Raw genomic sequence first — 72089 nt, 5'->3', positions numbered from 1 at the left:
CACATGGATCTTGTAGGACTGACTAGAATGGAGAGTCGTGGTGGTAAGAAATATATACTGGTAATTGTAGATGACTTTACCAGATATACATGGGTAGTTTTCATGAGAGAGAAATCTGTAGTGATTATGGTTCTGAATTTGATAATAGCAGCTTTGAGAAGTTCTGTAGCATCACGGAATATTGCATGAGTATTTTGCACCCAAAACACCTCAACATAATGGGGTTGTTGAAAGGAAAAACAAAGTACTTCAAGAAATGGCAATGTGACGTGAAATATTATGAAACTTTTTAAAAATCTCTGGGTAGAAGCAGTAAACACGACTTGTTATATCACTAACCGTGTTTATATTAGAAAGTCTAATAATAAAACTACATATGAACTATGGTTAAATAAGAAGCATACTGTTAAATACTTTCGAGTTTTTGGCAGCAAGTGCTACATTTTACGTGACCGAAAAAATCTAGAAAAATTTGATACTAAAAGTGACAAGGGTATTTTCCTAGGATATACGCTAAATAGTCGAGCGTATCATGTTCTCAACAAGAGGATCGATGTTATTCAAGAATCCATTAATGTGGTTATAGATGATCACTTGAATACACCTGTCTCAAGTTCAAAAGATAATAAAGTCTTTTTATTTGATAAACCAAACTCTTCGTCTAGTTAAAAAGACCCTGAACTGCGGTCAATTAAAGACCATCCAATTGATCAAATCTTTGGGAATCCTCTCACTGGTGTGCGCACCCGTAGACAATTAGAAAACATTTATAATTATTTATGCTTCACATCCTAGATTGAGTCGGTCAATGTAAAAAAAGCTCTTGCTGATGAAAACTGGATTGTAGCTATGCAAGATGAACTTAATCAATTCATAAGGAATGATGTATGGTACTTAGTTCCTAGACCTAATGATAAACACATTATTGGAACTAAATGGATCTTTAAAAATAAGTTTGATGAACTTGGTAATATTATAAGAAACAAGGCTAGACTAGTTGTAAAAGGGTACACTCAGATAGAAGGCATTGATTATGATGAAACCTTTGCTCCAGTAGCTTATCTTAAATCTATTAGACTGTTTATATCCATTGCTTGTTATAAAAAATTTAAAATTTATCAAATAGATGTTAAGAGTGGTTTCTTGAACGGTGATCTGCATGGGGAAGTACATGTTGAACAACCTAAAGGTTTTGAAAACCTAAACATACTGTTCATGTTTATCACCTGAAAAAGGCACTATATAGATTAAAACAAGCTCCCAGGGTATGGTATGAGAAATTGACTAAGTTTTTACTAAGTCATAACTTTATAATGGGAAGTGTTGATAAGACATTATTTGTAAAGAAACACAATGATCACATACTGATAGTACATATTTATGTTGATGACATTATCTATGGATCTACCTGTTCTGACATGATTGTTGAGTTTACAGATTTAATGAAGTCCAAATTGAAATGAGCATGGTTGGAGAACTGAACTATTTCTTAGGTTTGCAAGTAAAACAACTTCCTGATGGGATCTTTATCTCTGAGACTAAATACGCTCTAAATTTGGTTAAAAAGTTTGGTTTTGAGAGTGGTAAAAATTTTGATACTCCTATGAGTACGACTCTTAAACTCTTTAAGGATTCGACAAGTAAAAGTATATATCCTAAGTTGTATCACAGTATGATAGATAGTTTGTTATATTTAACTACAAATCGACTCGATATTGCATTTAGCATAGGAATCTGTGCTAGTTATCAATTGGACCCTAAAGAGTCCCACTTGATTGTTATAAAGCGCATTTTGAGATATGTCTCAAGTACGGCCAAACTTGGCCTTTGGTATCCCCATGATACTAATGTTCAATTAGCCTGTTATTCGGATGCTGATTGGGCTGGTAATCTTGATGACCGTAAGTCTACCAGCGGTGGATGTTTTTATGTTGGGAATTGTTTAGTTTCATGGCATAGTATGAAACAGAGCTCTGTATCTCTTTCCACAGCTGAGGCTGAGTATATCGCAGCTAGTAATGCATGCACCCAACTTGTGTGGATGAAAAGGATGTTAAGTGATTACAAATTTGCATAAGATTCTATGGTATTATATTGTGACAACTCTAGCGTAATTAACATTTCTAAAAATCCAATTTAGCATTCACGAACTAAGAATATTAACATTAGATATCATTATATTCATGAAGTGGTAGAAGATAAGATTATTTATGTGGATTATATTCAGATTGAAAATCAACTTGCAGACATATTTACAAAACTGCTTGATAGATATAGGTTTACTAAGTTGAAATTGGATATGGGTATGTGCAATATGACCTAAATTGCATGTGTTTATTTATAACGTATTTTATATTTTATTTTATTTATTTTTACAAATTTTTAAATTTTAAAAATATGAAAAATGTAAAAGTTTTGTGGTGCATGACCAGTCGAGTACACACTCGACCAGTCGTGTCACAACTGGTCGAGTACACACTCGACCAGTCGTGTCATAACCGGTCGAGTATGTACTCGACCCGTCGACCTGCTTGGGTTTAGGGCCTTTTATTGTGCAAAAAACACTTTTTCTTCATTTGTTTCATCTTCCCCAACTAGCCCTACTACAACCGGTCGAACCCACCTTTAATTCCTTCATGGTTAGTGCATCTTTTTTGATTTCCTTATAAATTTAAGTTCTTTGCACTTTCATTTCCTTGTTTTTGTAGTTTATTTCAAGGTTTATAGTGGTTTGTTGGGTTTTCTAGCTAAAAATCTGATTTCTTTTAAACCCATCTTTTCTTTTTTGCATTGCTTGTATTTCTTGTTTTTCTTGTGCAATGGATAGTAGAAATAAGAAGAGAGTCTCTCATGGTCCCTCTTCTTCTCGTTCCGCTTCAATCACAGTGCACCATATTCGGCCACCCGAAGAAGTTCCTGAGTATGTACGGGATATTCGTCTACACAATGTGATTGTTGAATGGACAGTCAACTTTAATCATTTAGAATTGTTTGGTATTATTTCCCTCCTTCAATTTTTAGGTTGGGCTAACATTTTAAATTAGAGCGGTCCAGCACACCGTTCCATTGTGCAGGCCATGTTTGCTTACATTAGTGACTTCTCTCCTGAGAATCTGACTTTTACTATTACAACTAGAGAAGGTCCTATTGATATGGACCATCACTTAACATCTAGATTGATAGATCTTCCAGTTAATGATGACGGTATTCCTATTTCTTCTCTAGTGGTATGACCATTTGAGTCTGTAAAATGGATATTAACTAGAGTATTATACAACATGGATGCTAATTGGAACTCAGGTGTGGTGCTCAGTTCCAAATATATATTACCTAGATATAGGATTCTCCATAGAATTTTTATCTCTAATGTTTATCCTAGGTCCGATAACAAGACTGAGCTTACTTCTTTCATGGCTCGCATACTTTATTCTATAGTTACTTGTGTTCCTGTATGTCTTCCATCTCTTATCTGTTACATCATTATTCAGTTTCGTCTCCATCTGGGTCATAATGATATTCCATTTTCCTATCTTATGACTGCTCTAGCCACCCATAGTCTTGTGGCTATACTTGTTGGAGAAGCTCCCATTAACCATCTTCCCTTCAACAACTCGAACATAAATAAGATGAATTTGAGGATGGCTCCTGGCCAAGTTGATGTGGGTGCTGGAGGGGCTGCTAAAGCAACTAAAGAGGAGGATGCTTTGACTCCTGATGATGTTAATATAATGACTTATTTGATGAGATTAATGAGTCAGACTCTACGATTGATCTAGACTTTCAGCCTTCTGACTTGGATGAGCGTTTGCGATCCCTTGACGATAAGGTAGAGGGTCTGCATGTGTCCCAAGAAAATCAATTTAAATACATGTGCAAATATCTTAGGCGCATTAACAAGGGACTACATCAGATAGATCCATCTATTCCTGCTCCATCTAGATTTGATTAGTTTTTATTTTATTCTGGATATGTATTAATACTTTCTACTCTTGGATTTATGTTGGGATCATGTGTGTTAAGATATTTCTTGAACACACTTTTACTTTTTAGTATGTAGACATGACATTGTGCATTAAGTTGATATTTTGCTTATCATGGTGATATTTCCTATCTTATTTCATTTCCTTCTCTTATCTTTGTATCTTTGTAATGACCTTGGAAATTTTGTGCTAATCTTTCCTTAAGTAGTTGTTTTGGGGTAATTAGTGCTATACTCGATTGCTTGTGAAATTCACATCAATCACTTTAAATTGTATCTGCATGACTCAAAACTTGTAGATTAGTTAGCGCTACGTTACTCTGAAATCTGGGATCCATCGCTAAATCCAGCTGTTCTGGGGAATTTTTAGAAGTTCTGGATCGAACCTGGACCGCGCGTCGAAAGTCCGATTGCGATGATCTTAGGCAGTTGCGGTCACCGTGTCGGGCTTGACCATCACCTCGAAAATCCAGTCCATGTGATGTTCTGGGTCGATTTGATTGAGTCTGGAGTGAAGAGTATGAGAACGGTTGGAAATTTAATAAGCTTTTATGAAATCTGAGTCGTGTCGCTTGCGCGACAATTTTAAGCAATCTGACCATTGGATTCTGACCCAATTTCACCCTCTGATCAGGGAAGGTGGCCCAGGCATATCCTTGTGCTTGTGGACCTGATCGAGATTCCGTGACCGTTAAATTGAGTGTGGTCCGCCACGGCTGATCTGAAGAGCCGGTCGGTACGAAAACTCAGCCTGACCTAGATCCATGGTCAGTGAGCTTAAGTCCGACCTTTCGTGGTTATAGGCCCAGTAATAGTGCTTCGTTGGATTGCGAGAGTCAGGTTTTGGTTATACCCTAAGTATACCTTGGCCCTGGGGTTATTTCCATCAATATGAGGCCTATTTATAGTCCTTAAACCCTAGCTCTCTTTTCCATACGAATTTTCTCTAACCCTAGCTTGGAAATAGTGTGGAAAAGAGAGAGTTAGTGAGAGAGAAGTTGGTGAATCATCTTGGATTCTTTCCTGTTCTTCTACATCCTTGAACCTTCACTTTGAATCGTTATTCTGACGATTCTGAGTTCATCTCGGGGTAAGTTAACCTAACCCTAATCTGTGTTAGAGCTTAGATTAGTCTTGGTGATGTTGTATCTCATTTCTATTCTTGTTTTAGGGTATTCTATCACCGTTGACGAAGACAACTCGTCTAAATCAGTTCGGTGTTTCTTTTCTGGCTTAAGGTGCGGACTTTAAGTATATAGGTTATGGTTTTCAAGGCTTTCAATGCCAGGATTTATTCTTATTATGGATGAGATTTCACATGCCAAATGTTGTGTTTATGTTGCGTTCCTGATATGCATGTGTTATATTAAGATTTGTGTATTCTATGTGTATGTATAAAGTACCGTATACGTATAAAATATGCACTTGTGGTTGCCATGATTATTTGTCGTGTATGTATGCTAGATGTATGTGTGACAACTCCTTGGTAAAAGGAATTGTCCAAATGCATTCTAAGTGTTTGTAGTAATGCCTGAATGACCTAATGTGTGATATTTCAACCTAGTATGGGCGTTGAGAAGCGATTCTCAACTCTCCCACTAGTGTGTATGATTTCCTTCTTGCTAGTTACATTCTTTGTTATTTAAATTCAAGTCTTACTTATGCTTACATTTATGTTAAGTTGATATTCTTCCGATGCTTGAGTACCTCATGATTTGAGTTGTTGCTCCATTACTGTTTTACATTCAATACAATTATCTGTTGTAGTGTAATGTGTGTGGGACTATGAATAGTCCAGGAAATCGGTAATCTTCCTTAAGGTTGTGGCTGAGATTGCTTTCGCCACAACGGACGTAAGCCGTATTAGAGTTGTCGGCAGTGGTTTGGCCACGCGGAGTGTTTGCGCACTCTATGTCGTTCAACCCAACGTGCGCTCGTGCTAGTCGAGTTCGTCAAGTAACTCGATTGTCCGATGTATGTTCACCATGTATGGACGCTACTACTTGAATTTAGGGTACCGAACTTACCAATGAAATCCTATTAACCATGGTACCTTGATCCGCTAAGACTCATGAGCTGGACATGGTGGTATGGGACACCGTGGTCGAGCTGTCGGCCTACGCTGGGGTGATGAGCCTCCCCATAGTGACCAGTGAGCAACTAAACTCGTGAGCCGATTATGGTGGTATGGGACACTATATTCGTGCTTTCGGCCTACATTGATTGGTGACGAGCCCTTTGTAGTGACCTCGAGCATGCCTGGATACCGCATTGAGGTGACGAGCCTTAGTGTAGTAGCGAAGGTATGATAGGCGTGCATTGATTGGTGACGAGCCCTTTGCTACGACCTGAAACCATATGATCGTATGAGATGTCTAGGATTGACGACCCTAGAATGGATCACTGTTGGATGGTGATATGGGGGAGGTATCTTAGCTTCCCAATCCTGCTGTATGAAAAGGACTAATAATAACTTGGTAATCATATCCATGCACCGCATTTGCATGTGCTTTGTAGATGTGGCGCACTTTGAGGTGGTGTCATGCGTAACGTAAGATGAAGACGCTGAGGGTGTACGCGTGAGGACACGCATCATTTTGCATACATCCTTGCATTAACAAGAGTACTTAATTTTTATTTAATTGTTCTGCTTTATCATTACTATTTGATTGAACTGATAACATGTTAACCAGTGCCTTATTGTTCCACTGAATTGATCACTCACTCCCACGTTCTGGGGCGGTGTTAAACACCCACCAGACTCTGTCTTAGGTTCTGATGTTGCAGATGTGGATGCAACTTCTGAGGCAGAGCGGGAGATGGATGATGATGAGGCTGCTTTCTCTTATATGCAGTTTTCAGACGGGTTCTAGCGAGCTTGTTCTGATGCGTGGGACTCTAGGATTATTTTTGGGAATTTAAATGATGTAACTTGATACTTGTAATTTTGTTAAGTAACACTTTCATACGACCTGGTTGGTGACTGTACTTCAGGGATTTACACTTGTACACATATATTTTTATAAGTCTTCTACTTGCTTTATTCACTTATCCCTGAACTATATCTGTGTTTTGGCTTAATCTATTCCATGTTTTATGCACTAATACAGTCAACATACATCCATCATTAATTATGTTGCATTAGTGATGTTTTGGAACTCGGGAGCTGAGTTATGCTCGACCCCCGAATTTCAGGGCGTTACAATCTCTTTCTTTTGTCTTATTGTGACAAAAGCGGGAGAAGTTGTAGAGATGTGTGATTGTGGAAGTGTAGTACGCATATTTTTTTACAAGTACGTAGATTTTTTACATGTTCTGCAAATCACCTCTCCTGGATTGAGGGGGAGTAATGAAATGAGGAGGAGATGTGAGGTGATGATTCCTTATAGTTACTCAAAAGGTGCATGATTCTGTATTGTGCATATAACTGACGCATGATTCCTCATTGGTATATAAATGGTGCAAGATTCTTTATTGTGCTTGATTCTTTATTTGATTTTGCCACAAATTTGACAAAGGGGGAGATTGTAAATGCTATTGTGTAAGTCTAGCACTCGTAGTATTATCAAATTTTGTTGTGCCAAACCATTTAGTGTGTATATCATACTTTGAGTTGAAGTGATCAGGTTCATAGATTTTAAAGTTGTCTGCAACTTCATCGAACTTGCCTACATCTTCAAGTTGAAGTGAAGAGTGTTGAAGTTCATGGTTTCAAGCTAAAATTCAAGAACTCAAGTTCAAGTTTGAAGTTCAACTATTGTACGCTAAAGACTCAAGAACTCAAGCGTGAATCAAGCTCAAATTCAAGCGATCGAACTCAAGCTTCAAGTATCACAAAGATATCAAGACTTTAAAGAAAATGGAGTTTCAATTGTTCCAACTCACAAACAATTTTGGATGACCTTAGATTGACCCTATATTGTGCCAAATTCATTGCATATTTAATGTGGGTCATTTCATTTGTTTATAAGTCATTTTCTCGACTAGTCTTAGACCTTGTTCGACTAGTCTAAGCACTGGCTTGACCAGTCTAAGAGTTTTCTTGACCAGTTTAAAGTTTGTTGCTACTTTTTAGAATTTTCCGTTGGACTCTCGATCGGTCCTGGAGACTGCTCGACGAGTCGAGTGAACAGTGTTCGACCGGTCGTGCAGGCTCGACTCAAAGTCCAGCAAGCTTTTCTGGTCCCACTCGACTAGTCAAGCAGGCCACTCGACTAGTCGAGTAATGACTTTATCTTATCGCGCCAAAAAATTTGAAATTTTATTGGTCCTTCGACTAGTCAAACCGACCCTTAGACCAGTCGAGTGAACAGTATTTTCACCTATAAATAAAGCACAAATTTCAGAGTTTCTTCATTCATAAAAAGCGAAATCAAGACACCACTCGGAGAGATAAGTTTGTGAATTTATTAAGTTATTCTGTGCTCATTTTAGATTCTCCTTAATTAACTTTTGTTATTTGATTTTGTGATCTTTATTCTAGTCTTATATTAAGAAGAGATTTGTGATTTCCTCTTTCATCAGATCAAAATCAAATCAAGCTAGCCCAAGTTGATTAAATTAAAAATCATTTAGAACTAGAACCTTTTCATCTGTGAGGCTAGACATTGAACATCTTCATCGAATCGAATCGGTTCCACCTGAAAAGGCTGAGCTATAAGTCCTAAAGGGGGATAGGACTATGCCAAATTTAAAATGATAACAACAAAATTTAAAAAAATTAAATGCAAATACCAATGACCATCTCACAATGCTGAATTTAGAAAAACAACCTCAAATGTATGAGTATTGAGAGGTTAATACAAATGTTGTTCTAAGGACAACCTTACACCAAAAATCAAGCTTTATGGTAGGACAACCTAATTCTTAAAAAGGTCTTTGTATCAAAAACTCAAACTTGGATACATAGGAATAAATAAATAAATAAATAGCTATGAAAGGAAATCTAGGCTATTACAACATTCACCACAATGCTTAAAATGTAAAAGATTACAACATTCACATTCACAAATACATCCCACAATATATAATGATAAGAGATATAGAAAATAAACCACACATCCAAACACAATGAATTATAGTGGTTCGCCTATGTGTACATAAATTGTTAAACAACAACCACAGAGCTACTCCACTCGTAATATGCTCACACGGTAGATATTAGCGTTCACTATGAAAATAGGTTTTTCCAGGTTCACCTAAAACCCTCACAATTGTGTCTTTCAAATTGGATTACACAATTCAAAAACCCCACACTCTAATTTTTCTGGATCACCTCAGATAAACCACAATTAAGAGATTTTTTTGGCTCAATCTCAAAGAAACCAAAAACAGAAGATTTACACAAATGTAAAATACCTGGATTTCTCCTTTTGTTGTAGCCCAGAAGAACTAAGTCGGAGTAGAATTTCAATGCAGAAGTTCAATGTCCAAACTCACTTATGAAATGGTTCTAGGTTCTAAATTGATTTTAGAGTTGAAGTACCTTAGGCTAGCTTGATTTGATTTTGATTCCAAGAAATAGGAATACCACAATTCCTCTTTCAAATATAATTGGAATGCGGAAACTCAAAATCAAATTCAAAGAAAGCTACAAAAAGAGAATATTAAATGAGCACTATATAGCTTAAATAAATGACTAACTTATCTCTCAGAGTCATGTCTGAATTTTACTTGATTTCGATATGAAACTCTAAAAATTGTGCTGTATTATAAGTGTAGAAGTCGCACCTTCGACTGGTCCTGTGGACACTATGACTGGTCGTAGGACAAATAGATTTTTAAAATTTTGAGCGCGATTGGATAAAACCATTCCACGACTGGTCATAGGCCATCCACGACCGGTTGAGGGACCTCCACGACTGGTCGTGACCTGTCCACAACTAGTCGTACAGTGCTGAAATAGTCCCTGGAGTTCAAGTCATGGCTGTAGGACTAGTCGAGGACGAGTCGTGCACTGTTCACACGACCGGTCGAGCAGTCTCCAGGATTGATCGTGGCTCAATAAAAAATTCTAAAAATTTGCAACAAACTTAGGAGTGGTCTTAGAATTTCTTGGACTGGTCGAGCCAGTGCTAAGACTAGTCAAGCAGTGTCCAGGACTAGTCTAAGAACAGACCAAAACACTTATAAAATAAGTAATTGAATTATGTATCCGAAATAACCTACCCTAAGGTCAATCTAAGGTCTTTCATACCTTAAACATGACGTATGAACATTGAACTTTCTTTTCTTCAGATGATAGACGATCTTCAAAGTTCATGAAGCTTGATATCTCAACATATAATGAAGCTTGGACTTGTGATCTTTTGAAGCTTGATTTTGTAGTACTTGAGTTGTACTTCATCTTGATTCTTGAGTATTAACAGTTCACTTGTCTTTCAATGTTACTTTAAAACATTGAACTTCGAAGCTTAAAGATGTAAATAATGTACTTGATCTTGCATTTCTTTGAAGTAGATCTTGTTCTTGTCTTAAAGCATTGTCCTTGTACATGAGATGCGTTGTCTTAAACATATATATCAATGTGCTATACAAGACACAGATTGTGGTTTTGGCACTACAAAATTTGATAATCAAAGGTGCAAGAGAACATAACACTTACAATCTCCCCCTTTGTCAAATTTGTGACAAAACACACTATAATAACATAACCAATATACACACAAAGAAACATGCACCAGTTATCATCAACTTGAATCAATACTACTCCCCCTTTCTTAACTCCTCCCCCTTTCACAAGGAAAAAACTACATATCCACAATCCATGCCAATATACCACAATATATATATATATATATATATATATATATATATATATATATATATATATATATATATATATATATATATATATGTATGTATCATAAATCACCACATACTTCATATATTAGGCATGCCAAACTTGTCCCCCTTTTTGTCACAATATGGCAAAGGAAGAAATCAAGACATGGAAGAAGAAAATAAATAAAAGAGGAATAAAGGAGCAAACAAGTTAAGATATAAGCAAATATTGTGCATGTATAAGTAACCAACAAGAATCTAGTTCATCCAAAGTCAGTCCCACAAACTGAAAGAAAGCAAAGTATCATAAGAGTTATTACAAACCAAACTTTAAAAAAACTTAATCAGATCCAAAAGAGGGAGCGGGAATAGATGGATCAATTTGGTGTAAACCCCTATTAAAGTGCCTCATATATTTGCACATATAAGCAAATTGAGAATCTTGGATCACACGTATCTGAGCCATCTGTTCCTCAAGAGAATGCAACCTCTCAGCAAAATCAGAAGGCTAATAGTCAGGGTCAGCCTCAGAATCTGATTCGATCTCATTGAAGATATCATTCATATTTATATCATCAGGAGGTAAACTGCCTTCTTCTTCATTCACTGCTTCAGCTCCACTACCACCCACATTCACTTGGCCATTAGCCAATCTCAAATTCATCTTGTTTATATTTTTATTGTTGAAGATGAGGTGTTGAATGAGTGCCTCTCCAACGAGCATAGCCACTAACATATGAGTGGTTAACACAGTCATAAGGTATGCAAAAGGAATATAGCTGTGGCCAGGATGGAGACAGAATTGGATAATGAAATGACAAATTAATGAAGGAAGACAAACATTAACACCAAATATGATGGAATGCAAAATCCGAACCATAAAAGATGTGAGTTCGATTTTGTTACCAGACTGAGGATAGACATTTGAAATAAAAATCCTGTGAAGGACTCTGTATCTGGGTAACAAGTACCTTGAAGTAAGCATATTCCCATTCTGACTCCATTGCGCATCTATATTGCATAATGCCCTTGCAAGTATATGTTTTTTTGATTCAGATGGTTTCTCAACTAGAGAACTAATAGGAATACCCTCATCATTGACAGGTAAGTCCATTAGGCCAGATATCAGATGATAATCAACTTTAAATGGGCCTTCTCTAGTAATAATTTTAAAAGTTAAATTTTCTATAGAGAAATCAGAATTACATGCGAATATAGCTTGCGCAATAGACCGGTATGCTGGCCCACCCCAATGTAGAATGTTGTCCCATCCTACAAATTGGAGAAGAGGAAAGAGATCAAAAGGAGCAAGATGTGCAACATCTACAGGTCGCTCAACTATCACATTGTGCAACCGCAAATCCTACATGTAGGAGGGATCATCTTCGGGTGACCGAAGGTGGCACCATGTAATAGGTGTCGATCTAGAAGATGACGCACCACGAGAATTTTTCTTCCTACCTTTAGCATCCATTTGCAACTAAGAATACAAGAAATCAAGAAAATGCAAAAGATGTAGAGTTGGGTTTTGTTAGATTAGATTTTATAAAAGAAAACTCCAAAAACTTCAAGGAACCAAGAAATAAATTACTCCAAGTGTGAAAATGAAGTGATTAGAGCTTGAATCTACAAGAAAAATGAAAATAATGGACTAACCTTGAAGAATAAAAAAGGTAGGTACGATCGGTCGAGCTTCGACTCGTTAGAGAGGAAAAGAAAATGAGGAAGAAAGGGCTTTTCCCCCAAATTTAAAGCACCAACGCGCTACACGACTATTCGAGTACGTCCTCGACTGGTCGTGCAAAGACAAAAATATGTATATGCATTTTTCACATAATTTTGAAATTTAAAATTATAATTTAATAAATATACATACTATGATACATACAAGCATGAATAATCAATTCAAATTGCACATACCAAGATCAAATTTCAATTTATTAAACCTGCTTTTGTTGAGCGGTTTAGTGAAAATAAAACTTATAACAGCGGAATAATAAAGAAAATGATAGCCAAATTAAATAACAATGCAGGAAAGAAAAACAACCTCAAAATTCAGATCTTGAGAGGTTGATACAAACGTTATTCTAAGGACAACCTTACACCAAAAACAGAGTTTATGGTAGGACAACCTTATTTCTAGAAAGGTCTTTGTATCAAGTCTCAAATCGAAGAGGAATACAATAATAAATATAAACTGAATTGACCTGTAATTAAAAATGTATTGTTCTAGGGACACCATACACCATAAAAATGGCAGGGCAACCTTGCTGGAACAACTTTCAAATGAAATTGAAAAACAAGCTTATAAAGGAATAGCAGAAAGTAAATTCTAAGCTATTACAACATTCTCACAAAGCTTGAAATAATTACAACATTCACCACCATACATACATCCCACAAAAAGAATAAAAAATTAAAAGAATAAATCAATCAACCACAACTCAAAGGTTTATAGTGGTTCGCCTGTGTGTTCATCAACTGTTATACAACAGCCACACAAAAAGCTACTCCACTCCTAATATCCTCAAACAGGGGATATTAGCGTTCACTAAAAATAGGTTTTCCCAGGTTCACCCAAAACCCTTACAATTGTGTCTTTGTATGTGGGCTTACACAATTAAAAAAAACCCCACTTCTGAGTTTTCCTGGCTTTCCTCAGATAACCAAAATAACAAGATTTTTCTGGCAAATCTTGAAAGAAACCAAAATAATAGAAAGGAATTTACAATATGTAAAATACCTGAAAATCTCCTTCGTTGTAGCAGCCCGGTAGAACCAAATCAAAGTAGATGATTGAATGTCCAAGTTCTATGTCCAGTACTCGATTACAATGGTTCTAATTCTAATTGATTTTAAATTAAACCAAATAGGGCTTGCCTTAATTGATTTTGATTCCAAATAAAGGGAATAATAATTCCTCTTTATCAAATCAGATTGGAATATAAGAAACAAAATCAATTAAAATAAAGCTAAGGAAAGAGAATATTAAATAAGCACACTTAGCTTAAATGGAGCACAGAATTATCTCTCAGAAGTTCGATGAAGATTGGCTTGAATACTATAATTAAATCGATGATTTCTTCTGAGATTCGTGCTCTATTTATAGGTGAGAAGATCAGGTCTTCGACTGGTCTAGAGTGCTCTTCGACTAGTCGAAGCTGTAACAGATATTTGAAAAATCCGGCGGGATATACTTTGACCGTTCTACGACTGGTCGTAGCCCTCCTACGACTGGTCGTAGGTTTCCTTCGACTGGTCGTAGGTCCTGTAAAGGTTCGCTGGACTTCGAGTCATAGATTCTACGACTGGTCGAAGATGCAGAAACACTGTTCCTATGACTGGTCGAACAGATTCCAGGACTAGTCGAAGGCTAACAGTTTTTATCCGGAATTTGTAACAAACTTACGACTGGTCGAGGATTTTCTTAGACTGGTCGAAGCAAGTCTTAGACTAGTAGAAGCAGACCTAAGACTGGTCGAAGAACAGACCAAACACATGTAAAATAACATTCGACTTATGTATCCGAAATGACCTACTTCTAAGGTCATCCTATGGTCAAACAAACCTCAATCATGAAGTATGGACATTGAAACAAGAGACCATGAAGAATGAGCCTTAAAGTCTTGATGTAGACTAAACCTTGAAGTAGCTCAATCATGAAAGTGGCTTGAGTTTCAGCTTGAGTCTTGAGTTCAGCTTGACTTTCAACTTGAGTCTTGAGTTCAGCTTGAGTCTTGCCTTGTACTTTCTTTTTCTTTTCAGCTTGAGTCTTGTAGCAGTTCTTGCATTCAAGAGTCTTGTCTTGTGATCTGTTCTTTCATTCAAGATCTTGAGTCTTGTACTTGAGAGCTTTGCTTGATGTGAGCTTAGTTTGTTCATGAAGTCATGAATGTTGATCCTTGAGAGAGCTTCACTTAAGCAGGTTATATAAAACATAACAGAGATTTTGTCACCACAAATTTGACAACTTACAGGGATATAAACTATAGCACTTACAATCTCCCCGTTTGTCAAATTAGTGACAAAACACATAACCAAACAAAAGTAAATCAACTGGTTAATACATGCAAATCAATATTCAACATTTAACATTCAACCAGTTTCAACATTCAACAAGAAACAAGATCAAACAGATATTCTTCTTGACACCCCACTCCCCCTAACTCCCCCTGGGTAACATAACCACTGCTATTCCCCTCACACAATCACATTAAGAAGAAACCATTCTCCCCCTTTTTATCACAATATGACAAAGGAGAACTAAATAAAGGAAGTCATGAGAGGAAACATGAGGAAGTAAGAGAGTATAGCAAAAGAAATATTCAGAGTGACATAGAGATACTCAAGATAGCATCACATATATTCAGCATTAGATCAAGAACAAATATTCAGCATAATACATAAATAGAATCCAACTCATACCCAAGCAAATAAGTGCTAAGTAAGAAAGTTATTACAGACCAAAAAGTCTCATAAAAACTAGTCAGAATTAGAACTTGAAGATGGAGCAGGAATAGAAGGATCAAGTTGGTGCATGCCTTTGTTCAAGCGCTTAAGATATTTGCGCATATACTTGAATTGCAAATCATGAGCAACAGACATGTTTTCCAACTTAACATTTATATCCTCAACTCTACCTTCTAATGCACTCAGACGTGCATCAACATCAGATGGTACAAAATCTGGATCATTAGCAGAGTCAGAATCCAGTTCCTCAAAAATATCATCCATATTAATATCAACACCAGCTTCTTCAGGACCACCATCAACACCACCACCTTATTCAGGAAGCAGATCCAACTTCATCTTATTAATATTTGTATTGTTGAAGATCAGATGATGGATTGGTGCTTCATCAACAGGCATATCGACTAACATATGAGTAGCCAATACAGTCATAAAATATGCAAATGGAATGTCACTATGACCAGGATGGAGACGAAACTGAAGAATAAAATGACAGATTAAGGAAGGCAAACAAATCTGAGTACCATTTGAGATAGCATGGATAACACGAACCATAAATGAAGTCAGGTCAAATTTATTACCCGAACGAGGATACAGATTAGACACAAAGATTCTATGAAGAATTCTGTATTTGGGTAACAAATACCTTGCGGGGAGCGCATTCCCTTTTTGAGTCCATTGAACATCCATATTGCACAAGTCTTTAGTTAGCATACGTTTTTCAGCCATTGAGGGTTTATCAGTTAAATTATGAATTGGAATACCCTCATCATTCACAGGAATTTCCATTAGGGCTGAAATTAAATGACGATCAACGTCAAATGGCCCTTCTTTAGTAGAAATTTGGAAAGTTAAATTATCCTGTGAAAATGCACTAATACATGAAAACATGGATTGGGCAATGGACTGGTATGCAGGCCCACCCCAATGCAATAAGTTATTCCAACCTACAGCTTCAAGCATAGGAAGGATGTCAAATGGAGCAATGTGATTGACATCAACAGGATGTTCAACGATAACCTTACGAGATCTAATGTCCCTAATAAATGATGGATCATCATTGGGAACAAGAAGATGACGTTTAGATAAAGGGGTTGATCTGGAGGAAGAAGAAGGACCACGTGAAGTAGTTTTTCTTCCTCTAGAAGCCATTTGCAACAAGGAATTAAAGGAATAAAGAGGTTGCAAAGGATTGAGAAGAGGGTTTGCTCAAAACAGATTTTTCACAACCCAAACCCCAAATCTCAATGATTTTCAAGATAGACAGCTTCAAGAGAGAAAAGGAAGCAATCTTGACACAAATATGCAAGAAAAATGGATTTGGAACACTAACCTTGAAGAACTTGAAGGATGGGTTCGACGAGTCGAAGTTCGGCTCCAAGGAGAAGAAAGAAGAAATGAGGAAGAAAGAGAAAAATCCCCAATTTCAAGTGAAACCCATGCTCCACGACTGGTCGTGGGTATCTACGACCGGTCGTAGTACGACTGGTCATGTATACTTACGACTGGTCGTATAAACCCCCAAAATTCAATTTACTTACAATTTTTACAAAAATTGAAATACAATCTAGCAAATATATACAATATTATACAAAAAGGCATAAATTATCAATTTAAAATGCACATGCCAAGATCAAATTTCATCTTATTGAACCTGCTTTTATCAAGAGGTTTTGTGAAAATATCAGCACGTTGATCTTCAGTAGGAATATATTCTAGAGATATAACTTTTTCTTCTACTAATTCCCTTATATAATGAAATCTAATGTCAATGTGCTTAGTACGAGAATGCTGAATAGGATTTTTTGAAATATTTATCGCACTGGAATTATCACAATGTAATAACATAGAATCCTGTTTAATTCCATAATCACTTAGCATTCGTTGCATCCAGACAAGCTGTGTACATGCATTACCAGCTGCAATATACTCAGCTTCAGCTGTTGAAAGTGATATAGAATTTTGTTTCTTACTAAACCAGGAAACTAGACAATTTTCAATAAAAAAACAACCACCACTGGTTGATTTTCTATCATCTAGATTGCCAGCCCAGTCAGCATCCGAGTACCCAGCTAATTGGACATTGGTTTCATGAGGATACCAGAGACCAAGATTTACAGTACTTGCGACATATCTAATAATTCGCTTGACAGCAATCAAGTGAGATTCTTTTGGATCAGATTGATATCTTGCGCAAATACCAACACTTAGAGAAATATCAGGTCTACTAGCAGTTAAATATAACAAACTACCAATCATACTCCAATAAAGTTTTGAGTCAACATTTTTACCATTAGAGTCTTTTAACAGTTTCAGGGTAGTACTCATAGGAGTATCAAAATTTTTGCCATTTTCAAATCCAAATCTCTTGATTAGGTTTAAGGCATACTTAGATTGAGAAATGAATATTCCTTCAGGTTGTTGCTTTACTTGCAATCCAAGGAAATAAGTCAATTCCCCAACCATGCTCATTTCGAACTGTGATTTCATCAAATCTGCAAACTCAGTAGTCAAGTCAGTACAAGTTGATCCATAAATGATATCATCAACATAAATCTGTACCATTAAGATATGATCATTATGTTTCTTAACAAACAGAGTTTTATCAACAGATCCCATTTGAAAATTATGACTTAAAAGAAATTTTGTTAGTTTCTCATACCATGCCCTAGGTGCTTGTTTTAATCCATAAAGTGCCTTTTTAAGCCGATATACATGATCAGTATTTTTGGAATCTTCAAAACCCATTGACTATTCAACATAGACTTCTTCATGTAAATCGCCATTTAGAAAAGCACTTTTCACATCCATCCGATAGATCTTTCTCTTTCTAAAACATGCAATGGATATAAATAGTCTGATAGATTCAAGACGTGCTATTGGTGCAAAGGTTTCATCGAAATCAATCCCTTCAATTTGAGTATAACCTTGTACCACCAGTCTAGCCTTGTTTCTAATTATATTTCCACATTCATCGACTTATTTTTGAAAATCCATTTTGTTCCAATGATGTGTTTATCTTTAGGTCTTGGTACGAGATACCAAACATCATTTCTTATGAATTGGTTGAGTTCATCTTGCATCGCAACAATCCGGTTCTCATCAGCACGAGCTTCTTTTACGTTAGATGGTTCAATTTGGGATGTAAAACATACATAATTACATATATCCTCAAGTTGTCTACGGTGCGAACACCGGTGAGAGGGTTTCCAAGAATTTGTGTGGTTGGATGATCTTTAACAGTCCTTAACTCAGAATCAGTCCGATTCGATGAAGTATCGGGTTTATCAATGATTAGTACTTCATCATTATCTGAATTAGAGATTGGTGTGTTTAAGTGATCATCAATGACAACATTAATGGATTCTTGAATCACACCATCCTTTTGTTCAGAACTCTATAAGCTCGATTGTTTAAAGAGTATCCTAGAAAAATACCTTCATCACTCTTCGTATCGAACTTTCCCAAATTTTCACGATCACGTAAAATATAGCACTTGCCAAAACTCGAAAGTATTTAACAAGAGGCTTTTTATTGAACCACAATTCGTAAGCGTTTTATTATTATCTTTTCTAGTGTAGACTCGGTTAATAATATAGCAAGTGTGTTGACGCTTTGACCCAAAGATTTTTAGAGAGCTCCATGCTATTCAACATGACATTAGCCATTTCTTGAAGCACCCTATTCTTTCTTTCTACAACTCGATTTTGTTGTGGAGTTTTGGGAGCAGAGAATTCATGTAATATTCCTTGGTTACAGAACTTCTCAAAATTGCTATTCTCAAATTCGGATCCATGATCACTACGAATTTTACTGATTTGAGAGGATTTTTCAGTTTGAATCCTTTTGAGAACTTTTCTTACTTCTTCAAGGGTTTGATTTATCCCTTAAGAAAGACTACCCAAGTGAATCGGTAAAGTCATCAACTATTACCAAGATGTACTTTTACCACCACGACTTTCCGTCTCGGTAGGTCCTACTCAAGTCCATGTGGAGAAGTTCGAGTGGTCTTGATGTGGTATTTGAATTCACTTTTTGTGTGAGTTCTTTGTTTGTTTGCCTATCCGGCACTCACCACATATTTTATCTAATTTCAAGTTTGGGTAAACCTCTTACAAGTTCTCGTTTGCTCAATCGATATAAATTTCGATAATGTACATGTCCAAGACGTTTGTGCCATAAATCGGTTCTCGTCTGTATGGACCATGTAACATGTTTGATTAGATGAGCTGGATTCGCTAATAATATAGCAATTTTCAGACGTTCTACGTCCAGTTAATATTACAGAACCCTTATTATTTAGTATTTCACAGCTTTGATTAGAAAACCGAACATTATGGTTATTATCACATATTTGTGATATACTAAGCAAGTTATGTTTTAAACCTTCAACGTATAAAACATTTTTAAACATCGGAAGATTAAAAAGTTGAACCGTACCTTGGCCTATAATCTGGCAGTTGCTACCATCACTAAATGTGATTGAACCATCAGTCATATCTTTCAGATCAGTGAATAAGGCTTTGTCACCTATCATATGCCTGGAGCATCCACTGTCTAGGTACCACTTTGAATGACTTGTTGCTTTGAAAGCAGTGTGAGCAACCAAGCAGGTGACTTTAGGAACCCATTTCATAACTGTTTTGGGTTTAGGAACATAGTTGGTCTTCTTTTGTGTATACTTGTAGGAATGACCTATAAAGTTAGATTTTAATAGCTCCTTGAGTAAATCAACTATCTTTTCAGCTAGTGGATTTTGATTCTGATTAAAGTTGACATGGCTGTTTCTAGGTTTTTGAAAAGTTTTTGAATTTTTAGAAAAATCTTGATAAGTACTTTTCCCTTTTGAGTTTGAGGACTCTCCTTTAACAAACATAGGAGGAGTATACTTTTGTTTGGGAGGTAGATTTTTATCATAGCCCAACCCGGATCGATCGCCACATTTTCTTGATCCGGATAAAAGTTTTTCTAATTTTGGATCACCTTGGGCATATTTCCATGTGTCCTTTAAACTCAGAAGAGAAGATACTTCAGTTTTAAGTTTCTCAATTTCAGATTTTAAATCAACAATTAGGGAGTTTTTGAATTCCAAATCGCATTTCGATTTTTCAAAACAATCTGAAATTTGTGATTTTTCTAAAACAAGTGAATCAAAACAATTTTTGAGTTTAGAAAACTTTTCTTTTTGAAGTTTAAGTTTGACAGCAATTTTACAACTTTCCTTATATAGGGCATTGTAAGTGTCTTGAAGATCATCTTCATTTTCACATTCACTATTCAGATTTTCTTCACTTGTAGAGTCATTATCTAAAAATGTGAATTTGGCTAGAGTCATAAGAGCTTTAATCTCATTTCCCGACTCAGTTTCAGAATCTTCTAATTCAGAAGAACCTTCAGGATCAGATGATTCATCCCATGTAGCCAACATACCCTTCTTCTTAGGTTTGTCCCTTTTAGGACATCTATTTGCTAAGTGCCCATATTCTTGACAGTTGTAACATTGACTATCTTTCAAAGATTTTCTAGATCTAGGTCTAAACTTCTTTTTGTCATTTGATTTTTGAAAATCAACTCTTTTCTTGCTTTTGAAAAATTTGTAAAATTTTTTAGCTAAAAGAGCCATATTATCTTCTGAATCAGAATTTTCTTCTGAACTACATTTAGAAGATTTTAGTAAGATAGATTTACCTTTAGGAGCTTTAAAGTTTACCTCGTAGGTTTGTAGAGAACCAACTAGTTCTTCAACCCTCATATTATCCGTATCATGAAGTTCCTGGATTGCGGTTACTTTAGAATTGAACCGTTCAGGAAGTGAGCGTAGTATTTTTGCACATACTTTACTTTCTGGGATTTTATCGCCAAGACCCCACATTGAGTTTACAATGTCATTCAATCTAGTGTAGAAGTCCATAAACATTTCATTTTCCTCCATATGAATTTCTTCAAATCTGGTTATGAGGAGTTGGACTTTAGATTTTTTGACAATTGTAGTACCCTCGTGTGTCATTTCTAATACATCCCAAGCTTGCTTTGCAGTATCACAAGAGATGATTCTTTTGAACTCATCCGGTGATAGTGCGCAAGTAATTGCATTTAGTGCTTTAGCATTTGCACTACTCTCACTTTTCTGAAGGGTGGTCCATTGGTAATATGGTGTGGTTTTCATAGATTTTGAACCATCAACCCCGAACTTCCATGATAGGAGGATTCCATTCGGTTCACCGTGGCTTGCCACACATTTTCATCCATTGATTTGAGGAAGATCCTCATTACGGCTTTCCAATAAGCATAGTTGGAGCCATCAAAGGGTGGAGGCCTAGTGATGAAAGGCTATCAAAATTTGACATCTTAAATAGCTTAAATCGTTAGCTCAGAATTAAATCCAAAAAACGAGCTATTAGGCTCGATACCACTTGAAAAGGCCAAGCTATATGTCCTAGAGGGGGTGAATAGGACAATGCCAAATAAAAACTTATAATAGCGGAATAATAAAGAAAAGATAGCCAAATTAAATAACAATGCAGGAAAGAAAAACAACCTCAAAATTCAGATCTTGAGAGGTTGATACAAACGTTATTCTAAGGACAACCTTACACCAAAAACAGAGTTTATGGTAGGACAACCTTATTTCTAGAAAGGTCTTTGTATCAAGTCTCAAATCGAAGAGGAATATAGAATTAAATATAAACTGAAATGAAATAACTTGTAATTAAAGATGTATTGTTCTAGGGACAGCCATACACCATAAAAATGGCAGGGCAACCTTGCTGGAACAACTTTCAAATGAAATTGAAAAACAAGCTTATAAAGGAATAGCAGAAAGTAAATTCTAAGCTATTACAACATTCTCACAAAGCTTGAAATAATTACAACATTCACCACCATACATACATCCCACAAAAAGAATAAAAAATTAAAAGAATAAATCAATCAACCACAACTCAAAGGTTTATAGTGGTTCGCCTGTGTGTTCATCAACTGTTATACAACAGCCACACAAAAAGCTACTCCACTCCTAATATCCTCACACAGGGGATATTAGCGTTCACTAAAAATAGGTTTTCCCAGGTTCACCCAAAACCCTTACAATTGTGTCTTTGTATGTGGGCTTACACAATTAAAAAAACCCCACTTCTGAGTTTTCCTGGCTTTCCTCAAATAACCAAAATAACAAGATTTTTCTGGCAAATCTTGAAAGAAACCAAAATAATATAAAGGAATTTACAATATGTAAAATACCTGAAAATCTCCTTCGTTGTAGCAGCCCGGTAGAACTAAATCAAAGTAGATGATTGAATGTCCAAGTTCAATGTCCAGTACTCGATTACAATGGTTCTAATTCTAATTGATTTTAAATTAAACCAAATAGGGCTTGCCTTAATTGATTTTGATTCCAAAGAAAGGGAATAATAATTCCTCTTTATCAAATTAGATTGGAATATAAGAAACAAAATCAATTAAAATAAAGCTAAGGAAAGAGAATATTAAATAAGCACACTTAGCTTAAATGGAGCACAGAATTATCTCTTAGAAGTTCGACGAAGATTGGCTTGAATACTATAATTAAATCGATGATTTCTTCTGAGATTCGTGCTCTATTTATAGGTGAGAAGATCAGGTTCTTCTTGTCTAGAGTGCTCTTCGACTAGTCGAAGCGATATCAAATATTTGAAAAATCCGGCGGGATATACTTTGACCGTTCTACGACTGGTCGTAGCCCTCCTACGACTGGTCGTACGTCACCTACGACTGGTCGTAGGTTTCCTTCGACTGGTCGTAGGTCCTGCAAAGGTTCGCTGGACTTCGAGTCGTAGATTCTACGACTGGTCGAAGATGCACAAACACTGTTCCTACGACTGGTCGAACAGATTCCAGGACTAGTCGAAGGCTAACAGATTTTATCCGGAATTTGTAACAAACTTACGACTGGTCGAGGATTTTCTTAGACAGGTCGAAGCAAGTATAGGACTAGTCGAAGCAGACCTAAGACTGGTCGAAGAACAGACCAATCACATGTAAAATAACATTCGACTTATGTATCCGAAATGACCTACTTCTAAGGTCATCCTATGGTCAAACAAACCTCAATCATGAAGTATGGACATTGAAACAAGAGACCATGAAGAATGAGCCTTGAAGTCTTGATGTAGACTAAACCTTGAAGTAGCTCAATCATGAAAGTGGCTTGAGTTTCAGCTTGAGTCTTGAGTTCAACTTGAGTCTTGAGTTCAGCTTGAGTCTTGCCTTGTACTTTCTTTTTCTTTTCAGCTTGAGTCTTGTGAGCAGTTCTTGCATTCAAGAGTCTTGTCTTGTGATCAGTTCTTTCATTCAAGATCTTGAGTCTTGTACTTGAGAGCTTTGCTTGATGTGAGCTTAGTTTGTTCATGAAGTCATGAATGTTGATCCTTGAGAGAGCTTCACTTAAGCAGGTTATATAAAACATAACAGAGATTTTGTCACCACAAATTTGACAACTTACAGGGATATAAACTATAGCACTTACACATACCAAGATCAAATTTTAATTTATTAAACCTGCTTTTGTCAAGTGGTTTAAAGAAAATGTCAGCAAGTTGAGTCTCGGTTGGAATGTATTCTAATGAAATTGTCTTTTCTTCCACTAATTCACGAATGTAGTGATATCTAATGTCAATGTGCTTGGTTCATGAATGCTAGATTGGATTTTTAGATATATTAATTGCACTGGAATTATCACAATATAAAACCATTGAATCTTATACAATTCCGTAATCGCTTAACATTCTATTCATCTATACAAGCTGAGTACATGCATTTCCAGCTGTGATGTATTCAGCCTCAGTTATCGAGAGGGATATAGAACTTTGTTTCTTGCTAAACCAAGATACTAAACAGTTTCTAATATAGAAACAACCACCACTGGTTGATTTTTTATCATCAATATTACCAGCCCAATCAACATCTGTATAACTAGCCAATTGAACACTAGTATCATGTGGATACCAAAAACCTAGATTAGTTGAACTTGCAACATATCGTATAATCCACTTAACAACAGTTAAATGTGACTCTTTAGGGTCAGATTGATATCTAACACAAATTTCAATGTTAAAAACAATATCAGGTCTACTTCCAGTTAAATAAAGTAAATTGCCAATCATACTACGATATAATTTAGGATCCACACTTTTAACTGTAAAGTCTTTTGAGAGTCTTAATGTTGTACTCATAGGAGTATCAAAATTTTTTCCATTCTCAAATCCAAACTTTTTAATTAAGTTCAAAGCATATTTGGTTTGAGAAATAAAGATACCATCAGGTTGTTGTTTTACTTGCAACCTTAGAAAATAATTCAATTCCCCAACTATGCTCATTTCGAATTTAGATTTCATAAGATTTACAAACTCAACAGTCATGTTATTACAGGTAGATCCATAAATAATATCATTAATATAGATTTGCATTATTAAGATATGATCGTTATGTTTCTTAACAAAAACAGTCTTATCAACACTTCCCATTAGAAAATTATGACTTAGTAGAAACTTAGTCAATTTTTCGTACCATGCCTTGGGAGCTTGTTTCAAACCGTAGAGAGCTTTTTTTATGTGATGGACATGATCGGTATTCTTAGGGTCTTCAAAACCCGTTGGTTGTTCAACATATACTTCTTCATGCAGATCGCCATTTAAGAAAGCACTCTTTACATCCATTTGATATATTCTGATCTTTCTAAAGCACGCAATGGATATAAATAGTCTGATTGATTCAAGATGAGCTACTGGAGCAAAGGTTTCATCATAATCGATGCCTTCAATTTGAGTGTACCCTTGTACAACCAGTCTAGCCTTGTTTCAAATTATATTACCAAGTTCATCAGACTTATTTTTGAAAATCCACTGAGTTCTGATAATATGTTCATCTTTAGGTCTAGGAACGAGATACCAAACATCATTTTTAATAAATTGATTAAGCTCATCTTGCGTCGCAACTATCCAGTTTTCGTCAGTAAGATCTTCTTTTACGTTTGCCGGTTCGATTTGAGATGTAAAGCACACGTAATTACATATATCTTCTAGTTGTCTACAAGTGCACACACCAGTGAGAGGGTTTCTAAGAATTTGAGTGGATGGATGATCTTTGACAGTCCTCAGTTCAGAGTTATTTTGACTTGATGAAGTATTTGGTTTGTCTATTAGAAGAACTTCATCATTATCTGAACTTTAGGTAGGTGTATTCAAGTGATTGTCAATGACCACATTGATGGATTCTTGAATTACACCAGTCCTCTTATTCAGTACTCGATATGCTCGACTGTTCAAGGCATATCCTAAAAAGGTCCCTTCATCAGTTTTGGTGTCAAACTTACCCAGATTTTCACGGTCACATAAAATATAGCACTTGCTGCCAAAAACTTGAAAGTATTTGATAGTAGGCTTTTTATCAAACCACATTTTATAATCTGTTTTACTATTATATTTTCTAGTGTAAACACGGTTAATTATATAGCAGGCAGTATTTACGGCTTCAGCCCATAGATTTTTAGGGAACTTCATACTATTCAACACTACATTTGCCATTTCTTGAAGCACTCTATTTTTTCTTTCAACAATTCCATTTTGTTGAGGTGTTTTGGGTGTAGAGAATTCAAGTGATATTCCCTGATCATAATAGAATTTCTCAAAACTACTATTCTCGAATTCTAATCCATGATCACTATGAATCTTACTGATTTGAGAACCTTTTTCAGTTTGGATCCATTTAAGAATCCTTTTTACTTCATCAAGGGTTTCTGATTTATCCCTTAAGAAGGCTACCCATGTGAATCTAGTAAAATCATCCACAATTACCAGTATGTATTTTTTGCTACCTTGACTCTCTGTCCTAGTTGGTCTTATAAGATTCATGTGGATGAGTTCGAGCGGTTTTGATGTGGCATTGGAGTCCACCTTTTTGTGAGTACTCCTAGATTGCTTGCCAATCTCGCATTTACCACATATTTTGTCTACTTTCTGTAGTTCAAGTAAACCTCTTATCAGTTCTCTTTTGCTCAATCTATATAAATTGCGGTAGTGTACATGTCTAAGGCATTTATGCCATAACTAAGTTTCATCGGTATGGACCATGTAACACGATTGATTAGATGAGCTAGAATCACTTATGATGTAGCAGTTTTCAGAAGTTCTGCGACCAGTTAATATTACAGAACTATTTTTATTTAAAATTTCACACCCTAGGTTAGAAAATTTTACACTGTGATTTTTATCACATATTTGAGAAATGCTTAATAAGTTATGTTTTAAACCTTCTACATATAAGACATTCTCAAATAAAGGGAGGTTAGAAAGTTGAATCATACCTTGCCCAATAATCCTGCATTTGCTACCATCACTAAATGTGACTGATCCGTTAGTCATGTCTTTAAGAGTGGTGATCAGACCTTTGTCACTAGTCATGTGCCTGGAGTATCCACTGTCTAGGTACCACTTTGAATGGCTTGATGCTTTGAAAGTAGTGTGGGCAACCAAGCTAGTAACTTTAGGAATCCATTTCATAACTGTTTTGGGTTTAGGAGTATAGTTGGTCTTCTTGTGTTTGTAGTTGTTGTAAGAATTACCTACTTAGATTTTAAGAGCTGCTTAAGTAAATCAACTATTTTCTCAACTAAAGGGTTTCGGTTCCGATTTTTATAGTTGATATGGTTGCATTTGGGTTTTAAAGATTGAAAAGTTTTAGCATTTTTAGAAAAAATTTGATTTGAACTATTCCCTTTTGAGTTTGAAGACTCTCCTTTCACAAACTTAGGAGGAGTATTCTTCTGTTTAGGAGGAATATTTTGCCCAAACCGGATCAGTCGTCACCTTTTCTTATCCAGACAAAAGCTTTTCCAACTTTAGATCACCTAGGGCATACTTCCATGTATCCTTTAAACTCAAAAGTGAAGAGACTTCAAGTTTAAGTTTTTCATTTTCAAATTTAAGATTTTTAATAAGGGAGGTTTTCAAATCTAAATAGCATTTAGTTTTTTCAAAACAATTCGAAATGTGGGATTTTTTGAAAATAAGAGAATCAAAATTTTCTTTAAGTTTTGAAAACTTTTCTTTTTAAAGTTTTAGTTTTACGATAATTTTACAACTTTCCTTGTATAGGGCATTGTAAGCATCTTGAAGATCTTCTTCATTTTCATGATCACTATTCAAATTTTCTTCACTAGGTGAACCATCATGATCTGAAAAAGTGAACTTGGCTAGAGTCATAAGGGTTTTAACTTCATTACCCGACTCGGTTTCAGAATCTTCTAATTCAGAAGAGGCTTCAGTGCCAGAAGATTCATCCCAACTATCCAACATACCTTTCCTTTTAGGTTTGACCTTTTTAGGATACTTGTTTGCTAAATGCCCATATTCTTGGTAGTTGTAACATTGACTATCTTTTAAAGATTTTTAAGTTTTAGATTTAGATCTTTTCTTGTCATTTGATTTTTGAAAATTAACCCTCTTTTTACTTTTGAAAATTTTGTAAAACTTTTTAACTAAAAGGGCCATATCATCTTCAGAATTTTCTAAATCAGAATTACTACAATTTTCTTGAGAAAAAGATTTAGAAGATTTAAGAGTGATAGATTTACCTTTAGGAGCTTTAAAAGTTAACTCACAAGTCTGTAAAGATCCAACTAATTCTTCTACCCTTATATTGTCCATATCACGAAGTTCCTGGATCGCGGTCACCTTTGAGTTGAACCGTTCAGCTAGTGAGTGTAGTATCTTTGCATACACTTTACTTTCTAGGATTTTATCGCTAAGACCCCACATAGAGTTCACAATGTTGTTTAATCTTGTATAGAAGTCCATAAACATTTCATTTTCTTCCATATATATTTCCTCAAATTTGATTGTGAGGATTTTGACTTTAGATTTCTTGACAATTGATGTACCCTCGTGTGTCATTTCTAAAATATCCCAAGCTTGCTTTGTAGTATCACAGGATATAATTCTTTTGAATTCATCTGGTAATAGTGTGCAACTGATTGCATTTAGTGCTTTTGCATTGACACTACTCTCATTTTTCTGATGAGTGGTCCATGAGAAATAAGGTGTTACTCTCATAGATTTTGATCCATCGATACTAGTCACTTCAGTGGTAGGAGGGGTCCATTCAGTCACTGTGGCTTGCCACACGCTTTCATCCATGGATTTTAAGAAAATTCTCATCCCAGCTTTCCAATAGGCATAATTGGAGTCATCAAATGGCGAAGGCCTAGTGACTGAAAGGCTATCAAAATTTGATATCTTATAAAAAGCTTAGATCGATTAGCTCAGGAAATTAATCTTTAAAAAAAATAACAATTAAAACGAGCTATTAGGCTCTGATACCACTTGAAAAGGCCAAGCTATATGTCCTAGAGGGGGGGTGAATAGGACTATGCCAAATTTAAAATGATAACAGCAGAATTTAAATAAATTAAATGAAAATAGCAAAGACAATCTCACAATGCTGAATTTAAAAAAACAACATCAAATGCATGAGTATTGAGAGGTTGATACAAATGTTGTTCTAAGGACAACCTTACACCAAAAACCAAGGTTTATGGTAGGACAACCTGATTCCTAGAAAGGTCTTTGTATCAAAAACTCAAACTTGGATACAGAGGAATAAATAAATAAATAAATAGCAATGAAAAGAAATCTAAGCTATTACAACCTTTACCACAATGCTTGAAATGTAAAAGATTACAACATTCACATTCACAAATACATCCTACAATATTGAATGATAAGAAATATAGAAAATAAACCACACATCTAAACACAAAGAATTATAGTGGTTCGCCTGTGTGTACATCATCTGCTAAACAACATCCACACAGCTACTCCACTCCTAATATCCTCACACAGTGGATATTAGTGTTCACTATAAAAATAGGTTTTTCCAGGTTCACCTAAAACCCTCACAATTGTGTCTTTCAAATGGGCTTACACAATTCAAAAACCCCACACTCTGATTTTTCTGGATCACCTCAGATAAACCACAATTAAGAGATTTTTCTGGCTCAATCTTAAAGAAACCAAAAACAGAAGATTTACATAAATGTAAAATACCTGGATTTCTCCTTTTGTTGTAGCCCAGAAGAACCAAGTCGGAGTAGAATTTCAACGTAGAAGTTCAATGTCCAAACTCATTTATGAAATGGCTCTAGGTTCTAAATTGATTTTAGAGTTAACGTACCTTGGGCTAGCTTGATTTGATTTTGATTCCAAGAAATGGGAATATCTTGATTCCTCTTTCAAATATAATTGGAATGCGAAAACTCAAAATCAAATGCAAAGAAAGCTACAAAAAGAGAATATTAAATGAGCACTATATAGCTTAAATAAATGACTAACTTATCTCTCAAAGTGATGTCTTGATTTTACTTGAATTTGATATGAAACTTTGAAAATCGTGCTCTATTTATAAGTGTAGAAGTCGCACCTTTGACTAGTCCTGTGGACACTACGACTGGTTGTAAGACAAATAGATTTTTGAAAATTTGAGCGTGATCGGATAAAATCGTTCCACGACTGGTCGTAGGCCATCCACGATCGGTCGAGGGACCTCCACGACTAGTCGTGACCTGTCCACGACTGGTCGTGCAGTGCTGAAATAGTCGCTAGAGTTCGAGTCGTGGCTGCAGGACTAGTCGAGGATGATTCATGCACTGTTCACACGACCGGTCGAGTAGTCTCCAGGACTGGTCATGGCTCAACAAAAAATTTCAAAAATTTGCAACAAACTTAGGATTGATCTTGGAATTTCTTGGACTGGTCGAGCCAGTGCTAGGACTAGTTGAACAGTGTCCAGGACTAGTCTAAAAACAGACCAAAACACTTATAAAATAAGCAATTGAATTATGTATCTAAAATGACCTATCTTAAGGTCAATCTAAGGTCTTTGATACCTTGAACATGATGTATAAACATTGAACCTTCTTTTCTTCAGACGATAGACGATCTTTGAAGTTCATGAAGCTTGATATCGCAACACATAATGAAGCTTGGACTTATGATCTTTTGAAGCTTGATTTTGTAGTACTAGAGTTGTACTTCATCTTAAGTCTTGAGTATGAACAGTTCACTTGTCTTTCGATGTCGCTTTAAACATTGAACTTTGAAGCTTAAAGATGTGAACAATGTACTTGATCTCGCATTTCTTTGAAGTAGATCTTGTTCTTGTCTTGAAGCACTGTCCTTGTACATAAGATGCGTTATCTTGAACATATATATAAATGTGCTATACAAGACACAGATTGTGGTTTTGGCACTACCAAATTTGACAATTAAAGGCGCAAGAGAACATAGCACTTACACTACCGAGCTTCTGTAAAAGGAGAATTTCCAGATAAGTATCATTTACATTTTGTAAATCCTTTTTGTGATTTATGAGGTTGTGCCAGAAAAATCTCTTTTTAGTTTGTCTGAGGTAATCTAGGAAATCTCAGACTGTGGGGTTTTTGGAATTGTGTAAACCCAATCAAAGACATAATTGTAAAGGTTTTATGGTGAACCTTGTAAAACCTTTTTTATAGTGAACGCTAATATCCCGAGGGAGTAGATATTATGAGTGGAGTAGTTGTGTAACAACCCCAGTCCTAATAGTTAACTGTGAATGCTTAGAGACACAGAAAACAGATTGTCCTTGTCCCATTTAAGGTAAAAGTATTGAATTTCAGGGACGAAATTTTCTTTAAGGGGGGTAGATTGTAACACCTCGTACTTTTCAGTACTCGGGTGTTACCAGGAAGACCAAAGAATTCATTTTAAATTGGATATAATTGTAAATATATTATAATACAATAATAATAATAATAATAATAATAATAATAATAATAATAATAATAATAATTTTATAAGTATTTGTAAAAATACATATGTTACTTAAATTATTTAAATTATGTATATTATTTAAACTATATATGGAACAAATTGTAGGCCAACACATTATTATATAATCGATGTATATTAATTAACATTTACATTTATAACTCTAATTATATACTAATGTATTATACTATATATAAAATATATATCTCTTAATATTAATTTTGCTATGCTAATATAAGCATATATAATCACGAAAATACGTTATAAATATTAATGATTGTAAGTAAATACTAAACAAACATGTAAATATATTTTTATTTTATAATCTAAGATATTATTTACTAATATGAATATATAAGAATACTACATTAATTAACTATAGTATATTTGGAATATTATTAATGATATTTATAAAGAAAAAAAAGGGATTATATAATATTACCAATTAAATACTTTATTAATTGATAAATGATTATTAATATAAAAGATATAATACATTAGTAATTGTACTTAAATATACAATGAATATATGTATATATATTTATAAGTAATTATAATGAAAATAAAAATTTTACAAAGTTATAAAAAATCTATATATTATTCGAATAGTAATGGCGGAGTGCTTAGACACACAAATGATCCCTTAGGGCATTTTGACTGTTGGCGGTCGAGATGGAACTAATCCAACCGCTAGGTTAAGACCCTAAATAGTGTGTAAGCTTGGGTCTAATTGTACAACTTTGTAATTGATGGTAGGAATTGATTCCAAGGAAGCATGCACTTCTTAGCAATGGTGCAGGCGGTTCAAACATAAGCTGAGGACTCACCCTTTGAGCTTTCCACTTATATTCATTAATCTAATCATAGATGTTGCATTAATCCCTTCCCTTTAATATCTCCTAAGTCACTTGATTGAATTGCTTAACTAATTGTGCGAATATGTGAATATGTTGATATGTTGTGCGCCGGATTCCTATGCTAGATAACGAATACATCTCTTTAATTATGGCAAGTATAAATGAGTGATGATAACATACAATCTTTAGTCATGCATTGTTAATTAACTGTACATTTGTCGTTTGTGATTGAGTGATGTAATGAATGAAACCTGTCATGAACCCATCATCTTGCGGTCCATATTTGACTTACGCGACTCAGATCGCACATATGCCTTACATAGCTTGGACCGCACATTTACCCTATGAGGCTTGGATCATTTATTTGCGCTTCGTGGCTTTGATGGGACATTGATGCCATTCTATAGCTTGTTGATTATATTTGCATACCTCGTTGATTTTCGGGTCATTATGCGGATTTCGTTATGATTTTCGGGTGGAGCTGAAGTTCGCTTGTCAATTTTCTAGCCATCTTTCAGAGTTCATACGATTTCTGAATGACACCAGAGTTCCTATGTTAGTGTCCTAGCCATCTTGCGGTGTTCACGTATGATATGATTTCCGGGTGGTCTAGAGTTGTATGTTTGTTTTCCTATCCATCTTGCGGTATTCAGTCGTACCATGATTTCCGGGTGGAGCTGAAGTTCCCTTATTGATTTTCTAGTCATCTTGCGATGTTCACGTACGATATGATTTCTGGGTGGTCTAGGGTTTGTATGTTGTTTGTCTCCTCATCTCCGGTGTTCAGTCGTACCAGGATTTTTGGGTGGAGCTGAAGTTCACTTATCAATTTTTTAGCCATCTTGTGGAGTTCACGTACGACATGATCTCCAGATGAAGAAGAGGTTTAAAGGGTGATTTTCTATTCGCCTTGTGAATTTCACTTGTACCATGATTTTCGGGTGGAGCTGAAGTTCGCTTATCGATTTTCTAGCCATTTTGCGGAGTTCACATACAATGTGATTTCGGGCACAATAGAAAATCGTATGTTTGATTGTTTGGTATCTGGGCATGTTTCCTTGCATTGCGACTGCTATTATATTTTGTTTATGATGAAATTTTGTTGATTGGTTTGATTTTCTTAATATGATTATGACTATGAAATGTCCTGTTTAGTATATCAAATTTCATGACTTGCAATATATATTGGATTATGAATGATGAGTGCGTAATCTTAGAGGGTGCTCCTCACCGCGATAGCCATTGATGCTATCAAACCATAACAGTTGATGCAGGTATAGGGCAAGCCGATGTCGTTCACTGGGTCGCTAGAGCAGAACAGTTATTTGGGGAGCTAGGCGAGGTCCCTGCGGCCCATATTGAGCTCCACCATTACATGATAGGTTTCTAGTTTTTGTTATTAATGAACTTTGTATTTGGGATTGTATAAGTCCTATATGGGCGTTACATTTAAAGTTTCATTATGGTTGGAATGTTTTAATTCAATGCATGGTTTATTCTAGCTTCATTGCGGTTAACTTTGATTAATGATAAACGGTTCAAATTTACACTGGATTTCATAGGTTAACACTTCGGTTTTTGAGAAACGAGTTATATACTCGGGTCCTGAAAACATGGGGCGTTACAGTGTCCTTACCTTACGTGTCGAGTCGCCCATCAGTGTTTTACCAATGGGTTCGAGCTTGGAAGCTCTTGTCTCATTTTTCTTAGACGACTGCAATAGCATGAAGGAGTGTCACGCCACAAATCCGGAAATCGGATTCACAGGAATCCCGATCACCGAATCTGGTGCCAACAGTCTCTGTAGTACCCCATTCTCGGTTCCTACCGTTCATATGCTAGATTTCGATTCTGGGATCCTACAAGGAGGTTTTTTTTTTGTGCATTTAACTCATAATAAGCATAACCACAAGATTACCCAATTCACAAAGGCAACATCATCATCATCACATATCCACTAATATAATCATTTAAATACATTGTTAAAAAGGAAATACATAAATAAAAAAAAATCAAGCTCCAAAAGACCACTTCACACTCCAAGCTCAACACTGTTGCAACCTGACATCACCTGCTCGCATCTATCGTGCATAAGCTTATAGAAAGCTTAGAGGGTGGTGTAAGTGTGTGCACAAGGTAAGTGTCAAGTATTCAATATCAGAGTAATCAGATTAAGCGGAAGTACTGACAAGAGCATGAGTTATCGTAGTAAACAGAATATTGATAAGATCATAAATCATACGATAACGGAGTAAGCGAAAATACAGACAAGTCCATGAGTCAATCAATGTCAGAATATGCAATGTAGAACAATTATGTAAATGAGAAATCATAGATAGCCAAATATCAGATGCAATACAACATACATTCCTAATGAGTAATACAAATAGCGTCGGCCGTACCTAGGCCATATAAATGCAGAGACACAATAACCCAAAATGTTGTATGCCGCGGATGTTATACAATATGCGGTGCGAATGGAATGACCATACTGGAGTGTGAAGTCAGGATGATAGTCGTAGTATAGCAGGCTATGGGGTCCATCACAAGGGACTTCTATCCAAACCAGTCTCATACCTAAATTTGGATAGTCAGACTCAATATGGTAAACTCCTGATCTCAGGTTAGTCGCGCGCCCCAACCGAAATCCTGGCCATTGCGAAGGCACACGTAACAAATAATTGCGCACCAATAACCTGAGTGGATAGTGAATGAATGAATGCATGAATGAGTATGCAACTCCTACTCACTAAATCCACATATCAGTACAGTTCATCTCTGGGATCATCACCGGGGTCTATTACACTCTACGCCAGCTTGTCGCCCCTATCCGAGCGCACAACTGGGTAAGTGGAAGAGACCTCACTATCCGCCTGCCAATATCGGGCCCGGATCGTTAATAGCGGACCCATTCCTTAAGCTGGTCAAACTCAACCTAGACATTGCACCCTCACTCAGGCAGGTAAGGCCACACCCCTTCCCAACCAACCATGACACAGTGGGAGATGCAGCCTGCTGGTATACGGCTCTCATGCGCTCATATATCCACTCAGTCTCGACATTGGGGTGTCTCCTGGCCACGAAGGTTTAGGGATTTTCACCCAGGGACATCTATGGCGCCCGTATGCTAGAACCAAACATTTCCGGTGTCCCATTTGGCCATCCACGATATGCCTATGGAGGCTACAACCCTGATGTCGCTAGGGTGTACAGTAATCATAATGTGAGATGCATGAGTCATACAATTCAGTCATGCATCAATCCTGCGCATATCACATGTTCAAGTGAGATAACCTCCGCCTATCAGGGAGTCTCATAACAACATTCTCAATGACATATGCAATGATCAATCACATCTCATAACCAACATGCAGATGATGCGTATGGGCATGTATCATGATGTTATGCTGTCACATACTCATAATCGATATCAATAACCAGCATCGACCATCAATCACAACAATGTAGACATTTAACCAACATTGTCCCCCAAGGAATGGTGGTCCCATGGCCTCACACTAGGGCCAAACATACAACACCATGGGTCTTACTCAAGAGCTTAATACATATCATGATGGGCCTCTCACATGGGCCTCATATACATCACAATGGACTCCATCGTCTAACCCTTTAATGCATCACAATGGGCCTCAACTACGGATCGCATATACATCATATAGGTCTCGACAACCAGCCTCGGCAATCAAAATCTGTAATCGGCCTCAATCGATAATCAGCCTCGATCGATAATCAACAATCGGCCACGACAAATCAGAATCGGTGATCGGCCTCGATCGATAATCAGCCTTGATCGATATTCGGCAATCGGCCAAGACAAATCAGAATCAGTAATCGGCCTCAATCGATAATAGACAATCAGCCATGATAAATCAGAATCGGTAGTCAGCCTCGATCGATAATGGACAATCGGCCACGATAAATCAGAATCGGTAATCGGCCTCGATCGATATTGGACAATCGGCCACAATAAATCAGAATCGGTAATCGGCCTTGATCGATAATGGACAATCGGCCATGATAAATCAGAATTGGTAATCGACCTCGATCGATATTCGGCAATCGGCCAAGATAAATCAGAATCGGCAACCGGTCATGTCAATCAGAACAGCAATCGGTCACGACAATCGGGGTCAATCAATAGTCTGAATCGACAAATAGATCATGTCAATCGGCAATCGGTCACGATAATCGACCTCGATAATCAAAATGGGCGTCGATATTCGGCCTCGATGAGAATAAGCCGAACAAGGGCTAAGGGAAGGTCACAACGTGGATATTAAACCATCATTGCCCATCAATGTGGCCATTTAACCAACATTGCTCCCAAGGAGTGGCCCACATAGAGCCAAATATAATATATAGTGGGCCCATGGCCTCACACAATGGCCCAATACACATCACTTATGGGCCTCACTCATGGGCCTCACATACATCACATCGAGCTTCATACAAGGGCCTCGAATGTATCACAATGGGCCACACCCACGAAGCTCGAACACATTGCAATAGGCCTTGCCCATGGGCCTTGTTCATGGGCCTTGATTACATCATATCAGGTCTTGCCCATGGGCCTTGAATACATCTCAATGGGCCACGACATGTGGGTCGAAGATACATCTCAATGGGCCACGTCTCATGGGCCTCAGATACATCACAATGGACCACAACCCATGGGCTTCAAATACACAATAGGTGGGCCCTACACATGGGCTTAATATACATCTCAGGTGGGCCCTATACATGGGCCTTAAATATACATCATGATGGGCCTCATGGATGGGCTGCATCTTTGGGCCTCATATACAAAACAGGTGGGCCCCCATCACATGGCCATGATGGAGTTTGCTGGAGGGTATGGGGACCCCACATATTACTAATGGGCTCAACACAAATGGCCAACATGGAAAATAGAATACATACGGCATGGTCGGTCCATGTGGGTGGCCCACCACAGTTTAAATCAAATTGATATTTGCACTCTTCCCTCATCTAGGCCTGCCCCAAACGGACATGCAGCGTGAATACAACATACATTGTGGTGGGCCGCACAAGTGGATGGCTCAGATGAAACACATACATCTCAGTGCACCCCACACCAGAAAATAGATGGGCGGCGCAGAGGAAAACATACATCATGGTGCACCCTCTCCGCACTGTCAAGATGGACGATGTGGTTGCAAATACATACCTGAGGTGGGCCCACATAAAGCCACTGTCCAGATGAATGGTGAGCATACAACAAATACACCAAGGTGGATCCTGCCTGTCCAAAACGAATGAATGGCAGGATACAGAATACATATATCAAGGTGGGTCCCATATATGTCACATATGCATTTAATATAACCCACCACTTATGCATGTATTACTTGCATTCATGCATGTATAACACATAACGTGGTGTCATGCACCTTATCACACACTCTTCATACATGTATGCATACATACAACTATTACAAGTACTAACTAGTCATGCATCACACGTGCACATACACACATGCCACACATTCAAGTCATTCACCGTGACGTGCATGCATGCAATCTGTCACCCCAAATGGCATGGGTCCACTTCACTACTAGATGGTGCTCTATGGACACGATGTTGCATGTACCTCATCCAAGTGGACGGCGTAGATATAGTACATACATCACGGCTGGTCCACGTCCTTAAATGGACGGCTGGTATAAATCACACACCTGTGATCAGTCCTACATGACTTGCTGTCGAACATAGCAGCTAGGTAGGGTCCCCACAGCCCGTCCAAATGGATGGTGTGGAATGCAAAACATACATCACGGTGGACCCTTCAGATGAACGGTTGGAATAAAGCACATTGCATCGAGGTGGGGTCCGTACGGTTTTGATACAACACATACATCATGGCGGGGTCACAAAATGTGCTGTCGTCGAATAACAATGGGCCTCACCATCTCCAAATGGATAGACAGTTTGGATATGACAAATACATCTATGTGGGGCCCACATGGGGCCCACTACTCATGAACATATATTATATTATAGTATATTATATATATATATATATATATATATATATATATATATATATATATATATATATATATATTTAAAACAGCCAGTCCCTATCCCTGGACGAGGTACACACACAAGGTGGGTTGCCACCGTCCAGAAGATCTGGACGGTGCACATACATCAATGTAGGTCCCACTCACACGTGTGGGGTGGACCACGGATGGACGGATTGATGAAATACATATGTCATGGTAGCCTAGCACCGTCCACCGTCCAAATGTTTGAACGACGCAAACATAATACAAACAAGGTGGGCCCCACCGTCAGGCATATGGACGCGTAGATAACACATATATATAATAATATTATTTATTTATATAATGCTATATTTTTATTTAATAATAATAATTATTATTATTTTTTATTTGCAAATCCAACATCCAGTTGGTTGGATGTCTTGGGCGAACTGACGATGGGATGGAGCCCACAGATGTAGCTGTCGGTCCAACACCTGCATTGTAACGACCTTGGAATTTTTGTGCTTATCTTTCCTTAAGTAGTTGTTTTGGGGTAATTAGCGCTTTACTCGATTGCTTGTGAAATTCGCATCAATCACTTTAAATTGTATCTGCATGGCTCTAAACGTGTAGATTAGTGAGCGCTACGTTACTCTGAAATCTGGGATCCATCGCTAAATCCAGTTGTTCTGGGGAATTTTTGGAAGATCTGGATCGGACCTAGACCGCGCGTCGAAAGTTCGATAGCGATGATCTTAGGCTATTGCGGTCACCGAGTTGGGCTTGATCTTCACCTCGAAAATCAAGTCGATCTGATGTTCTGGGTCGATTTGGTTGAGCTCGGAGTGAAGAGCGTGAGAATGGTTGGAATTTATTAAGCTTTTATTGAAATCTGAGTCGTGTCGCTTGCGCGACGATTTTAAGCATTCTGACCGTTGGATTCTGACCCAATTTCACCCTCTGATCAGGATGGTTGGCCCAGGCATATCCTAGTGCTTATGGACCTGATCGAGTTTCCGTGACCGTTGAATTGAGTGTGGTCCGCCACGGCTGATCTGAAGAGCCGGTCGGTATGAAAACTCTGCTTAACCTAGATCCATGGTCAAGGAGCTTAAGTCCGACCTTTCGTGGTTATAGGTCCACCAGAAGTGCTTCGTTGGATCGAGAAAGGCGTGCTTTGGTTATAACCTAAGTATACCTTGACCCTGGGGTTATTTCCATCATTTTAAGGCCTATATATAGACCTTAAACCCTAGCTCTCATTTCCATACGAATTTTCTCTAACCCTAGCTTGGAAAGAGAGTGGAAAAGAGAGAGTTAGTGAGAGAGATTGGTTGGTGAATCATCTTGATTCTTCCTTGTTCTTCTTCACCTTTGAACCTTTACTTTGAATCGTTCCTCTGACGATTCTGAGTTCTTTTGGGGTAAGTTAACTTAACCCTAACCTGTGTTAGAGCTTAGATTAGACTTGGTGTTGTTGTATCTCATTTCTATCCTTATTTTAGGGTATTCTAGCGCCGTTGACGAAGACAACTCGTCTAAATCAGCTCGGCGGTTCTTTCTTCGCTTAAGGTGCGGACTTTAAGTGTATAGGTTATGGTTTTCAAGGCTTTCAATCCCAATTAGTGGTTTATTCTTGTTATGGATGAGATTTCACATGTCAAATGTTATGTTTACATTGCTTTCCTGATATGCATGTGCTATATTGAGATTTGTGTATTCTAAGTGTATTTATAAAGTACCGTATACGTATAAAATACGCACTTGTGTTTGCCATGATTATTTGTCATGTATGTATGCTAGATGCATGTATGACAACTCCTTGGTAAAAGGAATTGTCTAAGTGCATGTATTCCAACATACGTCATATATGTTGTTCCTTGTATGCTAAGTGTTTGTAGAAATGCATGAATGATCTAAGTGTAACTTATTACACTTATTGCGAGCGTTGAGAAGTGATTCTCAATACTCCTATGGATGCGCATGTTTTCCTTTATGCAGTTATCTTTCAAGTTCTTTAAATTCAAGCATCTCCTATGCTTACACTTATGTTAAGTTGATATTCTTCAGATGTGTATGTACCATGATTTGAGTTGTTGATCCATTACTGTTTTACATTCCATATGAATATCTGTAGTAGTGTAGGATATTTGGGACTATGCCTTAGTCCAGGAGATCGGTAATTGACCTTATATTCGTGGTTGAGATTGCTTTCGCCACGTAGGACGTATTAGACAAACCCGAGCCGTATTAGAGTTGGCGGCAGTGGTTTGGCCACGCGGAGTGTTTGCGCACTCTATGTCGTTCAATTCAACGTGCGCTCGTGCTAGTCGAGTTCGTCAAGTAACCCGATTGTCCGATGTATGTTAACCATGTATGGACGCTACTGCTTGAATCTATGGTACCGAACTTACCAGTGAAATCCTAATAACCATGGTACCTGATCCGCTAAGACTCATGAGCCGGACATGGTGGTATGGGACACTGTGGTCGAGCTGTCGGCCTACGCTGGGGTGACGAGCCTCCCCGTAGTGACCAGTGAGCAACTAAACTCGTGAGCTGATTATGGTGGTATGGGACACTATATTCGTGCTGTCGGCCTACATTGATTGGTGACGAGCCTTTTGTAGTGACCTCGAGCATACCTGGATACCGCAAGGAGGTGACGAGCCGATCTGTGGTAGTAAAGGCATGAAAGGCATGCATTGATTGGTGACGAGCCCTTTGCTACGACCTCAACTATATGATCGTATGAGATATCTAGGATTGACGACCCTAGTATGGATCACTGTTTGGATGGTGATATGAGGAAGGTATCTTAGCTTCCCAATCCTGTTGTGTGAAATGGACTAATAACAACTTGGTAATCATATCCATGCACCGCATTTGTATGTGCTTTGTAGATGTGGCGCACTTTGAGGCGATGTCATGCGTAACGTAAGATGAAGACGCTGAGGGTGTACGCGTGAGGGCACGCATCATATTGCATTCATACTTGCATTAACAAGAGTACTTAGGATTTAATTACTTATCCTGCTTTATTATTACTGTTTGATTGAACTGATAACATGTTAACCAGTGCCTTATTGTTCCACTGAGTTGATCACTCACTCCCACGTTTCTGGGGCGGTGTTTCACACCCACCAGACTCTGTCTTAGGCCCTGATGTTGCAGATGTGGATGCGACGTCTGAGGCAGAGCGGGAGCTGGATGACGACGAGGCTGCCTTCTCCTATATGCAGTTTTCAGACGGGTTCTAGCGAGTATCGGTCTGATGCGCGGGATTCCTGGGATATTTTGGGGACTAAAATGATGTAATTTGATACTTATAATTTTGTTAAATAACACTTTTTACACGATCTGGTTGTATATGTAATTCAGGGATTTACACTTGTACACATTTTACTATAAGTCTTCCGCTTGCTTTATTCACTTGTCCCTGAAGCATATCTGTGTTTTGGCTTAATCTATTCCATGTTTTATGCACTAATACAGTCAACATACATTCATCATTAAATATGTTGCATAAGTGATGTTTTGGAACTCGGGAGCTGAGTTCTGCTCGACCCCCGAATTTCAGGGCGTTACATGCATGCTGCTGGACATTCAATTGATGGATAGCCCGGATTCAATGCTCACTGAGGTGGATCCACACGTGCGTGGGTCCCACAGCTGCTCTGCAGCATGGATGAAACACATATCATGAGTGGGGTCCACAGGACTGTCCAACCTGTCCAGCACCGTCCAGATGGCTTGGACGGTGTGGATGAAATAAATACCTCATTGTATGGCCCAACAACATGTGGGTGGCTGGGATCCAACACAAACAAACATGTGGGACCCACTGAACTTGCTGATGTCAATCGGCAGATGGGTCCCACCATATGGACAATTTGGATGCAACCCACGCATCATGGTGGGCTTCACGGTGATGGATGGCGTGGATGTATCACACGCATCAGGTGGGCCACACATTAAGAGGGAGAGGGAAAGAAAGAGAGAGAGAGAGAGAGAGAGAGAGAGAGAGAAAGAAGAGGGACAATCGTGAGAGGGGAGGGGCCCCGCCACTATGGGCCCTCCCTATTCATGCATACATCAAGATGGGTCCACATATGTGGGGCATCAAATAAAAATCGACGGTTAGATCACCCACCTATGGCCTCCTTCTTTAGCTCCTTGGACTCCTTGGCTCCTAAGCTCCTTGTTTAAGGGAGTGAGATGAATTTTGAAGGGTTGGATGGTTGGATGAGGGGTTAGGAAAATGGGTCCTCTCTTGCATTCTTCTCTCCTTAGAGATTTCCTCTCATGGAAGCTTGGAATGGAATGAGATGGAGAGAGAGAGTGATGGGATGAAAATGGGTGGGTGGAATGGGTGTTGTAAGAAAAGGATATGGATGGTATGGGCTTGTTTGAATTTTGGTAAAAGAGTGATGGGTAGGGAGAGAGAGAGTTTGACTTATGGGAAAAGGAGTGGTCATTTGTACTTAAGATAGGGTGATGTGGCATGGGGTATGGGTAATGTACTTGACTTGATGGATGTGACATGTTGTAGAGATTCCCTCGAAATTCGCAACGCACGGCGTTTCTTCGAAATGAACGCGGACCCATATCTTTAGGCCCGGGTATCGGATCGGTGCGCGAGTCACAGCGTTAGAACCGCCGTGACGACTCGATCACTAAGGTACAAGTTTTGGGTCAAGCCGACCTCGGCATGCAGGACTCGGCTTAGGATTGTGCGCAAACTTCGGAGACAGGTCGAGGGTTGCCGGAATTTAACCGGGAGGAACGCGGAAGCCTACGGAACAGTACTGTCTAGGATACGGGTCTTACAAGGAGCCCTAATGCACCTGATTCTCTGCTCTTATATGGTATTTTATAGCAACCCTAGACCGTAGGATTCGAAGCTTGTGGCTCGGATGGTGTTGGTTTACAACGGTTCTAAAAATAGTTGGTTTTCTCAAACTGACAGCTGTTTCATCCGCTGGTTTTCTACAAAACCAAACTCCTTGTGAAGGGATGAATGGCTAGGATGTTTCGGATTGAAGGGCTGAGATTTTGGGAGCTAGGTTCACACGGATCACCCTGCTGGTGTGAGAACAGTTTCCATTTTTGAAAAGATTAGTTTTGCAGGGCCTGTTTACACCCAGAACTGTGTGCACATGCTTTCCTACTTACATGTGAAGCCTACTAGGTTTTGGTCAGCTCTACCAGTTAGACTGGATGGACGTCTCAGATCATCTCAACGGGGCTAGGAGGTGGACCACCGATCAGGATAGACGCTCGTCTGTTTGCTGCTGGAAGCCGAATGGAGAGAGAGAAACCTCTATTTTTAAGGAAATCTCGGGTCAGGCCCGATTTGATTGGAAGTGTAGTCCAGTGCACTGCCGATGCATGTGAACTGTACTCATGCACTGCCCCAAATGGGCCCCACACGACTACATTAGGAGATCCACTCCGCCCATTCTACTTTGGAGATCCCATTATGGACTTTAACCGAAGATTAGGTCGGTACAAAGCTCGAGTGGGCCATACTCTAAATTTTCTGTTTCTAATGGTGGGTTCCCGTTAGTCTAGTGGTCAGATCACCTTGAAGTTGTACACTAACGGTTAAAAAATGGTCCTAGGGACCTAAATATAAGGAAATTCTAAGTTTCGAGTGGGCAACAACACATTTGATCAGTTCATCATACAAATGCTCATTAGTCTCTGTTCAAACACATAACATAGATGCATATTGGCTATGGCATTAGGTGGGGTCCACTGCGATGTTTGGTGAGCAATCTGCCCCGTTCACCGTCTTTGTCCCACTATGTTTGGACATGTGGTAAAAATTGAGGAAGTTTGGTCAATTAGGTGGACCGTACCATCTAAATAAGTGGAAATAAACACTCACCATTAAATCTTTAGTTTGGTTAATGTAATGCCCTGAAATTTGGGGGTCGAGCATAACTCAGCTCCCGAGTTTCAAAACATCACTTATGCAACATATGTAATGATGGATGTATGTTGTTTGTATAAGTGCATAAAACATGGAGTAGATTAAGCCAAACTACAAACATAATCCAGGGATAGGTGAAATCTGTAAGCGAGAGACTGAAGAAACATCTATGTATATCTATATAAGTCCCTAAGATATGTATGCTCTGCCAGGTCATAATTACAAGTGTTTGTTTCAAAATATAAGTATCAAAATGAAATCATCCATTACAAAATTAACCCTGAATCCCCGTAGCTCAGGACACGACTCACATGAACCCGCCTGAGAACTGCATAAAAGAAAATGCCTACTCGTCATCCTCATACTCCTGCTCTGCCTCAAAGGTCGCATCATCATCTGCATCTAAGACAGAGTCTGGTTGGTGCTGAAACACCGTCCTAGAATGTGGGAGTGAGTGATCAATTCAGTAGAACTATTTAGTAAAAGTTAACACATTATCAATTCAATCAAGCAGTAATGATAAGGCAATACAATCAAACATGTCCTATTGACTCTTGTTAATGCAAGGATGTATGTAGAAATGATGCATGCTCTTGCCTGCACTCCCTCAACGTCTTCATCTTACGGTACGCATGACAACCTCCCGCAGTGCTCCATGACGCCAAGGCACATGCAATGCAGTGCATGAACATGATTACCAAGTTGTTATTAGTCCTTTTCATACTGCAAGATTGGGAAGCTAAGGTACCTTCCTTATATCAATTCTCAAACGGTGATCCATTCTAGGGTCGTCAGTCCTAGACAATCTCATACGATTTTATGGTTCTAGGTCGCTGCAAAGGGCTCGTCACCAATCAATGCATGCCTATCATACCTTAGTTACTACCATAAGGCTCGTCGCCTCAATGCATTATCAAGGTATGCTCGAGGTCACTACAAAGGGCTCGTCACCAATCAATGTAGGCCGACAGCACGAATATAGTGTCCCATACCACCATAATCGGCTCACGAGTCTAAATTGCTCACTGGTCACTACGAGGAGACTCGTCACCCTAACGTAGGTCGACAGCTCGACCACGGTGTCCCATACCACCATCCCCGGCTCATGAGTCTTAGCGGATCGAGGTACCATAGTTAACGGGATTACACTGGTAATTCTCGACAAGAGGTCGCGGACAGATTCTCCTCCAAGACGTGCAGTGTCGCCGGCTCAGTTGATGCGTTTAGACTTGCGCTGTACATACTGTGGAAAAATCGGGCATTCGGATCGTAATTGCTTCACGCGAATGCGGGACAGTGGATTTACGCCACCACAGAGGATCAGCCGTCCGATGCCTCAGGTCATATTAACTCCACCCCTTCATTCAGTGCCAGCTCACCCATCTTTCAGACCTTCTATACCTCACTTCAGGCCACCTCAACCGCCCATGGTACCACCGCTGAATCGCCTACAGCGGGCTCGAGTTCACCGCTTACAGCTGAAGCGCCTGGGGCTAACTTGGCACCGAGATCTTTTGAGGTGACAGCTCACATCCAAGGTATTCCGGTCTCCTTGTTGGTGGATACCGGATCCACTACCTCTATTATATTGTATGCCGAAGTTAAGCGCCTGAGTTTGGGCACTGTTACTATGAAGGGAGTGACACTCACTACCGCTACAAGGACCTCCTCTGATATTACCAAGGTTTGTATGGGTTGTTTGATTGATCTAGGGAGCAAATCGATTCTAGTTGACCTATTTATCATAGCTCTATACCATTACGACATCATTTTGGGCATGAATTAGCTCACGAAGATGCGAGCAGAGATTGATTGTGAAGCTAGATTGGTGACAGTCCATGGACCTGAGGGCGAGACATTTACTTTCCCTGTTTAGGTCAGTTACCCTTTCCGTTTTGATTGTTATACTTCTTTGTTGGAGAGTATTGCTGGTTCGGCGCTTGAAAGCACACCAGTAGTTTGGGATTTTGAGGATGTATTCGAGACGATTCTTGGATTACCCCCTTGGCTCGAGATTGATTTTACTATCGATCTCATGCCTAGTGCGACACCTATTTCATTGCCCACCTATCGCATGCCTCCGAGTGAAATGGAGGAATTGAGGAAGCAGATAGATGGCTTGTTGAATTTGGGCTTTATTCGACCTAGTGTGTCCCCTTGGGGAGCACCTATTCTGTTTGCCAAGAAGAAGGATGGTTCCTTGCGATTATCTATAGATTATCGCAGGGTAAATCAGGTGACAGTGAAGAACAAATATCCCTTGCCCAGGATCGATGGTCTGTTTGATCAATTGAAGGGCGCATGGTACTTTTCAAAGATTGATCTGCAATCAGGATACCATCAGTTGCGCGTCAAGGATGAGGACGTGCAGAAGACCGCATTCAGAACTAGGTTCGGCCATTATGAGTTCCTTGTGATGTCGTTCGATCTTACGAACGCACCAGCCGTGTTCATGGATCTGATGAACAGGGTGTTTCGGCCATTTTTGTTCCGATTCGTCATTGTCTTTATCGATGACATTTTGATATACTTTACGAGTCGGGGAGAGCACGAGGAGCACCTAAGAGCGGTCTTGGATGCTCTCAGGAAGAATCAGCTTTTTGCACAGTACAAGAAATATGACTTTTGGAAGGTGGAAGTCAAGTTCCTAGGACATGTGGTGTCCAAGGAAAGGATAGCAGTCAACCTCGCTAAGGTAGCTACAGTTCAGGACTGGAAGCAGCCTGGTTCGGTTACTGAGGTGAGAAGCTTTTTGGGTCTAGCAGGCTATTATCGATGCTTCATACGAGACTTCTCGAAGATAGCTAGACTGTTGTCTTAGTTGACATGGAAAGACTTGAAGTTTGCTTAGAATGAAAAGGCAGAAATAGCTTTTCGAGATCTGAAGGACAAGTTGACATCCGCCCCTGTGCTAATATTGCTAGAGCAAGGGGTTAAGTATACGATATATACTGAAGCCTCTCGCATTGGTCTGGGTTGTGTCATTATGCAAAAGGACAGGGTGATTGCATATGCCTCACGACAGTTGAGGAAACATAAAGAGAATTACCCTATACACGACCTGAAGTTGGTAGCTGTTATTTTCACACTAAAACTCTAGAGACATTACCTCTACGGAGAGGAGTTCATGCTCTTTTGCGACCACAAGAGCCTTAAGTATATCTTCACTCAGCGTGACTTGAATATGAGGAAACGCCGATGGATGGAAACATTGAAGAACTTTAAGTTCGATGTCTTTTACCATCCGGGCAAGGCAAACCTTGTGGCAGACGCATTGAGTCGCAAGAAGGCTATAGAGTTTGCGGCTCCGCTAATGATAGCTGAATGGGACATGATGGAGTTTGTGCGAGACTTTGAACAAAAACTAACGGTAGAAGATCCGTATGAGGTTATCGCACACATTCGAGTACAGCCTCTCATTGACGAAAGGATCATTGCAGCTCAGGCAGATGATGAGCTATTGGCGAAGATGAGAGAGCGGGTTCGTACAAATGAGGACTCCGAGTGGAGTGTTGGTTCAGATGGGGGCCTATGATATCGTGGCTGCCTATGTGTCCCAAACGTTCCTGACTTGAGACGAGAGGTTCTCGAGTCAGCCCATAATTCAAAGCTTGCAATGCATCCAGGTAACACGAAGATGTATCAAGATATGAGAAGATTCTATTGATGGGACAACATGAAGGTTCACATTGCTAAGTTCGTATCTCGTTGTCTCACGTGCCAGTAGGTCAAGGCAGAGCATCGCCGACCTCCTGGACTGCTTCAGCCCATGCCCATAGCAGAATGAAAGTGGGATTTCATCTCTATGGATTTTATTTCAGGGCTACCGAGAACGAGGAAGGGACATGACTCTATTTGGGTGATCGTCGACCGATTGATGAAATTGGCTCATTTCTTACCGATCAGAGTCAAAAACTCTGCAAACGAGTTGGCTAGGTTATACATTAAGGAGGTTGTACATCTGCACGGAGTTCCCTTAAAGATTGTGTCTGACAGATACACGCGATTCACATCTATCTTCTGGACTCATATCCAGGAAGCGATGGGTGTGAAATTGAAGTTCAGCACCGCGTTTCATCCACAGACAGACGGGCAGACGGAATGTGTGAATCAGATTCTGGAGGACATGTTGCGAGCTTGTGTTTTGGATTTCAAGGACAATTGGGATGACTGTCTCCCTTATGCAGAGTTCGCTTATAATAACACCTTCCAGGCGCGTATCGGCATGGCTCCCTACGAGGCATTGTATGGTCGCCCGTATAGAGCACCGCATTGCTGGGCAGAAGTTGGCGAGTGTAGTTTGATTGGACATGGAGTGTTTGTGCACTCTATGTCGTTCAACTCAATGTGCGCTCATGCTAGTTGAGCTCGTCAAGTAACCCGATTGTCCCGGTGGATGTGCACCATGTATGGACGCTATTGTTTGAATCTAAGGTAGCAAACTTACTAGTGTAATCTTGTTAACTATGGTACCTCAATCCGTTAAGACTCATGAGCCAGGCATGGTGGTATGGGACACCGTGGTCGAGCTGTCGACCTACGCTAGGATGACAAGCCTCCTCGTAGTGACCAGTGAGCAATTCAGACTCGTGAGCCAATTATGGTGGTATTGGACACTATATTCGTGCTGTCGGCCTACATTGATTGGTGACGAACCCTGTGTAGTGACCTCGAGCATACCTTGATACTGTATTGAGGCGACAAGCCTTAGGGTAGTAACTAAGGTATAATAGACATGCATTGATTGGTGACGAGCCCTTTGCAGCGACCTAGAACCATAACTTCATATGAGATTGTCTAGGACTGACGGCCCTAGAATGAATCACCGTTTGGGATTTGATATGAGGAAATTACCTTAGCTTCCAAATCTTGCTGTATGAAAAGGACTAATAACAACTTGGTATTCATATTCATGCACCGCATTGCATGTGCCTTGGCGTCGTGGAGCACTGTGGGAAGTTGTCATGCGTACCGTAAGATGAAGACGCTGAGGGAGTGCAGGCGAGAGCATGCATCATTTCTACATACATCCTTGCATTAACAAGAATAAATAGGTCATGTTTGATTGTATTGCCTTATCATTACCGCTTGATTAAATTGATAATGTGTTAACTTTTACTGTATAGTTCCACTGAGTTGATCACTCACTCCCACATTCTGGGACGGTGTTTCAACACCAACCAGACTCTGTCTTAGATGCAGGTGATGATACGACCCTTAAGGCAGAGCAGGAGTATGAGGATGACGAGGAGGCATTTTGTTTTATGCAGTTCTCAGGCGGGTTCATGTGAGCCGTGTCCTGAGCTACGGGGATTCAGGGTTTATTTTATAATGGATGATTTCATTTTGATACTTATATTTTGAAACAAACATTTGTAATATGACCTGGCAGAGCATACATATCTCAGGGACTTATATAGATATACATATATGTTTCTTCAGTCTTCCGCTTGCAGATTTCACCTATCCCTGGATTATGTTTGTAGTTTGGCTTAATCTGCTCCATGTTTTATGCACTCATACAGACAACATACATCCATCATTGCATATGTTGCATAAGTGATGTTTTGAAACTCGGGAGCTGAGTTATGCTCAACCCCCGAATTTCAGGGCGTTACAAGTTGGTATCAAAGCATGATTTGGATTAAACCGGACCTGGGTTATGGTCACACAACGCACGCTGACGCCACCTTAGTGTAGGAGGGTGCGAGATAAATCTAGAATTATTGTAGGTTTTCTAGTTGCACCTATCGGCGAAAGTTTACTGAATTGCATGGAAGAAATCATACACATCATTAAGATAGTTGAGAATCTCTTCTCAACGCCCATGAAAAGTACAATATATGACACACTTATTCATTCAGACATTTCTACAAACACTTAGGCTACATATTCCAACACACATGACATATGTTGGTGATAGCCCACATTAGGACAATTCCTTTTGCCAAGGAGTTGCTACACATCTAACTAGCATAAACATGCGACAATTAATCATGGCAAACACATGCTCGTATTGCGTACGTATATGATACTTTCTACATATACAAGGAATACACAAATCTCCATATAGTTCATATATATTAGAAACGCAATACAAACATCGCATTTGGCATGTGAAATTTCACCCACAACAATAATAAACCATTAACCGACATTGAAAGCCTTGAAAACCATAACCTATACGAATATAGTCCGCACCTTAAACCAGAAAGTGCACAATAGATCTGATTCAGATGATAAGTCTTCGTCAACGGCGACTAGATAACCTAAGGCATGAGTGAAATGAGCTACATCAACACTTAGACTATTCTAATCTCCAAATAGGTTAGGGTTTGATTGACTTACCCAAGAATGCACTTAGAATTGCCGGAATAACGATTCAGATGCGATGGTTTAGGTACGCAGAGTAACTGGGAGAGTCTCAAGATGATTCACCAACTTCTCTCTCACTTTCTCTCTCTTTTCCTCTCTCTCTCTCTCTTAGCTAGGGTTTGAAAAATTCGTATGGAATTTGAGAGTGAGGGTTTAAGGTCTTTATACAGGCGTAATATTGTTGAAAATAGCCCCAGGGCCAAGGTATACTTAGGTTATAACCAAATTGGGTCTATTTCGGTCCAACGGAGCACTTCTGGTCATCCATTTTCCACATGCGGACGGACTTAAGCTCCCTGACCATGGATCTAGGTCAGGCTAAGTTTTTGTACCGATCGGATCTCCAGATCGCTCATGGCGGACCAATTTCAATTCAACGGTCACCGAAACTCGATCAGGTCCACCGACACTTTGACATGTATGGGCCATCTTCCCTGATCCGAGGGTAAATTTGGGTCAGATTCTGACGGTCAGAATGCTTAAACTTGGCGCGCAAGCGACACAACTTAGATTTCTTAAATTCATATTTAATGTCTACATAATTTCACCTTTCTCACACTCCTTACTCCGGACTCAAGCAAATTGTCTCAGGACATCATCTGGACTTGATTTTTGAAGTGATTGTCAAGCCCAACAAGGTGATCATAATAATCTAAGATCATCGCTATCGGACTTTCGACGCGCGATCCAGGTCCGATACAAAGTTTTCAAGTACTCCCGAGAGAAACTGGATTTAGCGTTGAATCCTAGATTTTAGGGTAACATAGCGCTAACGATTCTACAGGTTTTAGGTCTTGCAGATCAAATTTAAAGTGATTGGTGCTAATTTCATAGGCAATCGAGTTTAGCGCTAGTTAATCCACATTTAACTTCTAAAGGCTTGAGCCCTAAGAGAAACTTGATTAAGGTGGTGCTCAGGTCCTTGCATAAATTTTTTTGGGATGTTACAGTTAAACAATGTCATGCATAGTGTTAGTTTTATTTACAAATTTGTCATTCTCCCTTATGGTAACTTTTGTCGTTCGTTCCTCCCCACCACACTGTTCAAAAGAAGTGAAACTTTACCACCAATCCTTATTTCTCAAGATCCCTCAACTAGTTAAATTTGGGCCCCGATCGGCCAAGGATGGCCGAGATGCTCATTTAGTGGCTAACACACTCCGTACATTGAAACAACGTTTGAATATATCTGATTGACGAGTTATCAGGTAGTTTGGACTTATACCCTAAGATCTTCATGATGGTCGGTTTACCATGATATTCGTGTCCCATTTGGAGGATCCAAATATGATGGATGGTCAGATGACTTGTTAAAAATAAGGGGACTTGATGGTTAGCCCCCTAGCCATGCATGTCAGTGGATGTACGGTCAGTTTCATAAATGGATGGTCATAAGGTGTGTTTTTGGAGTGATTAGGGGTATGACATGTATACTGTTAGATTCGACTGACTTATTCACATGTGTAAGTTCCTCAAATTGTAATTCTAATGGTGGGTTAAGCATATTCATGTGGGGTAAACAAGATGAACGTCGGAATCTCGATTTGATAAGTGTATGGACAGATGTAGAGGCCAAGTAGCTGATTTACTATGATCTAAGGGCTGAAATTTGACATGTATGGTTAATTTATGATAATTTGGCCTAGTATAAAATTTCACATGAAACGGATCATGGTAACTATGTGATCTAGAATTCAGGGGTCTATGTTAATGGCATTTTCATAATTATTGCTAATATAAGAGGTTTGTGAAATCTAATGGTTCTACATGGTCCTATGCCCATTTATAAACAATTCTTACAAAAGGACTTAATCTAACTCATTATAAATAAAGAATTATTCACCAATTTAGTCAAGGGAAAGTACGTATACCAGACCACATGATCAACGGGCGGATGACTTGATTTATGGATGGAGATCATTCTTAATTAGTTTGATTCATATTGGAGGATGGATGTAGGGTTAGGTTGGCTATATATGTACCATATATATATATACATAATTGGTCTGTAACGCCCCATACTTTCAGGACCCGAGTATATAACCCGTTTCCCAAAAACCCGAGTGTTAACCTATAAAATCCAGTGTAAATTTGAACCGTTTATTATTAATCAGAGTTAACCGCAATGAAGGTAGACTAAACCATACATTGAATTAAAACATTCCAACCATAATGAAACTTTAAATGTAGCGCCCATACAGGACTTATACAATCCCAAATACAAAGTTCATTAATAACAAAAACCAGAAACCTATCATGTAATGGTGGAGCTCAATATGGGCCAAAGGGACCCCGCCTAGCTCCCTAAATAACCGATCTACTCTAGAGACCTAGTGAACGACATCAGCTCGCCCTATACATGCATCAACTGTTACCATTTGATAACGTCAATGGCTATCGCAGTGAGGAGCATCCTCTAAGATTACACACTCATCATTCATAATTTAATATAGATTGCAAGTCATGAAATTTGATATACTAAACAGGGCATTTCATAGTCATACTCACATTAAGAAAATCAAACCAATCAACAGAATTTCATCATAAGCAAAATATAATGGCAGTCACAATGCAAGGAAACATGCCCAGATACCAAACAATTAAACATATGATTTTCTATTGCGCCCGAAATCACATTGTATGTGAACTTCGCAAGATGGCTAAAAAATCGATAAGCGAAATTCAGCTCCACCCGGAAATCATGGTACAAGTGGAATTCACAAGGCGAATAGAAAATCACGCTTTAAACCTCTTCTTCATCCGGAGATCATGTCATACGTGAACTCCGCAAGATGGCAAGAAAATCGATAAGCGAACTTCAACTCCACCGGAAAATCATGGTACGACTGAACACCGTAGATGAAGAGATAAACAACATAGAAACCCTAGACCACCTAAAAATCATATCATATGTGAACACCGCAAGATGGCTAGAAAATCGATAAGCGAACTTAAGCTCCACCCGAAAATTGTGGTAAGACTAAAAACCGCAAGATGGCTAGGAAAAAAAAACATACAACTTTAGACCACCCAGAAATCATATCGTACGTGAACACTACAAGATGGCTAGAAAATTGATAAACAATCTTTAGCTCCACCCTGAAATCATGGTACGACTGAACTACATAAGATAGCTAGGACACCAACATGGGAACTTCGTCATCATTCGGAAATCGTATAAACTCCGCAAGATAGCTAGAAAATCGACAAGCGAACTTTAGCTCCACCCAAAAATCATAACGAACTCTACATAATGACCCAAAAATCAATGAGGTATGCAAATATAATCAACAAGCCATTGAATGATGTTAATGTCCCATCAAAGCCACGAAGGGCAAATAAATGATCCAAGCCTTGTTGGGCAAATGTGCGGTCCAAGCCATGTAAGGCATATGTTCGATCCGAGTCGCATAAGTCAAATATGGACCGCAAGATGATGGGTTCATGACAGGTTTCATTCATTACATCATTCAATCACAAACAACAAATATACAGTTAATTAACAATGCATGACTAAACATCGCATGTTATCATCACTCATTTATACTTACTATAATTAAAGAGATGTATTCATTATCAAGCATTGGAATCAGGCGCACAACATATCAACATATTCACATATTCACACAATTAGTTAAGCAATTCAATCAAGTGACTTAGGAGATAGTAAAGGGAAGGGATTAATGCAACATCTATGATTGGATTAATGCAACATCTATGATTAGATTAATGAATATAAGTGGGAAGCTTAAAGGGTGAGTCCTCACATTATGTTTGAACTGCCTGCACCATTGCTAAGAAGTGCGTGCTTCCTTGGAATCAATTCCTACCATTAATTGCAAAGTTATGCAATTAGACCCAAGCTTACACACTATTTAGGGTCTTAACCTAGCGGTTGGATTAGTTCCATCTCGCTCGCCCTATACCTGCATCAACTGTTACGGTTTGATAGCGTCAATGGCTATCGTAGTGAGCACCCTCTAAGATTATGCACTTATCATTCATAATCTAATATATATTGCAAGTCATGAAATTTGATATACTAAAATAGGGCATTTTATAGTCATACTCATATTAAGAAAATCAAACCAATCAATAGAATTTCATCATAAGAAAAATATAATAGCAATCACAATGCAAGGAAACATGCCCAGATACCAAACAATCAAGCATACGATTTTCCATTGCGCCCGAAATCACATTGTATGTGAACTCCGTAAGATGGCTAGAAAATCGATAAGCGAACTTCAGCTCCACCCGAAAATTATGGTACAAGTGGAATTCACAAGGCAAATAGAAAATCACCCTTTAAATCTCTTCTTCATCTGGAGATCATGTCGTACGTGAACTCTGCAAGATGGATAGAATATCGATAAGCGAACTTCAGCTCCACTCAGAAATAATGGTATAACTAAACACTGCAGATGAAGAGACAAATAACATATAAACCCCAGACCACCTGAAAATCATATCATACATGAATACCGCAAGATGGCTAGAAAATCAATAAGCAAACTTAAGCTCCACCCGAAAATCATGGTATGATTGAAAATCGCAAGATGGCTAGGAAAACAAATATACAACTCTAGATCACCCGAAAATCATATCGTACGTGAACACCACAAGATGGCTAGAAAATCGATAAACGAACTTCAGCTCCACCTAAAAATCATGGTACGACTGAACTCCACAAGATGGCTAGGACACCAACATGGGAACTCCAACGTCATTTGAAAATCGTATGAACTCCGCAAGATGGCTAGAAAATCAACAAGCGAACTTCAGCTCCGCCCGGAAATCATAACGAGCTCTGCATAAGAGGTATGCAAATATAATCAACAAGCCACAGAATGGCATCAATGTCCCATCAAAGCCACGGAAGGCAAATAAATTATTTAAGCCTTGTAGGGCAAATGTGTGGTCCAAGCCATGTAAGGCATATGTGCGATCCGAGTCACGTAAGTCAAATATGGATCGCAAGATGATGGGTTCATGACAGGTTTCATTCATTACATCACTCAATCACAAACGACAAACGTACAGTTAATTAACAATGCATAACTAAAGATCGCATGTTATCATCACTCATTTATACTTACTATAATTAAAGAGATGTATTCATTATCTAGGATAGGAATCAGGTGCACAACATATGAACATATTAACATATTCACACAATTAGTTAAGCAATTCAATCAAGTGACTTAGGAGATACTAAAGGGAAGGGATTAATGTAAAATCGATGATTAGATTAATGAATATAAGTGGGAAGCTCAAAGGGTGAGTCCTCACCTTATGCTTGAACCGCCTGCACCATTGCTAAGAAGTGCGTGCTTCCTTGGAATCAATTCCTACCACCAATTGCAAAATTATACAATTAGACCCAAGCTTACACACTATTTAGGGTCTTAAACTAGTGGTTGGATTAGTTCCATCTCGACCGCCAACGGTCAAAATGCCCTAAGGGATCATTTGTGTGTCTAAGCACTCCATCTTTACTGTTCGAATAATATATAAATTTTTATTATATAATTTTTTTTTTAAATTTTTATTTTCATTATAATTACCTATAAATATATATACACATATTCATTATATATTTAAGTACAATTACTAACATATTATATCTTTTATATTAATAATCATTTATCAATTAATAAAGTATTTAATTGGTAATATTATATAATCCTTTTTTTTCCTTTATAAATATCATTAATCATATTCCAAATATACTATAGTTAATTAATGTAGTATTCTTATACATTCATATTAGTAAATAATATCTTAGATTATAAAATAAAAATATATTTACATGTTTGTTTTGTATTTACTTACAATCATTAATATTTATAATGTACTTTCGTGATTATATATGCTTATATTAGCATAGCAAAATTAATATTAAGAGATATATATTTTATATATAGTATAATACATTAGTATATAATTAGGGTTATAAAATGTAAATGTTAATTAATATACATCGATATATATAATAATGTGTTGGCCTACAATTTGTTCCATATATAGTTTAAATAATATACATAATTTAAATAATTTAAGTAACATACGTATTTTTAGAAATACTTATAAAATTATTATTATTATTATTTTTATTTTTATTATTGTATTATAATATATTTATGATTATATCCCGTTTAAAATGAATTCTTTGGTCTTCCTGGTAACACCCGAGTACTGAAAAAGTACGAGGTGTTACAAGTTGTGTGGCTGTTTTCTAATAGTTGGTGTACACACAAGCGAACTACTATAATTCCTGGAGTTGTGGTGGATGTTGAATGTCCCTATGCATGTGAATGTTGTAGTTTTCTTTAAGCATTTGTGGTGAATGGTGTAATTTATTTTATGCACTCGTGGGAATGTTGTAATAACTTAGTTTATTTTATTTGTCATTTCCTTTGCCTCATTATTGGTTTGGGTTTTTGATACTTACAAACGTTCTAGTAAGGTTGTCCTCCCATAAGCCTTTGGTTTTTGGTGTTAGGTTGTCCTTAGAACTAAGTTTGTATTAACCTCTCAATACTAGTACCTTAGAGGTTGCTATTTACTTGTGCTTAATTTTTATTTAATTGTGTTATCTTTCTTTCTATTTCGCATTTATTTTTTTAATTTGGCATAATCCTATTCAACCCCTCCCCTCTAGGACGTATAGCTCGACCTTTTCAAAAACAACAATACATATAATATGATAACAACGATCCACATAACATGAAAACCACGACCCATATCAACTAACAACTAGGACCCATCGTACATTAAAACCACGACTCATAAAACATAACAATTATGATACAAAGTTGCGGGCCAGACGAGTTGAGCCTTGAACACGGCCCAAAAGCACGACCCGACCCATATAACATGACAACCATAATCCATCTAGCATGAAAACCACGACCCATTATGACTGACAACTACGACCACTCATACATTAAAACCATGACTCATATAGAATTACAACCATGACCCCATGACCAATAAAAACTGTCAACCACGACCCATGTAACGAGAAAAACATGATCCATATTGCACGAAAACTACGACCCATGTAACATGACAACCACGATATATCACGCCCCAGAATCAATAACCGGACTCGCAATAAATCCGATGGCCGGTTTTGGCCGCAACAGCCTCCGTAGTACCCCATTCTCGGCTCCTGAGGCAAGTTCCGATCCTGGGATCCTACAAGGAGTATTTTCATAATAGTATTATCATTTTCAAATTGAGCATATGCGCCTCACCGAGTTCGTGTACAACAACAGCTATCAAACGACTATCGGCATGGCCCTTTTGAGGCACTTTATGGCAGACTATGCAGATCTCCTAGTTGTTGGACCGAGGTTAGAGAGCGTCATCTCTTAGGTCCCGAGCTTATGCAGCAGACATCAGAGGTTATTGATGTTATTAGGTAGAGGATACGCATAGCTCAGAGCCGACAGAAGAGTTTTACTAATCGTCGGCGTCGACCCCTTGAGTTCGCAGTCGGGGACATGGTGTATCTTAAGGTCTCGCCTATGAAAGGCGTGGTTCACTTTGGTGTGAACGGCAAGATCGCCCTGAGATTCATTGGACCTTTTGAGATTACCGAGCGCGTAGGCGCTGTGGCCTATAGGCTTGCCTTACCTCTTGAGTTGTCTGTGATCCATGATGTATTCCATGTGTCTATGTTGCAGAAATGTGGGTCGGACATTATTCCTGTGATTGATTGGCAGCCGCTTGAGGTCCGTGAGGATGCTTCCTATATTGAGCAGCTGATTCGTATTCTTGATCAGAAGGAGCAGGTCCTCAGGACCAAGGTCATTCCCTTGGTGAAAGTGCAATGGGGTCATCATTCGGAGGCTGAGGCGTCTTGGGAACGCAAAGCCAAGATTAGAGAGCATTATCCCCATTTATTTGTTGATTGATATATGCGGATTGTATTGCCTTCTATTTTGACGATTGCTATATGATGATGGTGTTTGCTTTTCATTTTGTCCTTCATTGGTCAATTTCGGGGATGAAATTTCTTTGTTGGTGGGGAGGGCTGTGAGACCCGACCCAAGTTCGCATGTGTGCGTGTGTAAGTATGCATTTCGTTCATTTTGGTCCTACGGTCTTACCCTATTCAGGCCTTGCTGGTGATTAGCTGTCCTCAGGCAGGTAGTGTGGTCCCTTACGCTCATTTAACTGTATGGGGTCTGTAGAGCGGCAGTCATTCAGTAGTTTAATGGACCCCGATGATTTCCTTATGATTGGAAATGTACTTGACATATGGCTTGGATATGAGCACTGACATTACTTGCATCACATTCGCATTGGCTGTGTAAGCCCTTTCATGCATTGCCTTAGTATGGCTCCCAGTACTCATTGCATGGTATTCATGATAAGCCTTGGTAAGGATAGTGATATTCTCATTCAGCATGTTCTTTCCTCGTACTTCCTACTATTCTTCTGTGCACCAATATCACACACTTACACTACCCTCTAAGCTTCTATAAGCTTATGCACGCTTGGTGCATGGAGAAGACTCTAGACAGGCGTCTTAGCAGTAGAGCATGGAGTAAAGTTGAGCAGTGAGGACTCCAATGTTGCTGATTTCTCTCTCTTTCCTTATTACCTTATGTATGTTCTTTTGAACCTGATGTAAACTTGTAAAAGTTTAAATTCTTAGTGGATTTTGTGATGTGTGCCCTTTGTTATTTTCAGACGAACTTGCTATGATCTTGGGTATGCTCATATTGGAAAATGATTATACTATTATGGAAATCCTCCTTGTAGGATCCCAGGATCGGAACCTGCGTCAAGAGCCATGAATGGGGTACTACGGAGGCTGTTGTAGCTAGAACCGACCATCGAGTTCCTTGTGAGTCTGGTTACCGAGTCTGGGGCGTGACACGATGCAATGTTGTGGTGCAAATGAGTTGGCCCTATGTAGGGAAATGAAAAGAATGATCCTTGTAACATGACAACCACGACCCACAACAAATGGCAACCACAACCCATGTAACATGAAAACTACAACCCATATAGGGTGATAACCGCAACCCATGTAAGCAAAGCATTTGTCCCCTTTCCTCAGAGTGAGCCACATATGGTTTCAATGAGAGGACTATGCCTCGCTTTCTCTACATACAATGGTATTTGTGTTGGTGAAGTCTGTCGACAGAATAACATATATGCTTTAAGATCTTCATCGTCTTTGATTCTATGTGGACGAAGGAATCCGTATGGTGCATCACCATACTCTCTCCATCATAATAGCATAGTATGGGCCTACAACCCATACTCTTCTAATATTGGTTAATCTGCAAGCAAAAAATTTGAATGGGTACAACTTGTCAGAAATGAAGGGTCGTGGTTGCCATCTGTAAAGGGTCATGGTTAGCATCCAATATGGATCATGGTTGTCATCCACATTGGGTCGTGGTTGACAACCACGACCCATTTTGGATGACAACCACGATCAACTTGAATGGTCATGGGTTTGACGAATAATGGAATGTGGTTGTCGTCCACATTGGGTCATGGTTATGACATGATCCATAACGACTGGCAGCCACGATCCATGTAACATGACAACCATGATACAAAGATATGGGCCAAACAAGTTAGGACTTGCACATGGCTAGTGAAAACCAAGATCCATATAAAATGACAACCACGATCCATATAACATGACAACAACAATCTACATTACATGAAAACCACGACACATAACAACTGATAACTAGGACCCATCGTAGATTAAAACCATGACCCATATAACATAATAAGCACAATACAAAGTTGTGGGCCAAACGAGTAGGGCCTTGAACACGGCTCGAAAGCACGACCTGTATAACATTACAACAATGACCAATAACAACATCAACCCATTACGAGTGATAATCACGACTACTCGCACATTAAAACCATGACTAATGTAGCATTACAACAATGACCAATAACAACTGTCAACTACGACCCATGTAACGTGACAAGCATGATCCATATAGCATGAAAACCATGACCCATTTAACATGACAACCACGATACAATGTTGTGGCTAGAACATTCCAACTATGGATCATGGTTATCATTTCCCTGTAGGTAAACATTTGCATCTCTTAAACCATCGTAGGTAAACATTCCCACTGTGGATCGTGAAACCATCATAGGTAAACATTCCCACTGTGGATCGTGATTATCATCCACTCACAATGTAAGTAAACAAATCCTAAAACATCACTAAAAAAAATACTTTTTGAGTCTCCTCCATCATAGGTAAACATTCCCACTATGGATCATGGTTATCATCCACACTGGATCATGGTTGTCATCCACATTGGGTTGTGGTTAACAACCACAACCTACTGCGGATGACAACCATGATCCACTCGAAGGGTTGTGGTTGTAATGAATAATGGGTTGTGGTTGTCATCCACAATGGGTCGTGATTGTCAACCACGACCCTATGTGAAAAGCATGATCCTTATAACATGATAACCACGACCCATGACCACTGACAACCACGACTCATGTAGCATAAAAACTATGAACAATATGACATGAAAATCATGATGTAATATGGATTGTGGTTGTCAGTTGACATGGATCGTGGTTGTCATGTTATAAGGGTCATGGTTGTCATGTTATATGGATCGGGGTTGTAAACCACATCCTTTGTCATCCTCATTGGGTCGTGGTTCACATGTACAACAGTTCGTGATTATCATCCACATTAGGTTGTGGTTAACATGCACAACGGTTCATGATTATCAGCTAGAATCAATAAGTATATTACAATTCAGAAGCCCAAAATTCTCATTGGTGTGGTTACATTACATTATCATAAAAAATTTAAAAATAAATAAATAAACCAAAGTAATAAGTCATCATCAGCCTCAGCCAGTAGGGACAAAAATGCTTCGACACCGATTGTGACCTATTCGATTGCATCTTGAGCATCTAGGTGTTAGCCTATCTTCCCCTTGGGATGTAATTTGAACCTTTTTCAATCTTCTAGCAGATCTTCTTGTTTCTAGAGGCTTCATATTCTCACATAAAATGTTCACTTCGTCTGGAATGTTCTATTGTGTCATGTCAAGAACTAGGTAGACTGACTTTTGGTATGTTTTACAATTAATTTCTTTTGAGTAGAATAGAGAGCAGTATTTGTAAATATCAAGCTAATACTTATCATATGTCATTATCACATGAACACTAGGTAGCAACATAGAACCAAACTCAATGCACGTATACTTCATTCCTCTTAGCTTCACTACATCGGTCGTTCCTCATGCTGTCACTTAAAACTCATCCACTGAAATTGCAATACATTGTATCTTTCATACTTCCAAGTGATAAAGTTCAGTCAATCTCTTTTCTGCCCAAGGAGTCAAAATTCCCTTGCAAGCCAAGGCCTCGTCTCGTTGGCGAAGGAAAAATTCTTAGATTTTACTCCTTATTAATTCAAGGAATTTTGTTACGAGGTACTCTCATGCATTTATGAACAATGCATTTATGCTTTAAATGATGTTGGTGGTTACGATGTTATACCTCCTACTTGGAAAGAAAACGAATACTCATCTTTCCTTTTCTATACCATTAAGGAACTGATATGCTAGGGGATTCAACATTTGAATGCATTGCATCATCTCCTAAAACGTGGATGTCCTGTATGTCTTAACATCACCTTAAAAGTATTCCCTCACAGAATCATCCGAACACACCTTCTTCACGTTTCCAAGAATATGATAAGCACAATATCCATGGATTACATAGGGGAAGATGTTAGGGACTTCACTAACCAACCCTCTGTGATAATCTAACACTATAAGTAGTCCTGAAAGAATCCCGATTATTTTGGATAAATTCCCAAGGAACCACCTCCAACTACTATTGTTCTCCGATTCTCAGTTCCCATATGCTACAAGGAGGATGTAATTATTTCCATCCAATGCAATAACCATGAAAAGAACACCCTTGTACCTTCCTGTCAAATGTGTGGCATCAACACACAAAACCCTCTGAATATGCAAACGTAGGCTTTTGATGCACTATCCAATTGCAATAAAGCATCTTTCAAAACTATTTGTTTCTTCATTCACCTATAACTCTGTCACAGTCCCTAAATTAGTATTTCTCAACTTATGAGGATAGGCTAGAAGCTCATTATAAGAACCCTCGTAAGATCCCAAGACTTGTTCCATTGCAATCTCTTTATTTTTCCATGCTTTCTTGTAGTTGATCTTAACCCGTGCATCTTACTCATTCGATATTAAAATTTTTTTGGCATGCAAGTCAGTCCCAAACTCATATGACTAACACCAAATTCACTACTTATCAAATTGGTGGCTTGGCGATGATCTCTTCCCTTCCTCTTTGAAGTTACTATATCACGTCCGTCCTCCACGATCGTTGACTCAGAGTGGCATATTGCCTCAAACGACATGCTACATGTATGCTTCGAGTTGTAAGTCTTTATCTTGAACATCCCAGTGCCGTCCAATTTTGAAGCACGCATCCTCTAACTATAATTTTCTATAATGCACCTAATCATATATCTCAGCTCGTTAGACTTCAAGACTTTATACTGAAAGTTGTGGCGCATCGCATATTTATATAGAAAATGTTATAATCGGCCTTTGTCCTTAAAAACTTATCCAACAAATATTTTGATTGGATCTTCCACCAATTTCGGATATCCTTGATGATCTGAATTGACAAAAGCTTCATTAGATGGAGCAAAGACAATATACAATGATATAGGAATATCTTCATTTTCTTCATACACTGGTATGGGAAAATTCAAGTTTATAGGCTATGGATTGACCTACATGGATGGATCAAAAGATGTATCATTGATGGATGGGATTTGGAGATTGCAGTGGTCAGCTGTTCCTTGAAATTTATCATTACTTGAAGGGCCGTGTATATCGGAATCATCTAGTCCTCGATCATGAAATCTATCATTACTTGATGGGCTAGGTATATCACAATTATCATTCCCTATATCATGATGTGTATCGTTACATGAAGGGTCGAGTGTATCACAATCATCAAGTCCTCGATCATAATATCTATCATTACTTGAAGGGCCAGGTATATCGGAATCATCGACTATCCGATGATTGCTTCAAGGTTGCAAATCAAGAGACGATAGGTTCGAATGTAAAGTATAATGTATGCTATTATCTTCAATGAGAGGACTACGCCTCACTTTCTCTACATACAATGGTATTTGTGTTGGTGGAGTCTATCCACAGAATAACATATATGCTTCGAGATCTTCATCGTCTTTAATTCTATGTGAACAGAGGAATCCATATAGTGCATCACCGTACACAACTTTAATTATCAAATTGAATTCATCCGATGTAGTCTTCGTAATCTGATGTATTTTATATAGGAGCTGCCGATATGTAATATCATCACTCACAACAAATCCTTTTGAGTCTCCACCATCGTAGGTAAACATTCCCTTGTCATATAATCTCTCTCCATCATAATAGCATAATATGGGCCTACGACCCATACTCTTCCAATATTGGTTAATCTGTGAAAAAATTGAATGGATACAACTTGTCAGAAATGAAGGATCCTGATTGTCATCTGTAAAGGGACATGGTTATCATCCACTATGGATCTTGGTTGTCATCCACATTGGGTTGTGGTTGATGACCACAACCCACTGTGGACGACAACCATGATCCATTCGAAGGGACATGGTTATGACAAATAATGGATCATGGTTGTCATCCACGATGGGTCATGGTCCTTATATGAATGACAACACGACCCATGAGAAGGGTCATGGTTATTATGAACAATGGGTCGTGGTTGTCATCCACATTGGATTGTGGTTGGGAACTACCACCCACTGTGTATGATAACCATGACCCGGACATCGGGTCATGGTTCACATGCACATTGGATCATAGTTTTCATCCACATTGGATCGTGGTGGTCAACCACGACCTAGTCTAGATGAAACCACGATCCATTGCTTAAAAAGGCTTCGGTCCAAGTCATATTCTCGGGATTGTTCAAAACAAGTAACTTCTTCCGTACTCTGAAACCGTAAAACTACTAATCTAAGGACAAGGGACATTTTCGTTCGAAACATTTTATAAAAGTCGTAGAAGACCACCCTCAGAATATTTGATAGGTAGGACCATGTATCGAGGCCAATACGAAGGGTCATGGTTATAAAGAACAATTGGTCCTAGTTGTCATGGACAATTGGTCATGGTTCACATGCACAATGGATCGTGGTTGTCATCCACATTGGGTCGTGGTTATGATAAACAATGGATCGTTGTTGTATCCTGAGTAACACGATCCATATACCATGACAACCATGATCCATATAACATGACAACTGACAACCATGACTCGTGTAACTTGCAAACCACGACCCATATAACATGACAACCATGATTCAAACAACTGGAAGCTACGATCCATATACCGTGACAACCACGACCCATATAACATAACAACTATGATACAAAGTTATGAGCGAAACGAGTTGGGCCTTGCACATGTCAATGAAGGGCACGATCCTTATAACATGACGACCACGATCCATATAGCATGACAACCATGACCCATAACAACTGACAACCACGACCCATGTAACATGAAAACCACGACCCATATAGCATGACAACCACGACTCGTAACTATTATCAACCACGACACACAACCCATGTAACATGACAACCATGATACAACATTGTGGGCCAAACTAGTTGGGCCTTGCACAGGGCATTAAAAGGCACAATCCTTATAACATGACAACCACGATCTATATGCCATGACAACCACGATCCATGACAACTAACAACCACGACCCGTGTAACATGCAAACCACGACCCATATAACATGACAACCACGATCCATAACAATTGGAAACCACAATCCATAACAACTAGAAGCCATGATTCATATACCGTGACAAACACGACCTATATAACATGACAACCATGATACAAAGTTATGGGCGAAATGAGTTGGGCCTTGCATAGGGCAGTGTGGAGCATGATCCTTATCACATGACATGACAACCATGACCCATAACATCTTCCAACCACGACCCATGTAACATGATAACCATGATGCATAAAACATGACAATGATGATGCATCAGTGTGGGCCCAACGAGTTGCGCCTTTTACACGGCCCTGAAAAGCATGATCCTTATAACATGACAACCATGATCTAGTGTGTTGTGAATCACGACCCTTCGTCAGGGTCATGGTTTGACAACATGAAGGGTGATGGTTGTCACTATCAATGGTCGAGGTTTGATTTCTTGGAGGGTGGAGGTTTTAAAATGTGAAGTCGTAGTTTTCTACAATCAATGGTGGAGGTTTGATCAAGGTGTGCCCTATAGTAAGCTCCATTCATGTGACAACCAGAACACTCACCTTTTCCACTCTGATCTTCCTTTACCTTAACAAATGCCTAGAATAAAATACTAACCTTGTAGTAGAAGAAGCTTTCAAATGAGAGAAATGACAAGGAGAAACAACGTCCATCTCTAGTAGTTGATCCCTAGATCTTCACTTTTCTAGGAAAATGAAAGAAGAAGAAGGTCTGTGTGAGGCCCATATCATAGTCAATACCATTCCATAGGCTTCTGTGGTCATTCTGGTCGAATTTCAGCAACCCTTGACCTATATCCGATGTTTACGCGTGATCCTAAGTCGAGTCCTGCATATCAGAGTCGAGTCGACTCGAAACTTGTACTTTAGTGACCGCACCGTCACCGCAGTTCCAACGCCATGACTCGCGCACCGATATGATACCCGGGCCAGGAGATATGGGCTCGCGTTCATTTCGAAGAAACGCCTTGCGTTGCGAATTCTGAGAGAATCTCTATAACATGTGCCATTAATCAATCAAAGTACACATTCTATCATAAGTACTAGTCAAGTACAAGCAACCCATCTCTCTCCCTTTCCCCAAAGTCAACTCTCCCTCTCTCTACCCATCCCTTCCTTACACCACCATACCTCACACCCCATCCCTCTCTCTCTCTCTACATCACCCTCTCTCATCTCTCTCTCATTCATTCATTTCAAGCTAACCCCATGAAAATCAAACGTCCAAGGGAGAGGAGAGAACTAGGTGTGGCCCACCTCCCTACCACCCAATCCCACCATCTAAAGATCATCTCCACCATTGAAATGAATCCCCCGGAGCTCTAGGATGCATTGATGGAAGGAGTCCAAGAAAATTAAAGTGGGTGCTTCCATAGGCATAGATTTTATATTTTTATGAAGGGCCAAGTGAGGCCTACCGATTGATGGTACGGATCTCACTTTAGACCCTAGATGTGGTCAATGGCCCACTTTGATTCTCATGATCATTCCATGATGAGGCCATTCTCCATGGACCCCATCATGATGTTTATTTTCCTTGCATGGATAAGGTTATTTAGACCTTACATTTCAGCGGAGAAAGGATCTCCACCGTTGATTTTGATCGGTGGGCCCACATGTATTAGGACCCACTTGATGTATGATTGAATGCATGGAAGGTAGGGCCCATAGTGTCGAGGTCCCTCCATCATCACGTCTCTCTCTCTCTCTCTCCTTCCTTTATTTTGTGACCCACTTAATGAGTTATGTGATGTCCACACCATCCATCAAATGGACCCTATGGCCGTCCAAGCCATGTGGGCCCTACCAACTGGATGATGGGAAAAACAAAAGTATCAGTTTGATTCAAATCAAGTGGGCCATGTCCACGTGGGACCCGCCTTAATTAATTGTATATAAAGGTCATCCATCCAGCCTCCAGGGACACTGGACGTGTTCATTGATGTGTGAACAGACAGTGAGGTGTACTCACAATAAGAGTAATTTTATTTTAAGGCTTTTGAGTGGGCCATTCATACAGGCCCCACCTTGATGTATGAATGCAATCCATGCCATCCATCTCATTCCCCTACTCATTTTAGGCGTTGAGCCGAAAAATGAGGTTAATCTAATTATCTGGCAGGCCATTGCGTAGAAAACAGTGGTTTTACCGTTGAAATCCACTCTAATATTTCTATACACCGAAACATGCTCAATATTGGGCTTGTTGGATCTATTATGAGCTGTAAAATACAATGGTTGGATTGGATCTACCTGATGCAGGCCCCACCTGGGAAAAACTTTAGAAATACAAAGAAATAAAAAAGAATAAATAAATAAATAAAGGTATGTGCAGTAGGCGCTGCTGTTGTCCAAAGGACGCGCAACGTCCTGCTAAGCTGGACGTAAAGGATGGGCATGGACGTGGGTCCCTGTCGTGGGCCCCACTGTGAGGTGTGTTGACATCAACACCGTGCATTTGGTAAGCCCCCTTTGGGGCAATGGGCCACCCCAAGAATCAGTCGTATGTGGTGCTCGGGTGGCCCACATCATAGGGAATAGTGAGGATTGAACGTCTGCTATTGAAACCCTTTTTGGGTTGTAGAAGTTTTGAATCATTATGAAATTTGTTTTTCCTCTTCATCCGGGTCTGCTGACCTTATCAACAAATTGGGTGGAAAATAAACATTGTGGTGGGCCCACGTAGGACCCATTGATGAATGTGTTTCACGCCTTCTATCAATGTGGCCCCCACCATGAGGTATGTGCTTTATCTATGCTGTCTATCCCTATGGGACCCACCATGATGCATGTGTTGCATCCAAACTGTCCAACCCTTTGGCAAGCTCATCTTAAGGCTTAATGCTAAAAATAAGACAGATCTAGGATTAAGTGGACCACATTGCAGAAAACAGTGGGTTTGAATGTCCACCATTAAACCCTTAGGAAATTTAATGGTGGAAATCCTTATCACCACTTATATTTGGGTTTGCCCCATGTAATGTGGCCCACTTACCATATTTATGGCCCATTGTTAAGGCCCACCTTGATGTGTATGAGGCCCGTTGTTGAGGCCCACCTTAATATATCTATGAGGCCCATTGTGATATATGCAAGGCCCATGATTATGACCCATTGCAATGTATGTAAGGCCCAATTGGTGTGGCCTATTCAATATATATATATGAGGCCTATGTGATTAGGCACATCTTGATGTATGTGTTCTATATCTGCCCCCGTCCATTTGTTTAGGGCGTGGCCCACCCCACACGTGTGGCACGTGTGGGAGTGAGACCCAACTTGATGTATTTATTTTATATCCACACCGTCCGTGCATGGACGTGTTGTGGGACCCCACCATTATATATGTGTTTTATTCAAGTAGTTTGTTCGTCCTGAATGGGTGGGGCTGTAACCCCCTGAAATTCGGGGGTTGAGCATAACTCACCTCCGGAGTTCCAAAACATCACTTATGCAACATATTTAATGATGGATGTATGTTGTCTATATTAATGCATAAAACATGGAATAGATTAAGCCAAAGCACAGATTTAATTCAGGGATAAGTGAATAAAGCAAGCGGAAGACTTATAGAAATATATGTGTACAAGTGCATATCCCTGAAGTACATATACATACCAAGTCGTAATGTAAGTGTTACAATCAAAATTACAAGTATTAGATTACATCATTTAATTTCCTAAAAAGAAATCCCAGCATCCCTCGCATCAAAACAAGGCTCGCTAGAACCCGTCTGAAAACTGTATATAAGAGAAAGCAGCCTCATCATCATCCATCTCCCGCTCTGCCTCAGAAGTCGCATCAACATCTGCAACATCAGAACCTAAGACAGAGTCTGGTGGGTGTTTAACACCGCCCCAGAATGTGGGAGTGAGTGATCAACTCAGTGGAACAATAAGGCACTGGCTAACATGTTATCAGTTCAATCAAGCAGTAATGATAAAGCAGAACAATTAAACATGTCCTAAGTACTCTTGTTAATGCAAGGATGTATGCAAAATGATGCGTGCCCTCACGCGTACACCCTCAGCATCTTCATCTTACGTTACGCATGACACCACCTCAAAGTGCGCCACGTCTACAAAGCACTTGCAAATGCGGTGCATGAACATAATTACCAAGTTGTTATTAGTCCTTTTCATACAACAGGATTGGGAAGCTAAGATACCTTCCTCATATTACCATCCAAACAGTGATCCATTCTAAGGTCGTTAATCCTAGACATCTCATACGATCACATGGTTGTAGGTCGTTGCAAAGGTCTCGTCACCAATCAATGCACGCCTATCATACCTTCGTTACTACACCAAGACTCGTCACCTCAATGCAGTATCCAGGCATGCTCGAGGTCACAACAAAGGGCTCGTCACCAATCAATGTAGGCCGACAGCGCGAATATAGTGTCCCATACCACCATAATTGGCTCACGAGTTTAGTTGCTCACTGGTCACTACGGGGAGGCTCGTCACCCCAGCGTAGGCCGACAGCTCGACCACGATGTCCCATACCACCATGTCCGGCTCATGAGTCTTAGCGGATCAAGGTACCATGGTTAATAGGATTTCATTGGTAAGTTCGGTACCCTAAATTCAAGCAGTAGCGTCCAATACATGGTGAACATACATCGGACAACCAGGTTACTTGACGAACTCGACTAGCATGAGCGCACGTTGGCTTGAACGACATAGAGTGCGCAAATACTCTGCGTGGCCAAACCATTGCCGACAACTCTAATACGACTCGAGTTCGTCTAATACATCCTACGTGGCGAAAGCAGCCTCAACCACGAACTTAAGGCCGATTACCGATTTCCTGGACTAATGCATAGTCCCACACACATTACACTACAATAGATATTCGTATTGAATGCAGAACAGTAAAGGAACAACAACTCAAATCATATAGTACACAAGTATTTGAAGAATATCAACTTAACATAAATGTAAGCATAAGTAATGCTTGAAGTTAAACAACAAGGAATGTAACTAACATGAAGGAAATCATACACACTAGTGGGAGAGTTGAGAATCGTTTCTCAACGCCCATACTTGGTTGAAATATCACACTTTAGATCATTCAGACATTTCTACAAACACTTAGAATACATACACAACATACATGACGTATGTTGAAATACACACATTTGGACAATTCCTTTTACCAAGGAGTTGACATACACACATCTAGCATACATACATGACAAATAATCATGGCAAACACAAGTGCATATTCTATACGCATACGGTACTTTATACATACACATAAAATACACAAATCTCAATATAACACATGCATATCAGGAACGCAACATAAACATAACATTTGGCATGTGAAATCTCATCCATAACAAGAATAAATCATTAACTGGCATTGAAAGCCTTGAAAACCATAACCTATACACTTAAAGTCTGCACCTTAAGCCAGAAAAGAACACCGAATTAATTTCAGATGAGTTGTCTTCGTCAATGGCGATAGAATACCCTAAAGCAAGAATAGAAATGAGATACAACAACACCAAGACTATTCTAAGCTCTAACACAGATTAGGGTTAGGTTAACTTACCCAAAGATGAACTCAGAATCGTCAGAATAAGGATTCAAAGCGAAGGTTCAAGGATGTAGAAGAACAGGAAAGAATCTAAGATGATTCACCAACTTCTCTCTCACTTTCTCTCTCTTTTCCACTCTCTTTCTAAGCTAGGGTTAGAGAAAATTCGTATGGAAAAGAGAGCTAGGGTTTAAGGACTATAAATAGTCCTAATATTGATGAAAATAACCCCAGGGCCAAGGTATACTTAAGGTATAACCAAAACCAGCCTCTCACGATCCAACGAAGCACTTCTAGTGGGCCTATAACCATGAAAGGTCGGACTTAAGCTCACTAACCATGGATCTAGGTCAAGCTGAGTTTTCGTACCGACCGGCTCTTCAGATCAGCCTTGGCGGACCACACCTAATTCAACAGTCAAAGAATCTCGATCAGGTCCACAAGCACAAGGACATGCCTGGGCCACCTTCCCTGATCAGAGGGTGAAATTGGGTCAGAATACAACGGTCAGATAGCTTAAAATCATCGCGCAAGCGACACGACTCAGATTTCATAAAAGCTTATTAAATTTCCAACCGTTCTCACTCTTCACTTCGAACTCAATCAAATCGACCGAGAACATCACATGGACTTGATTTTCGAGGTGATGGTGAAGCCCAACATGGTGACTGCAACAGCCTAAGATCATCGCTATCGGACTTTCGACGCGCGGTCCAGGTCCGATCCAAAACTTCCAAAAATTTTCCAGAACAACTGGATTTAGCGATGGATCCCAGATTTCAGAGTAATATAGCGCTAACTAATCTACAAGTTTTGAGTCATGCAGATACAATTTAAAGTGATTGATGAAATTTTCACAAGCAATCGAGCATAGCGCTAATTATCCCAAAAATAACTACTTAAGGAAAGATTAGCACAAAAATTTTCGGGTCATTATAGGGGCTCATATTGATGTGTCTTGTATCCCCACTGTTCATTTGGACGGTGCTGAGTAGGGTCCACCTCGTTAGCATATGTATATTCACACCATCCATGCTTTTGACAGTGGTGGGGACCACCATGATGTATGTCTTATCCCTGCCATCCATTCATGAAATGCACCATGGCGTATTTATTTTATCATCGCCGTGTTTTATGTATTGTATATCTATGTCGTCTATTTGTATAGTCTGTCGTGATGCATGTATTGTATATCTATGCCAGACCAGGTGATGCGGCCCACCTCGATATATTTGGTGGCCGATTCGAGAGGCCCACTTTGATATACATGTGGCCCATCAGGATGTATCTTTGACCCATGAACTGGTCCCACCTGTTGCGTCTTTAAAGCCCGTGCCCATTGTGATGTGTTTCTGGCTTATAAGTCGTGGCCCATTGTGATGTATTTCCGGCCCATATGT

This window comes from Magnolia sinica, chromosome 5 (genome assembly GCF_029962835.1).
Source record: "Magnolia sinica isolate HGM2019 chromosome 5, MsV1, whole genome shotgun sequence".
Classification (NCBI taxonomy): domain Eukaryota; kingdom Viridiplantae; phylum Streptophyta; class Magnoliopsida; order Magnoliales; family Magnoliaceae; genus Magnolia; species Magnolia sinica.
The sequence above is the reverse complement of the archived record's forward strand: the minus strand, read 5'-3'. Positions refer to the sequence as shown.